At 39.4% G+C, this 72,089-nt stretch overlaps 2 protein-coding genes across 3 annotated transcripts; one reads left to right on the top strand and one right to left on the bottom strand.

Moving 5' to 3' along the window:
• Positions 1-29,703: 29,703 nt before the first annotated feature.
• On the bottom strand, positions 29,704-37,195 carry LOC104211811 (ABC transporter A family member 2). The gene is made up of 16 exons (XM_009760939.2): positions 36,814-37,195; positions 34,170-34,401; positions 33,885-34,054; positions 33,605-33,790; positions 33,384-33,479; positions 33,102-33,302; positions 32,633-32,792; positions 32,329-32,555; positions 31,814-31,931; positions 31,654-31,730; positions 31,445-31,534; positions 31,171-31,314; positions 30,766-31,068; positions 30,600-30,680; positions 30,287-30,460; positions 29,704-30,170 (listed from the first exon to the last, which is right to left on the bottom strand). Exons 1-16 carry the CDS (start codon positions 37,180-37,182, stop codon positions 29,907-29,909), a joined length of 2,892 nt encoding a protein of 963 aa, XP_009759241.1. The 5' UTR covers positions 37,183-37,195; the 3' UTR covers positions 29,704-29,906.
• Positions 37,196-60,403: 23,208 nt separating this feature from the next.
• LOC104211809 (ABC transporter A family member 7-like) lies at positions 60,404-70,438 on the top strand. Of its 2 annotated transcripts, XM_009760937.2 has the most exons (18): positions 60,404-60,587; positions 60,991-61,372; positions 61,474-61,553; positions 61,667-61,811; positions 62,282-62,401; positions 62,492-62,616; positions 64,397-64,555; positions 65,226-65,388; positions 65,478-65,603; positions 65,752-65,835; positions 67,108-67,463; positions 67,545-67,742; positions 67,963-68,072; positions 68,181-68,265; positions 68,571-68,699; positions 68,785-68,890; positions 69,219-69,307; positions 69,961-70,438. In XM_009760937.2, exons 1-18 carry the CDS (start codon positions 60,519-60,521, stop codon positions 70,258-70,260), a joined length of 2,826 nt encoding a protein of 941 aa, XP_009759239.1. In that variant the 5' UTR covers positions 60,404-60,518; the 3' UTR covers positions 70,261-70,438. The 2 variants fall into 2 exon arrangements, with proteins under 2 accessions (XP_009759239.1, XP_009759240.1); XM_009760938.2 differs by lacking the exons at positions 60,404-60,587; positions 60,991-61,372; positions 61,474-61,553 and adding an exon at positions 61,450-61,473.
• Positions 70,439-72,089: the final 1,651 nt, after the last annotated feature.

Here is a 72,089-nt window from a genome sequence, read left to right as displayed (position 1 = left end):
ATGAATGCAATGCAGCTGGTTCTAGCCAAAGCACAAAAGAGCCCTGAGCCATTAGGGCACATGCCGGAATACCCTCACTCCGGCCCTTCAACAAGCCTCCCGAATCCCCGTTATCATCAGGAAAGAAGCCCACATGATTCCCAATCTCCACCACCCCATCAACCTCTCCCAACACCAAATATTCCCACTTTTGTGGGACCCACATCAGCCACCCTGCAAAGAACGACTAGTGAGCCATTATTTCAGGCTCACGATACGCAATACTATCCCCCTGAGCCTACATTCCATGCCCCCGAACCACAGGCCTACAATCCGCACTTGGAGGTACCGGTAGAGATTGAAAAGCCGGTTAAAGCCCATGAACAGGATGAGGTATTGAGAAAGTTCAAAAGCCTGGAGCAGTCCTTCAGGAACCTGCACGGATTGGGCAACCAAGTCAGCGTAGCTACAAAGATCTATGCCCTTTCCCGGACGTCCAACTCCCGGCTGGGTTCAAGATGCCTAAGTTTGATTTATATGAAGGGCACGGTGATCCCATGGCACATTTGCGGGGATTCTGTAGCAAAATGAGAGGGGCAGGCGGCAAAGATGAGCTGCTAATAGCTTATTTCGGCCAAAGTCTGAACGGATCTGCACTAGAATGGTATACCAGGCAGGATTCCAGTAGGTGGTACACTTGGGATGATCTGGCGCAGGCTTTCGCAAGTCATTTCCAGTACAATCTCGAGATAGTCCCTGACCGTCTCACATTATTGAGAACTGGGAAGAAACCCGGGGAAGGCTTTCGCGAGTTCGGGTTCCGCTGGAGAGAGCAAGCGGCCAGAGTTGATCCTCCCATGAGAGAGGGAGAGATGTTGGACTATTTCTTACAAACATTGGATCCAACCTACTTTGGTCACTTGGTGACAACGGTTGGAAAATCCTTCAACGAGGTGGTCAAGATAGGTGTCATGATAGAAGAGGGTCTGAGGTCTGACAAAATCCTGAACTACTCGGCACTCAAGGCAACGACCCAGGCTATTCAGAACGTCACGGGAGGTGCGCTGAGAAGAAAGAAAGAAGAAGTTGCCACGATCGAGGCAGGCAGTTGGTCCGGGTCTGGCAGGCAACACTACAACCAACCCAGACCTCACAGGACAAATTACCCATACAACCCACCACATCACCACTATCCACCCCAAGAACCGCATTTCACCGTCCATCAAGCCCAGACATACACCCAACCTCCGATTCGCCCACAATGGCGTGCGCCAGCTCCACACAATACATACCCAGCTCCACATAATACCTACCCACCACCACAAAATACTTACCCTCCACCCAGAGCATACAGGAACCCCCCAGGGACAGGTTTTCGAGGGAGTCAAGCTGCTAAAAATGATAGGCTACAGAAACATAGAGCCTTTACCGAGCTGGGAGAGTCCTATACCGCCGTATTCCACAAATTGAGACGGTTGGGTTTGGTAAGTCCTGTCGAACCCAGAGAGCAAAACCCCCGCCTCAAAATGTGAACAGGACGATAAGCTGTGAATATTGCTCAGGGATGCTGGGACATGAAACTGAAAAATGTTGGAGACTGAAGCAGGCGATACAAGACCTCATTGATACTAACAAAATCGAGGTCCAGACACCGGAGGCACCTAACATCAATCAGAACCCACTGCCAGCGCACCACGAGACGCACATGATCGAGTTGGTGTATGAGGGAGGAGAGTTGAGAAAACCCTCACAAATAGTGATGATGATCCAGGCCGCTCCGAGAGAAGGATAGACTAGTGGAGGAGTGGGGGTACAGTCGCAGGGAGAAGGCGTCAAGCCATTAATGATATTGGGAAAGAGCCCGTCCGCCAAAACAAGCAAACCTGAGTTAAACAAGTTGGGGATTCCGCCCACACCCGCAGTTGTGCTGAAAGGGGTATACAGAGAACTGGTCACCATAAAGCCCATAGTCCAGCTGCCAATGATTGATAGCAAGGCTGTGCCTTGGAAATACGAGAAGGCAGTGGTGATGTACAAAGGAAAACAGGTGGAGGAAGTTAGTTGCGAAGCGCAAGGGCTGACTCGATCAGGTCGGTGTTTTGCTCCGGTGGAGTTAAGGAAAACCAACCCAGTTGCAACCAAGAAACTTGTATCTGAAGAAGAGGCTGAGGAGTTCCTAAGAAAGATGAAAGTGCAGGACTACTCCGTGGTCGAACAGTTGAGGAAGACACCGGCCCAGATATCGCTGCTATCATTACTGATCCATTCTGAGGAGCATCGTCGGGCCTTGATGAAGATATTGAACGAAGCTCATGTGCCCAACGAGATTTCTGTGAACCACCTGGAAACCATTGCCAACAAGATTTTCGAGGTGAACAGGGTAACATTCTCAGATGATGACCTGCCGATGGAAGGTACAGAGCATAATAAAGCTCTCTACCTAACTGTCAAATGTGAAAACTCGGTAGTTACTCGGGTATTGGTGGATAACGGTTCAAGTGCCAATATCTGCCCATTATCCACTTTGAACCAGTTAAAGATCGACCACGGAAAGATCCGCAAGAATAGCATCTGTGTCCGTGGATTTGACGGAAACGGAACAGCCACTGTAGGGGATGTTGTACTTGAATTGACCATCGGTCCAGTCCTGTTCACCATGGAGTTCCAGGTGCTAGACGCCACAGTATCTTATAACCTTATGTTAGGATGACCATGGATTCATGCAGCCAAAGCAGTGCCCTCCACCTTACATCAGATGGTGAAGTTCGAGTGGGAAAGACAAGAGGTCATGCTACACGGCGAGGACACAGCGTGCACCATGGGTGGCGCCATTGTACCTTTCATAGAGACCGATGATGACAAAGGTCCCTGGGTCTACCAGATCTTCGATACAGTGTCGGCAAACAAAATTTCTGAAGTAGAAATCATCCTGCACCCTAGGGTAGCTGCCGCGACAGTCATGATGGTTTCGGAAATGCTGGGTAACGGATTTGTGCCGGGAAAGGGCCTGGGAGTCGAGCTTCAGGGGATTGTCCAACCTGTTTCCCTGCCTAAAAATCTGGAAACTTTCGGATTGGGGTTCAAACCAACCGCAGCAGATGTAAAGCTAGCGCGGAAAATGAAGAAGAAAATTTGGTATCTTTCCAAACCCGTGTCACGTCTCTCAAGATCTTTGTCAGAGCAAGCGCCAAAGGGCCACCGGTCCCAAAGATTCTAGGACCATTGATTGGTATGGATGGGGACCTGAATCAGAGTTTCAAGAGGCTATTCGCTGATGTCAGTGCGGTAGAAGCTGGAGAAGGTTCCAGCAGAGCAGAGATACAGTTTGTGGGGCCTGAGGCCAAAACCAACAATTGGACGGTTACTCCTCTTCCTGTCCGAGGGGAGTCTTAGTAGTAGGCTTTGATTTATGTTTTGTTTGTTTCATTTTGTTCGGATTATTTCAGGGTGTAATCCAAATTTTACTTTTGTTTTGTAAAAGTGTGAACCCTTCTTTCCCGCAAGTTTAATAAAGTTCTCTTCTTTTGTCCCATTTTAATTTTTGTTTTGTTCTTTTTCTCTCTGAACATTTCTCTTTTTACTGGTTCTAATGACATGGCATGTGTAAGCACGTGATTTTTGACCATCCCCGGGAATTTTTACGTTCTTAGCTTAAATATTTAATTTAGGACTAATATAGCTATTTTGACTAATTTTACTTTATTTTTCTCGCAAAAGAAAAAATTACAAAAAATATATATATAAATTTTAGTTTATGTATCCCTCATAAACTTGAAAAAATCAAAAATTGCACTTTATTTTTGTACTTTATATAATTTCGAAAATTACAAAAAATATAATTCTATTAAGGTTTTGTAGTCATTTTAATTTGGAAAAAATGCAAAAAATATTACTTTATATTTTATCTTTATATAAAAAACGAAAATTACAAAAAAAACAGTTTTATTAATATTTTTGTAGCTATTTTAAATCTTGAAAAATATTAAGAAAATAATAATATAGTTTTGTTTTAAATTAGTCTTATTTTAGTATCTATTTTGCTTATATAGGACTAGTTAAGCAACGTCGTGTTCCTATTTCTCGGGTCCGGGCAAAAGAATAATATTCGGGTTCAAACTACCCGGTTTTAGGCCTAATTTTCGGACCTAGCCCATAATAAACCGAGTCGACGACACGTGGGGAACCCCACCACGCGTGGGGGACATATGCCTTGAACCCCACCACGCGTGGGGCTCATTTTTCTTGGCACACACGGACATTTTGCTGAACAAAAGGAGAACTTTGAAAGGATTTGAAGGGGGACTGTGGAAAATTTTTGGAGGGAACTACTGTTCATCTTTCTTCTTCATAAAGAAGAAAGAAAGAAAAACCTACGGGGGAAAAAAACGAACAAACGACCCTAGCGACCAACAGCTCCCTCTCCATCCCGTCACCTTCCCCGGCACCCCCACTGTCGACAACCACCCAACCAGCTGCCTCAAGACCACCGTCGAACCACCAGCTTCCCCTCGTCTGCCCCACCAAAAAAACCCTACGAAAAAAAACCAGCGAAAACTAACATCAAACGATCCTGTCTCCTCCCAAACTCCGTCAACAAACCGCCATTGTTACCCATCCAGCATCGCCACCAGCTTCACTTGTCATCCTCCTCGCATCACCATCGCGTCCGAAACACCAAACAAACCCAAACCAGTCGCCACCCCACTGCGTCGTCACCACTCCTTCTCCTTCGACGTAACCAAAACCCGTCCAACAAAATCCAGCAAACACCACCTCCGTCAACAACCCACCACCAGTTGACCATCCTCCTGTCTGAACTCCCTTCGTCGACCACGAACGAAGCCCAGCTCCTGCTGCGTCGTCACTGCCCAAGGTGACCATCCAGTCGCCCCCCCACGTCCAAACGACTGCCTGCAACGTCCATCCATGAACGACCTTTCCCCCTTGCCATGACTGACCAAGAAAACACACATACGCACAAGCTGAAACCTAACGAAAACGTTCAACAAAACAGCCCAGAAGTTCTGTCCGGGATGAGTTCCGTCGAGGTCGACTTTGGTTCGTCGAGGTCCGGTACGTCGAGGTTGTTGGCGAGTTCGAGATGTTGAAACTCGACGTTGCTGTTAAACGTGAGTATTCATGTTATTTTTGTTGTCTCGGTGTGTTCTTTGCTTCCATGTCTTGTCTCGGTAAATTTGAGTAGTAGTAATACATTTGCCGTATTTTAAAGTTTATCTCGTCATGTTAGTTTATCGCTGGTTGTATATGTTATGTTCTGTTGTTAATTATATATTTTTGTTTATCACTAATTGTCAGATGTTTGTCATTTATTGTTAGATTATTAGCTTATATTTCATTAAACTAGATTAAGAGGAAAAAGAATGATAGTTTATAAATAGCGTCAAATTAGTGATTTGTGGCAATATTGTTGGTTTGTATGTAATTAGATTAAAGGAACCGGGGGTGCATCTCATTTGGCCCGGCTCCAATTTGGAATATAGTTAAATAGAACTTGTCGTGAACCACTAGTGCGTTACGTATAACATGGCTTGCAATATATTTTAATAACATTGAATTAACTCTTTAAATAGATAAAGTAAAAAATGTAGTAACTTTAAGTTTACCTTTTTTTTTAAAATTACCCTTTTAAAAAAAATAATAATAAAAATGAGACGAGCCTCGCCAAATGAAAACGCACAGATTGCGGGGCCCTCACAAAATATATGTATTAAACACTTAGATTCCGGGACGGGCCGATTAGCAAATTTCACGGCCCGACCCAAAATAATAATGCGCTAGTTGCTTTAGGCGCGCCTTTAATAATTTATCCTCCCTAACTCGGGTGCACATTTATGTGACCCAAATCCAAATCTCAGCGGAGTTGAAATGTGTCTCTAAATCGCGGGTACATTGATTGTAACGTGGTTCGAGATGCATGTCCACGACGTTGCAAATTCCTTTAAAAAATAAGAAGGAGATGAGCCTCGCCGAATAAAAAAATACGAATTGCGGGGCCCTCAGTAAATACTTGTTTTAAATTACTCAGAATTCAGGAGGGCCGTTTAGCGAATTTCACGGCCTTCCCGGAATAATAACGCGATAGTCTCTTTAGGCGCGTGTTTAATAATTTACTTTCTTAAACATGGGTGTGCATTTCATGCGACCCAAATCCAAATCCCAAAACATCAAATAAAATGTGTTCCGGATTATGGGTGCATTTCATGTGACGCAGTCCAAAGACATGTTTTAAATGATGTTCACATTCTTTTAAAATAATAATTATAAAAGCGGTAAAAAGATAAAATTTGCACATAAGTTCATATTTGTATAAAATCAGATAATCAAGCCGAATATAACAGTTGAGCGACCGTGCTAGAACCACGGAACTCGGGAATGCCTAACACCTTCTCCCGGGTTAACAGAATTCCTTATCCGGATTTCTGGTACGCAGACTGTAATATGGAGTCATTCTTTTCCTCGATTCGGGATTAAAATTGGTGACTTGGGACACCCTAAATCTCCCAAGTGGCGACTCTGAAATAATTAAACCAATCCCGTTTCGATTGTCCTTTAATTGGAAAAAACTCCCCCTGCACCCCCGCGGGTGCGGAAAAAGGAGGTGTGACAGCTCTGGCGACTCCACTGGGGATATCTGACCCAGAACCACTGGTTCAGGGTTAGAAATTCGAGCTTAGATAAATTGTTATATTTGGCTTTATCTGATTTTTACATGTTTTGAGCCTAATGTGCTAAATGCTGCTTTTACCGCTTTGATATTATCTGAACTGTATATAAATTGTGCCGAAACCTTTCTCTTCTTACCTCCGGGGATGTGCTTACTGGTTGAGACTCCCTATTCTGTTAGTGTCATACCCTAAATAAAAGAGGCTCGGAAAGTTTCTAAGCCGGCTGGCCTTTTGGTTCCCGGAAAGGAGCTCCTTCCTCAGCTCGAGTTGTCCGCTCGGGTACACTGTCTAGAACACCGACCCAGGTTTTGAACATAGAATAACGTGACTTCATGCCGGATCCCTAGTAGGAACGCTTATTTGCATCACGTTGCATTTGACTTAGGGGACTCAACACAGGGGTTGGGTCCGTCTAGGACTAGCAACCTGATATGAAAAGGCCATCCTGATGCATCCTATTTGTTTTCCGTGCATTTATTTGTCTCGTGCCCGCATGCTGACCGGTGTTTGAATATTATGAATATTGTGAAATTGAAAAAAAGGAAATAGCGGTTAGGGAATTGATTGTTTATTTTTGAAAAAACCCAATACCCAAATACTGTCAAAACTCTGCCGAAATTTTGGAAAGAAAAAAAAACGTCTTATTAGTTTGTTTTATTAAAAAAAAAGTCATTGTTCTGTCTTGTTTTTCAAAAAAAAAATAGAAAAGGGAAATAGTTTGTTTTGCCAGGAAAATGAAAAATGAAAATGAAAAAGAGTCTTGTTTTAAAATGGTTTTTATTTGTTTATGAAAATGTCAAAAAATAAAAAAATAAAAGAGTCGGGCGTTGAAAGTGGTTTCATTATTTGTTGCATATATATATATATATATATATAAATCCAAAAAGTTTTTCTTTGTTTCCAAAAAATATATATATATATCTTCATTTGTTGCAAAAAATATTTGTCTTGCCAAAAAGTCTAGAAAATATCTTAGAAGTGTTTCTTGTAAAAAGAAAATCAATCAAAAAATGCTTCCTTTCTTCTTTTAAAGTAGTTCTTTTGACCGAACTACGCGGGTTTGATTCTCACCGGATGTGAGATACGTAGGCAACCCTCATCGGGTCCAACCCCACCTTCTCAAAAAAGAAGGAATGTTTTATGTTTTTCGTTAATTCGTTTGTTTGTTATAAATGAAAATAATAGAATAATAGTCTATTTGATTGTTGTGAAAATAATAATAAAAAAAAATATAGAAAATGGAAAAGGGTCCTCTCAAAAACAGTTTATTTGCCCGAACTACGCGGGTTTGATTCTCACCGGATGTGAGATACGTAGGCAACCCTCATCGGGTCCAACCCCACCTTTTGCTAAAAAAGCCAAAAACAAATAAGTAATAAAATAAATAAAAAATATCATAAATAAGTCGGGTGATGTCCAACTCACCTTTTGTTAAAATAGCCAAAAACAAATTAAAAAAAAACATGTCAAAATGTCAATTCTGTCATAAAGAGTTCGGGTGATGTTGTTTATTTATAAATAGCCGAATGTTCCCGAAAGGGACGCCGGAAGGCTGACTTTGCATAAACAGCCACCTTCGGGTCATTTTTTTTAAGATTTGGTCCAGTTGACCCACACAGCCTTAAAAAATCTTCGTCCCCGAGACGTTGAAAGGCCGTGTTTGCAATATTGAGTTTTCTAATTTGAAAAACGATAAAAAGAGTCATAAATAAGCCAGGTGATTCTGTTTTGTCATAAATAGTCGAATATTCCCGAAAGGGACGCCGGAAGGCTGACTTTACATAAACAACCACTTTTGGGTCATGTTTAGGATTTTTGGTCTAGTTGACCCACACAACCCTATAAATCTTCGTCCCCGAGGCGCTGAAGGGCCGTGTTTGCAACACCAGATTTTATTGTAATTTGAAAAGAAAAAAAACAAAGAGTCAGCGGTCAAGTGAATACCATTTGAATTTTAGTCAAAATAAGCCGAGCCAGCTTCGGCCGCGTCTTAAACCATTCTTGCCGAAATAGCCTTAGAGTATCTCTCAGTTGTCGAAAGGTTATTTTCGTAAAAGAACGGACAAGTTTGTAGAAGTGTCATAAAATAATCCTCCCCGGCCTCAAAATTCATATGGAATTTGGAAGGGGCCACGTTTGCAGAAATAACCGTTCGGTTGCATTTGTCGAACGGAGAAAGGAAGCTGGCCATTTGCTTTGGAGTTTGTAAATCTTTTAATTAGAACACGTGGGTTGTTTGATTTTCGAGTTTGTAGCTCATCTTCAAACCTTTGAAACCCAGTTTGTTTTAATATGAAAATAAAAAAAAATGTTGAGTATTGTTTATCTTTTATTGGTCCGAACTACGCAAGGTCTGATTCACGCGGGGACGTGATACGTAGGCAATCCACATAAGATTCGACCGCCATTAATAAAGAAAAAGAAAATACAAAATAGAATAAAATACAGGGGTTCCCAAAGTACTTCAAAGGGGCAAATAAGCAAGTCGGGATGACGCATGTTGTTTGAAGCAAAGCATGTTAGAAACGGTTAACCCCCTAGGGGCATTGCATCCTCAATGTGTTGTTATCAAATCTGTTAAACTCTAAACGCTAACAAGTTTGTTGTTTTCCGAATCTCAAACAGTTAGTTGTTAAAGAATTCTGGCAACACACCCTTACCAAACTAGATCCAAAGGACCGATAACAACAAGCATGACTACTTCAGAGAATAGTACCGAGGAAGAAAGGCCGATGAGCCAGTTGTTAAAGGAAGCGATGGAAAAGATAGAAAGGATGGGACTAGAGATGAATGCAATGCAGCTAGCTCTAGCCAAAGCACAAAAGAGCCCTGAGCCATTGGGGCACATGCCGGAATACCCTCACTCCGGCCCTTCAACAAGCCTCCCGAATCACCGTTATCATCAGGAGAGAAGCCCCCATGATTCCCAAGCTCCACCACCCCATCAACCTCTCCCAACACCAAATGTTCCCACTTTTGTGGGACCCACATCAGCCACCCTGCAAAGAACGACCAGGGAGCCATTGTTTCAGTCTCCTGATACGCAATACTATCCCCCTGAGCCCACATTTCATGCACCAGAACCCCATACCTACAACCCGCACTTGGAGGTACCGGCAGAGATTGAAAAGCCGGTTAAAACCCCCGAACAGGATGAGGTATTGAGGAAGTTCAAAAGCCTGGAGCAGTCCTTCAGGAACCTGCACGGATTGGGCAACCAAGTCAGCGTGGCTTACAAAGATCTATGCCCTTTCCCGGACGTCCAACTCCCGGCTGGGTTCAAGATGCCTAAGTTCGATTTATATGAAGGGCACGGTGATCCCATGGCACATTTGCGGGGATTCTGTAGCAAAATGAGAGGGGCAGGCGGCAAAGATGAGCTGCTGATAGCTTATTTCGGCCAAAGTCTGAGCGGATCTGCACTAGAATGGTATACCAGGCAGGATTCCAGCAGATGGTACACTTGGGATGATCTGGCGCAGGCTTTCGCGGGTCATTTCCAATACAATCTCGAGATAGTCCCTGACCGTCTCACATTATTGAGGACCGGGAAGAAACCCGGGGAAAGTTTTCGCGAGTTTGGGTTCCGCTGGAGAGAGCAAGCAGCCAGAGTTGATCCTCCCATGAGAGAGGGAGAAATGGTGGACTACTTCTTGCAGACACTGGATCCAACTTACTTTGGTCACTTGGTGACGACGGTTGGGAAATCCTTCAATGAAGTAGTAAAGATAGGGGTCATGATAGAGGAGGGTCTGAGGTCTGACAAAATCCTGAATTACTCAGCGCTCAAGGCAATGACCCAGGCTATTCAGAGCAACACGGGAGGTGCCCTAGGAAGGAGGAAGAAAGAAGAAATTGCCACGATTGAGGCAAGCAGTTGGTCCAGGTCTGGTAAACCATACTACAACCAACCCAGACCCCACAGACCGAACTACCCATACAGCCCACCTCAGCACCACTATTCACCTCAAGAACCACACTTCTCCGTGCACCAAGCCCAAACATATACTCGGCCTCCGGTTCGCCCGCAATGGCGTGTGCCGGCTCCCCAGAACACACATACACCGCAAAACACCTATCCACCGCCAAGAGCCTACAAGAACCCTCCAGGGGCAGGTTTCCGGGGAAATCAGGCTTTCAGAAATGAAAGAATCCAAAGAACATTCACTGAGTTGGGGGAAACCTATACTGTCGTGTTCCACAAATTAAGGCAATTAGGTTTGTTGAGTCCTGTTGAGCCCAGATTGCCAAATCCCCTTCCCAAAAATACGGACCACTCGGTGAGCTGTGAGTATTGTTCGGGGGCTCCCGGACATGATACCGAGAAGTGTTGGAAGTTGAAACATGCAGTACAAAATCTTATTGACGCCAACAAGATTGAGGTTCAGACACCAGAGGCGCCCAACATCAATCAGAACCCGTTGCCGGCACACCTTGAAACCCACACGATTGAGCTAGTGCGCGAAGGAGTGGAGCTAAAGAAACCCCCACAAGCAGTGATGATGATCCGTGTCGGTTCAAAAGAAATGTTAACCAGTGGAAAAGCGGTGGTATAGTTGGAAAAGGGTGGATGACAAAGCCAGTTATGGTGTTGGAAAAGGGTCCAACGAGGCAGATGTGCAGTTTGTGGGGTTGAAAGCAAAAATCAACAATTGAATGGCTACTCCTCTTCCTATACGAAGGGAGTCTTGGTAGTGGGCTCTGATTTTCTTTTTTGTTGTCTGGATTATTCCAGGGTTGTAATCCAGATCTTTCTTGTGCTCGCCAAAGTGTGAAACCTTGCTATCCCGTATTTTAATAAAGTGAAAGTTTTTTTTCCTCATTCCTTATTTTGTTTTAATTTTTCTTCTTATTTTTTTCTTCTGAACAGTTCTCTTTATACTGGTTCTAATGACATGGCATGCACGACGGATCTTCAACCTAGTCTAAAAAATCAATCTGATTTCGAACTTATAGTACAAGATTGTGATGAAAAGTCGGAATACGATAAGGATGAAGCCTCCGAAGAAATTAACAGAGAGTTGAGCCAATTTGAAAAAAAAACATTTTGCTGTCAATCTAGGGGATGCGGATGACATCAGGGAAGCTAAGATAAGCATCCATATGGAACCAAACATCAGGGAAGAACTAATCAAAGCACTTACTGAATTCAAAACATTTTGCATGGTCATACGACGACATGCCGGGTTGAAACACCAATTTAGTGGTTCAAAAATTGCCCACTGACCCGGCATTTCCCCCCGTCAAGCAAAATTGAGGAAGTCCAAAACCGACGTAAGTGTGAGGATTAAGGAAGAAGTAACCAAACAGCTGAATGCTAAGGTTATTCGGGTCGCTCGATACCCTGATTGGTTGGCTAATGTGGTGTGTGTTGATTATTGCAACCTAAACAGAGCAAGCCCAATGACGCTTTGTGATCAACAAATATCGAAGGAAACTACGACGACATGGCTATCAATTCTGACGCAGTTAAGAGATATTATGTATGATTGTAATTGTTGTTTGTTTGTATTTAGCATTTATCAGAGAATGAAATGACGGAGGAAATTCTTTCTTCTATCCAAACACTTTAACCTTTGCTTCCCCTTTTTGAGCCTTATTTATTCTTTCATACCCCTCTTTTGGAATCAGTAATGAAAATGAAAGAAAAGAAAAAAGAGTAATGATAATAAGAACAAAAGAAAAGTCACAAAAAAAGAGAAAAAAAAACAAAAAAAAACAAAGGAATTGGGAACTACGTTTGACCTGATTCCTCAAAGAAGGATACGTAGGCGCCTCACGGCTCGGTCATAGTGTAACAAAAAAAAATCCCCAAGCAAGCAAAACTGGGGCAGAAGTTGATTCCGAGAGTTGTAATGTTTTACCCATCAAAATTATTTTGAACCTCTTGTTACCCCTTTTCTTTTAACCATACACAAAAACCCATATTGATGTCCAAAAAAAAAAAGACCTCCCGATCAGTATCCGAGAAGTGCTAAATCAACGCAAATGGAAGTCGGGAATAACACTTTGATCCCCAGCAAAGAAGAAGATCATAAGCTGGAAATGAATTGATAGCCGAAAGAATCCCCAGCAGAGAGAGTCATATCGGCAACACTCCAATCCCCAGCTGGGAAATAAAATGAGAGAGTCTTATCGGTGAAAACCTTCACAGGCGCCGTAAGGCGACGAAAGATGAGGGAAATAAAATGAGAGAGTCTTATCGGTGAAAACCTTTACAGACACCATAAGGCGACGAAAGATGAGAGAAATAAAATGAGAGAGTCTTATCGGTGAAAACCTTCACAGGCACCATAAGGCGACGAAAGATGAGAAAGATAAAACGAGGAAGTCTTATTAGCGAAAACCCTTCGAAGGGCACTATGAGGTGAGAAGAACAAGATTGGCGGAAAGAATCCGCATTTGGCAAAGAGTTGAGTGCCTGTTTATCCCCAGCAACATGAGGCCGTCCGAAAGGTTGATTGATACAAATAGACTGGGTTGATTAATCCGGAATGCGCGACATGATCGTTGGGATCGGTTATATCATTCAAATAAGTTCTCTTCTTTCCTTTTCCCTAGCATTTGTTCAGGAAGATTTATTTTGTTTTTCTATTTTTGAAATCATCACTTTTTTAGTTTTTTTTTTTGGTTTAAAGACTTTACCTCCCCAGCAGTTTGTTTTTGAAAAGGATTTTCAGAGCTTACTACCAGTTGCCAAATGATGCAAAGCAAAATGCGAATAGGACATGCCAAAGATAAGGCGATAAAGCAAAAAGAAGTTGGTCACAAGACCAAATGTTGAATGGGTCTAGATCCCAATGGGACTAAATTTCCAAGGGAAGTTGGAGAAAAACAGGAAAACAACAGTTGAGAAAATTGTGGATCTAATTCCAGGAGGGTCCCCAACAGATCATCAAGATAAGGCGATAAAGTGAAAAGAAGTTGGTCGCAAACACAGAGTGGGGAAGGAAGAAAAGGAAAATTCATCCCCAGCAAGTTTTGATAGCGTAATGAAGCACAGAGCGGGGAAGAGGGAAAGGGAAAAACCATCCCCAGCAGGAGTGGCACGACCACTCACCATGTGTTAAAACTAACAAATTTTCTTTGATTTGAAGCAGGAAAAGGAAATCTTGTTAATGGCGAAAAAACATGCCACAAGGAAAAGCACCAACACTGGGGCAGAAAATTTTCTGCCATTTGTCGAAAATTTTCTCGAAGGAACGAGGAAATCAATTCAAGTTTTAAGGATATTTTGGGTTCATCCGCCCTCGAATAGGATATTTTGGGTTCATCCGCCCTCGAATAGGATATTTTGGGTTCATCCGCCCTCGAATAGGATATTTTGGGTTCATCCGCCCTCGAATAGGATATTTCGGGTTCATCCGCCCTCGAATAGGATATTTCGGGTTCATCCGCCCTCGAATAGGATATTTCGGGTTCATCCGCCCTCGAATAGGATATTTCGGGTTCATCCGCCCTCGAATAGGATATTTCGGGTTCATCCGCCCTCGAATAGGATATTTCGGGTTCATCCGCCCTCGAATAGGATATTTCGGGTTCATCCGCCCTCGAATAGGATATTTCGGGTTCATCCGCCCTCGAATAGGATATTTCGGGTTCATCCGCCCTCGAATAGGATATTTTGGGTTCATCCGCCCTCGAATAGGATATTTTGGGTTCATCCGCCCTCGAATAGGATATTTTGGTTCATCCGCCCTCGAATAGGATATTTTGGGTTCATCCGCCCTCGAATAGGATATTTTGGGTTCATCCGCCCTCGAATAGGATATTTTGGGTTCATCCGCCCTCGAATAGGATATTTTGGGTTCATCCTCCCTCGAATAGGATATTTTGGGTTCATCCGCCCTCGAATAGGATATTTTGGGTTCATCCGCCCTCGAATAGGATATTTTGGGTTCGTCCGCCCTCGAATAGGATATTTTGGGTTCGTCCGCCCTCGAATAGGATATTTTGGGTTCGTCCGCCCTCGAATAGGATATTTTGGGTTCGTCCGCCCTCGAATAGGATATTTTGGGTTCGTCCGCCCTCGAATAGGATATTTTGGGTTCGTCCGCCCTCGAATAGGATATTTTGGGTTCGTCCGCCCTCGAATAGGATATTTTGGGTTCATCCGCCCTCGAATAGGATATTTTGGGTTCATCCGCCCTCGAATAGGATATTTTGGGTTCATCCGCCCTCGAATAGGATATTTTGGGTTCATCCGCCATCGAATAGGATATTTTGGGTTCATCTGCCCTCGAATAGAATATTTTGGGTTCATCCGCCCTCGAATAGGATATTTTGGGTTCATCCGCCCTTGAATAGGATATTTTGGGTTCATCCGCCCTCGAATAGGATATTTTGGGTTCATCCGCCCTCGAATAGGATATTTTGGGTTCATCCGCCCTCGAATAGGATATTTCGGGTTCATCCTCCCTCGAATAGGATATTTTGGGTTCATCCGCCCTCGAATAGGATATTTTGGGTTCATCCGCCCTCGAATAGGATATTTTGGGTTCATCCGCCCTCGAATAGGATATTTCGGGTTCATCCGCCCTCGAATAGGATATTTCGGGTTCATCCGCCCTCGAATAGGATATTTCGGGTTCATCCGCCCTCGAATAGGATATTTCGGGTTCATCCGCCCCCCACCTGTATAACGAGAGGAATACTTTTCAGTCCTTAAATTTCTGTCCAGGCGCCCACATGTATAACGAGAGGAATACATTTCAGTCTTTACATTTCAAGCATTGAAGTTAGGCGCCCACCTGTATAACAAGGGAATACATCCTAGTCTAGTGTTTAGTTCACTCTCAGCACTGCATCAGTAGTATCAGTGGGCTACGATTTTGCTGACGACTCACAAACCTTCCCAGTGCAAACTGGGTTAGGAAATTTCATTTGTGTTGTTTGTTTTGTTTGTCAGGAGCCTGACTGTAGAGCGGAGGTTGTTGTATGTCGAAGATTGAAGAAGTTAGGGGTCCGCCTGTAGAACAGCGGAACATCGTTCAAAGTCAAGCCGTAACCCATTGGAAGGCAGAAAGCCACAACAAAAATCCCCAGCACTCAATCCAAGATAGAAGCAACAAGAATCTCGCCTCAAGAATGCGAGTCAACATCTGAGATGGTCGACAAAAGCTGGACACAACAAAAAGAAAAAAAAAAGAAAAAGAAAAAAAAATGAATGAATCCGAAGCACAGAAGTGGAGAACGGATGTGATCTGCTCAAGAACTAGCGCCTACAACTAGCAAGTATCAAGGTTCAAATCCAAAGTCTGTATGAAGCACCATTCAAGACTCAAGACCAAGTTTCAGAAGACTTGAAGATAGGAATCCTTGTAACTAGTAGCTGATAGGCTTAGTTAGTCTTTTTCAGTTTTCATTTTTTGTTGTAATGACAGGACCGCGGACCGGAACCTCAACGAAACGGCACCTCGATCGGCTCTTCTCCTCGATACACTCTACCATTTCTCCCATTCCCGAACTACACGTGGCCTGATTCCTGTATAACCAAGGATATGTAGGCAGCTCAGATACCAGGGCTCGGTCACATTCCCTCCCTTTCCTTAAGTGTAGTCCGTCCAAGTAATGGTCGGGTCAAAAACACGTCTAGTCGTTCTTTGTTGGAAAACTCTTCGTGTTTCCAGTCAAAGAGGGGCAGCTGTAAGCACGTGATTTTTGACCCTCCCCGGGAATTTTTACGTTCTTAGCTTAAATATTTAATTTAGGACTAATATAGCTATTTTGACTAATTTTACTTTATTTTTCTCGCAAAAGAAAAAATTACAAAAAATATATATATAAATTTTAGTTTATGTATCCCTCATAAACTTGAAAAAATCAAAAATTGCACTTTATTTTTGTACTTTATATAATTTCGAAAATTACAAAAAATATAATTCTATTAAGGTTTTGTAGTCATTTTAATTTGGAAAAAATGCAAAAAATATTACTTTATATTTTATCTTTATATAAAAACCAAAAATTACAAAAAAAACAGTTTTATTAATATTTTTGTAGCTATTTTAAATCTTGAAAAATATTAAGAAAATAATAATATAGTTTTGTTTTAAATTAGTCTTATTTTAGTAGCTATTTTGCTTATATAGGACTAGTTAAGCAACGTCGTGTTCCTATTTCTCGGGTCCGGGCAAAAGAATAATATTCGGGTTCAAACTACCCAGTTTTAGGCCTAATTTTCGGACCTAGCCCATAATAAACCGAGTCCACGACACGTGGGGAACCCCACCACGCGTGGGGGACATATGCCTTGAACCCCACCACGCGTGGGGCTCATTTTTCTTGGCACACACGGACATTTTGCTGAACAAAAGGAGGACTTTGAAAGGATTTGAAGGGGGACTGTGGAAAAATTTTGGAGGGAACTACTGTTCATCTTTCTTCTTCATAAAGAAGAAAGAAAGAAAAACCTACGGGGGAAAAAAACGAACAAATGACCCTAGCGACCAACAGCTCCCTCTCCATCCCGTCACCTTCCCCGGCACCCCCACTGTCGACAACCACCCAACCAGCTGCCTCAAGACCACCGTCGAACCACCAGCTTCCCCTCGTCTGCCCCACCAAAAAAACCCTACGAAAAAAAACCAACGAAAACCACCATCAAACGATCCCGTCTCCTCCCAAACTCCGTCAACAAACCGCCATTGTTACCCATCCAGCATCGCCACCAGCTTCACTCGTCATCCTCCTCGCATCACCATCGCGTCCGAAACACCAAACAAACCCAAACCAGTCGCCACCCCACTGCGTCGTCACCACTCCCTTACGTTCGTCGACCACTCCTTCTCCTTCGACGTAACCAAAACCCGTCCAACAAAATCCAGCAAACACCACCTCCGTCAACAACCCACCACCAGTTGACCATCCTCCTGTCTGAACTCCCTTCGTCGACCACGAACGAAGCCCAGCTCCTGCTGCGTCGTCACTGCCCAAGGTGACCATCCAGTCGCACCCCCACGTCCAAACGACTGCCTGCAACGTCCAGACATGAACGACCTTTCCCCCTTGCCATGACTGACCAAGAAAACACACATACGCACAAGCTGAAACCTAACGAAAACGTTCAACAAAACAGCCCAGAAGTTCTGTCCGGGATGAGTTCCGTCGAGGTCGACTTTGGTTCGTCGAGGTCCGGTACGTCGAGGTTGTTGGCGAGTTTGAGATGTTGAAACTCGACGTTGCTGTTAAACGTGAGTATTCATGTTATTTTTGTTGTCTCGGTGTGTTCTTTGCTTCCATGTCTTGTCTCGGTAAATTTGAGTAGTAGTAATACATTTGCCGTATTTTAAAGTTTATCTCGTCATGTTAGTTTATCGCTGGTTGTATATGTTATGTTCTGTTGTTAATTATATATTTTTGTTTATCACTAATTGTCAGATGTTTGCCATTTATTGTTAGATTATTAGCTTATATTTCATTAAACTAGATTAAGAGGAAAAAGAATGATAGTTTATAAATAGCGTCAAATTAGTGATTTGTGGCAATATTGTTGGTTTGTATGTAATTAGATTAAAGGAACCGGGGGTGCATCTCATGTGGCCCTGCTCCAATTTGGAACATAGTTAAATAGAACTTGTCGTGAACCACTAGTGCGTTACGTATAGCATGGCTTGCAATATATTTTAATAACATTGAATTAACTCTTTAAATAGATAAAGTAAAAAATGTAGTAACTTTAAGTTTACCTTTTTTTTTAAAAGAAAATATAAAAAAAAATAATAATAATAAAAATGAGACGAGCCTCACCAAATGAAAACGCACAAATTGCGGGGCCCTCACAAAATATATGTATTAAACACTTAGATTCCGGGACGGGCCGATTAGCAAATTTCACGGCCCGACCCAAAATAATAATGCGCTAGTTGCTTTAGGCGCGCCTTTAATAATTTATCCTCCCTAACTCGGGTGCACATTTATGTGACCCAAATCCAAATCTCAGCGGAGTTGAAATGTGTCTCTAAATCGCGGGTACATTGATTGTAACGTGGTTCAAGATGCATGTCCAAAGCATTGCAAATTCCTTTAAAAAGTAAGAAGGAGATGAGCCTCGCCGAATAAAAAAATACGAATTGCGGGGCCCTCAGTAAATACTTGTTTTAAATTACTCAGAATTCAGGAGGGCCGTTTAGCGAATTTCACGGCCTTCCCGGAATAATAACGCGATAGTCTCTTTAGGCGCGTGTTTAATAATTTACTTTCTTAAACATGGGTGTGCATTTCATGCGACCCAAATCCAAATCCCAAAACATCAAATAAAATGTGTTCCGGATTATGGGTGCATTTCATGTGACGCAGTCCAAAGACATGTTTTAAATGATGTTCACATTCTTTTAAAATAATAATTATAAAAGCGGTAAAAAGTTAAAATTTGCACATAAGTTCATATTTGTATAAAATCAGATAATCAAGCCGAATATAACAGTTGAGCGACTGTGCTAGAACCACGGAACTCGGGAATGCCTAACACCTTCTCCCGGGTTAACAGAATTCCTTATCCGGATTTTTGGTACGCAGACTGTAATATGGAGTCATTCTTTTCCTCGATTCGGGATTAAAATTGGTGACTTGGGACACCCTAAATCTCCCAAGTGGCGACTCTGAAATAATTAAACCAATCCCGTTTCGATTGTCCTTTAATTGGAAAAAACTCCCCCTGCACCCCCGCGGGTGCGGAAAAAAGAGGTGTGACAGCATGCACAGCGGATCTTCGACCTAGTCTAATAAATCAATCTGAATCCGACTTAATGATACAAGAGGTCGTTTGCGACGATGACTCTGAATGTGACGAAGATGAAGCCTTCGAAGAGATAAACCGAGAACTGTGCCAATTTGAAGAAAAACCCAAACCTAACCTAAATGACACTGAGGCTGTGAATCTAGGAGACGTTGATAATGTCTGAGAAACCAAGATCAGCATCCATATTGAGCCGAGTGTCAGGGAAGAATTGATCAAAACCCTCATGGAATTCAAAGATGTTTTTGCATGGTCATATGACGATATGCCGGGATTAAGCACCAATTTAGTAGTTCACAAATTGCCCACTGACCCGGCATACCCTCCGGTCAAGCAAAAATTAAGGAAATTTAAAACAGAAATGAGTGTAAAGATCAAAGAAGAGGTGATTAAACAGTTGCAGGCGAAGGTCATTCGGGTCACTCGATATCCCGAGTGGTTGGCCAATGTGGTGCCAGTTCCAAAGAAGGATGGGAAAATCAGGGTGTGCGTCGACTACCGCAATCTCAACAAAGCAAGTCCCAAGGACAATTTTCCGTTGCCCAACATTCATATCCTGATCGATAATTGCGCTGGGCGCGAGATCGGATCCTTTGTGGATTGCTATGCGGGATATCATCAGATCCTAATGGACAAGGAAGATGCGGAAAAGACAGCATTTATCACGCCATGGGGGACTTACTGCTATCGGGTAATGCCGTTCGGGCTGAAGAATGCCGGGGCAACGTACATGCGAGCAATGACTGCTGTGATTCACGACATAATACACAAAGAAATTGAGGTGTACGTAGATGATGTGATCATAAAGTCTTGGCGTCAGGAAGACCATGTAGCAGACCTAAGGAGATTCTTCCAAAGACTCTGAAGGTATGATATCAAGCTTAACCCGGCCAAATGCGCATTCGGGGTTCCGTCAGGAAAGCTGTTAGGATTCATCGTCAGTCGACGGGGGATTGAGTTAGACCCATCCAAAATCGAATCCATCCGAGATTTGCCACCGCCAAAGAACAAAACAGAGGTAATGAGTTTGCTGGGTAGACTCAATTACATCAGCAGGTTCATCGCTCAACTCACAGCAACTTGTGAGCCCATATTTCGGCTGCTGAGAAAGGATGTTGCGGTAAGTTGGACGGCAGAGTGTCAAGAGGCTTTCGACCAAATCAAAGGGTATCTGTCTAATCCACCCGTATTGGTCCCGCCTAAGCCAGGGAAGCCCTTAATTCTTTATCTGACGGTCCTGGAAAATTCATTTGGTTGTGTACTAGGGCAACATGATGACACAGGAAGGAAGGAGCAGGCCATCTACTAACTTAGCAAGAAATTCACAGTATATGAAGTCAAGTACACTCAACTCGAGAAAACATGTTGCGCCCTAACTTGGGTAGCTCAGAAGTTGAAACACTACCTGTCCTCGTATACTACTTATCTCATATCCCGTTTGGACCCATTGAAGTATATCTTTCAGAAACCTATGCCCACAGGGAGGTTGGCAAAATGGCAAATTCTGCTCACAGAGTTCGATATCGTCTATGTGACGAGGACAGCCATGAAAGCCCAGGCGCTGGCCGACCATTTGGCAGAGAATCCAGTTGATGAAAAATACGAGCCTTTAAGAACGTATTTTCCCGACGAAGAGGTAATGCATATAAATGAGCTGGAGTTACCCGAGGAACCGGGTTGGAAGCTTTTCTTCGATGGAGCTGCAAACGCGAAAGGGGTTGGAATAGGAGCAGTACTTATTTCTGAAACAGGACGCCATTACCCTGTTACGGCTCAACTACGCTTCTATTGCACCAACAATATGGCCGAGTATGAAGCTTGCATTTTGGGTCTGCGATTGGCTGCGGACATGGATGTCCAAGACGTCTTGGTCTTGGGAGACTCAGACCTCTTGGTACATCAGATTCAGGGTGAATGGGAAACGCGGGATCTAAAACTCATACCATATCGACAATGCTTGTACGATCTGAGCAAACGATTTTGATCAGTAAAGTTCAAACATATCCCGAGAGTTCATGACGAGGTTGCGGATGCATTGGCCACCTTAGCATCAATGTTGCACCACCCTGACAAAATGTATGTTGACCCTCTGCACATCCAGGTCCGTGATCAGCACGCTTATTGCAACGCCGTAGAAGAGGAAGCAGATGGCGAACCCTGGTTTCATGATATCAAGGAATACCTCAGAATGGGGATATATCCGGAACAGGCCACTGGAGACCAAAAAAGAGCCCTTCGGCGTTTGTCGAATGGTTTCTTCCTCAGCGGAGGAGTTTTGTACAAAAGAACCCCAGATTTGGGATTGTTAAGATGTATAGATGTCGGTCAAGCCACGACGGTTATGGCAGAGGTACATGCTGGAGTTTGCGGGCCACATATGAGCGGATATGTATTGGCAAGGAAGATCCTTAGGGCAGGGTATTATTGGCTCACCATGGAACACGACTGTATCACTTTCGTGAGGAAATGCCATCAGTGCCAGATACATGGAGATCTAATTCATTCTCCGCCAACAGAGTTACATACTATGTCAGCACCCTAGCCGTTTGTTGCATGGGGCATGGATGTCATTGGACCTATCGAGCCAGCAGCATCCAACGGTCATAGGTTCATTCTAGTAACCATTGACTACTTCACCAAATGGGTTGAGGCTAAAACCTTCAAGTCGGTAACTAAAAAGGCGGTGGTGGATTTTGTGCACTCCCATATCATCTGCAGATTTGGGATCCCAAAAGTAATCATCACGGATAACGGTGCGAATCTTAACAGCAGCCTGATGAGAGAGGTATGCCAACAATTCAAGATTACACACCGCAATTCCACCCCATATCGTCCCAAGGCGAATGGAGCGGTCGAGGCAGCCAATAAGAACATCAAGAAAATACTGCGAAAGATGGTGGAAGGGTCCAGACAATGGCACGAGAGATTACCCTTTGCTCTGTTGGGTTATCGCACTACCGTCCGGACTTCTATAGGTGCAACTCCTTATTTGTTGGTGTACGGAACTGAGGCCGTAATACCAGCGGAGGTCGAAATTCCATCACTCCGTATTGTCGCTGAAGCCGAAATTGATGATGCTGAATGGGTCAAAGCTCGACTAGAACAGTTGAGCTTGATAGACGAGAAAAGATTGGCAGCAGTGTGCCATGGTCAGCTGTATCAGAAGAGAATGGCGAGAACATATAATAAGAAGGTACGCCCCATGAAGTTTGAAGTAGGGCAGCAGGTATTGAAGAAGATCTTCCCACATCAGGTCGAGGCAAAAGGCAAGTTCGCCCCAAATTGGCAAGGGCCTTATATCGTGACCAGAGTATTGTCCAATGGAGCTCTGTGTTTGATGGATATCGAGGGAAGATGTGTTGGCATGGCTATCAATTCGGATGCAGTCAAGAGATATTATGCGTAATTTCTTTGATTATGGCAATTATTGGTTCGTTTGTTTGTACTTGGTACTTATTGGATAATGAAATGACGGAGGCAATTCTTTCTTCTATCCAAACACTTTTTACCCTTGTTTCCCCCTTTTTGAGCCTTAAGTTATTCTTTCATACCCCTCTTTTGGAATCACTAACGGAAAAGATATGAAAAGAGAAAGAAGAAGAAAAGAAAATTTTTAAGAAAAAAAGAAAAAAAAAGAAGAAAAAAAAAAGAAAAAAGAAGAAGAAGATAAAAATCACAAACTGTGGGAATTACGTTTGACCTGATTCCTCAAAAAGGATACGCAGGCGCCTCACGGCTCAGTCATAGTGTGCATAATATCCATAAGTGTGCATAATAGGCATAGTGTGCATAACGCATATAGCTCAACATAGTGTAAAAATAAAAACCCCAAAGCAAGAAAACTGGGGCAGAGGTTATGTTTTAAGGTTCCAACAAAGGTTTGATTCCAAAAGTTGTAGTGTATCACCCATCAAGTTATTTTATTTTGATAGCCTTTCTTTTAGCCCCACACCGAAACCGACATCGATGTCCAAAAGACCTCCCGATCAATATCCAAGAGGTGCCAAGTCAGGCAAATAAAGCCGAGAGTAATACACTGATCCCCGGCAAAGAAGAGGAGCAATAAAACGGGAAATGAATTGATATTCCGAAGGAATCTCCAGAAGAGAGGGTCATATCGACAGCACTCCAATCCTCCGTTGAAAAATAAAATGGGAGAGTCTTGGCGGTGAAAACCTTCGCAGGCACCACAAGGCGACGAAAGATGAGGGATATAAAACGAGAGAGTCTTATCGGTGAAAACCTTCGCAGGCACCACAAGGCGACGAAAGATGAGGGATATAAAACGAGAGAGTCTTATTGGTGAAAACCTTCACAGGCACCATAAGGCGCCGGGAGCTGAGAGAAAAGAGAGAGTCTCATTAGTGAAAACCCCTCGAAGGGCACTATGAGGCAACAAGACAGATCAACAAAAGGATCCACGTTCACAAAGAAATGGACACCCATTTATCCCCAGCAAGTAAGGTCATCTGGCAAGTTGATTGATACAAATAGTCTGGGTCAGGAATCTATGGTGCACGTCATGATCACAAGGACCAGTCATGTTATCCAGATAAGTTCTTCTCTTTTCCTTTTTCCACCAAGTATTGGTTCAGAAAGATTCTCCTCCTTTTCTATCTTTTTCATTTTTCTTTCTAAGAATTCGTTTTGGAAAAGATTTTTCAAAGTTCACTACCAGAGGCCGAAGGGGTACGAAAGCAAAATACGAAAAGGGTAGAGAGCCGAGGCAATAAGACAAAAGGCATTGGCTGTGAAACCAAAGGACGAATTGTGTAGAAAGAAAGGTGACGTAAAGAGAGCGGAAAATGACGGGTGAAGGACTTGTGGACCAAGTTCCGAAAAGGTTTCCCCGCAGAATGTTGATAAATCCTGGACCCGAATCCGAAGTGGTCAGACGCCACAAGAAAGGGAAATCAGTTTGGTACAAGATATCCCCGGTATCTCCTGATTAAAAGCAGACTCCCACAGCATGTCCTGAAAAGAGAAAGCAGAAAGGGGGATAAAGGGAAAACCACCCCCAGCAAGCAGCGTCGTCCACCAATCAGTTGTTGGAGCATAGAGTAAGGAAAAGAAAAGGGAAAAATCATCTCCCATCAGAAAGGTCACGTTGCCCCACCATGATTAAAACTAACTAAATCCTTTTGTCTGCTGCAGGAAAATAAAGGTTGATGATGGCAGACGGACGCGATACCAGAAAGGCCACCAAAACCGGGGCAGAAAATTTTCTGTCGTGGCCAAATATTTTTCGGAGGAACGAGAAAACAAAATCAAATGTGTATTAGTTTAAATAGGCGCCCACCTGTATAACGAGAGGAATACTTTTCAGTCTTAGTTTAAATAGGCGCCCACCTGTATAACGAGAGGAATAATTTTCAGTCTTAGTTTAAATAAGCGCCCACCTATATAACGAGAGGAATAATTTTCATGTCTTAGTTTAAATAGGCGCCCACCTGTATAACGAGAGGAATAATTTTCATGTCTTAGTTTAAATAGGCGCCCACCTGTATAACGAGAGGAATACTTTTCATGTTTTAGTTTAAATATTTCAGATTTTGAGAGCAGTAACCCTACCGGAAGGCCGAAGGTTACAACAGGAATATCCAGCAGGAAACAACAAAAATCCCCCGCACCGGGAAGCAGAAGGTTGCAAACTCAGGCACACGAGTCAAAAGGACGCGTTTTAAAAGAAGCGACTTGTGAACATTAGACCATGCCCAGCACAACAAATCTGATGAAGAAAGCTTTACCACCGAAGGAATCATTGAAAAGCTTAATGAAGAAGGCCATATCCCCAGCGGACCAAGAAAAATGATGAAAACTGGTACTCGGAAGAGAAAAAGGCCAGTACCATCCCTCAAGTTCACAAAATAAAAGCATCGGAGGAAAACGCAAGCCGACAAGAAAGCAAGGCGACAAGAACAAGTTGAAGATAGAGGAGATCTTATGATCCACAGTCTAGCCTAGCTTTTTGTTTTTCCTTTTAGAACAATGTAACAAGGAGATCGGTAAGCGGTAACATCCTACAGCAACATGTAAGCAGCACACAACAGCGGCAAACACTACAGTCACACGGTAGTCCCAGCTACCCAAAATTTCCTGAACTACATTGACGTGATTCCTGTTCAACCCCAGGATATGTAGGAAACCTCGGAAGCAAAGGTTCGGTCAAATCTTTTTTAAAAAAATGCTTCACACGGAGTACTCGGACGAGCAAAAATCGCTCGCTTTATCTTTGCGCGAAAACCCTTCGTGTCTTCAGGCAAAGAGGGGCAGATGTAAGCACGTGATATTTGCTTCACGGACAATCACTCCAAAAAGAAATCAAAAATAATGGCAAATGGCCTCGCTGTACAATTTTTCGATTTTCACGTGACACGTGTTGGTAGTCATTTGTGGTTCTGTCCATTTTTCGTTTAATCTTATCAAACAAAATACAAAATATGTATGTCATTAAACCATAATTCGGTCATTAAAAGAAAATTCAAAAAATATATATGCATCTTTTATTCTAGGTTGGGATTTAACCTACTTAAATATTTCCATATGTGTGTGATAATTATGTTAAAGTGTTACAATATTGGTTGTTTTAATTTCATTTTTTTAGTTATTTATTTTTATTTTTATTTTAGTTCATTTAGTTTAAAACTAGAAAACAAAAGAAAGAGTGTTGAAATCGTTTTGGGCCAAAAAAATAGGCCCAAGTCCAGGACACCGATCCAGCCCAAACACAGGCTGCCCGAACACGGTCCAAACGGCGTTGTTTCTGTCCCGTCTAAGCTGGGCCGTTGATCTCAAACGAATCAACGGCCAGGATCACATCCCCTAGACCCGTTAAACTGGTCCGACCCATTTCCTTACCCGGTCCAACCCACCACACGCCTAAACGACGTCGTCCTTCCTAAGAGAATAGATCCTGGCCATAGATCTCACTTGATCCAACGGCCAGGATCTATACCCTCAATGCATATATAAACTTAACCCTTTTACCCCGCCCCCCTATCCAAACACCCACCCCTCGTTCCTTCGTCTCTCTCAGAAGGGACCCCCAAACCCCCAAAACCCTAGCAGCCGCCCTGGTGCCCTTTCAGCATAAGTCTAGCGGCCAGGATGCCGGTGGCTACCATAGTTACACCCCTGAACCACCATGACCCCCCCTCTCCAAATCCACACTCAGCTTGCCTCGAATCTTCCCCGAACGTCTCGAATCTTCATTCGAAGGTCCGAGACCAAACCTGGATCTACACCAAACCACCCCATATTCACCCTAGTCACTCCCCTAACGTCCCTCAGGCCTTAATCAGCTTTGGTTCCGGTCAAATACAAGCATAACTTGTCAAATCCCAAATCTGAGTTCAAGAACCCTAAAAAACCAAACCTGTTTTCGTTTGAGGTAAGTTTCCGATGTAATCGTCCTTTCTTGCTTTTTGTTTAGGTGTTATGCATATGTTTATGGTTTTGTTTAGTTTGTTTTTGATTATTCTCTGTCCGTCTCCAAAGACCCTTTTGTTTGGTCGATTTCTTTTCTCGAATGTTAGTTAAGTGTTATAAGATGTTTAGTTGTTTCGATTGATATTGTCGGTTAGTTAAATTTCACAAACTGCATAATTAAATGGCCCGAGTTTTGAAATAAATTGGTACCCTGTTTAGTCTATGTTGTTAGTCGTTTAATTGTTACGTATGATAGTTCGTATAGTCGACCTGAGTAACGTCGTCAAATAATTAAGTTTGTAAAGTTCCATTGTTGTCCGAAAAAGGCCTGAAACACTCAGTTTGTTTCTGTTTTAAGTTTAGTTGATTAGCGACAAATTAGTATACGTTATAACTCGCGAAGTCGACTCGTCACATGTTTGACGTTAGTTTCACAGTATTAAATAACAAATGACCTAACTGAGTGATTTAGGATAGTTTCACATCCAGTTACAGGCTGATTTTTGTGAAGGTTAGTTTTGGACTGATTATAGTTTGGTTTGTTAGCTGTGGGAGGGGGGATTCGAACTGGAAAATCTGACTAAGTGTTCAGGATTGAAAGAAGTTGTCAAGTGTCAATTAAAATACTATTAATGGGGAACAAAACACAAGAGCATGGGAATTAAATGAATACTTAACTAAGCCCATAACCCTTGATTAGAGTAATGAGACAGAGCATGAGGGGGCTGATTAAGGATTCCAAGAAAAGGCCTTTAGGCATGGGAAGCTAAGGGGTATGGGCAGACTGTAATTGGCAGAATCCAGGCAGCTTAGCTGCACTGGGTTGTTGGCTTATAAATAAGCTGTTTCAGAACTTAAAAGGGGCTGGACTTTTAGTCTTCAGAAAAAGAAAAAAACAGAAAGAAATTTCAGAATACTGTGAATAAGTATCATCTGAAAACTGTGTAAGAGTTGAAGTTGGTCGAGCTGTCTTTGCTGATTGCTGTTGGTTGTTTGCTGAGTTTTTGTGTTTATTGATTTTCTGCTGCTACTGCATTGAACATTCTGGTTTTCTTGGCCGCATCTTATTACACTGTGTCTGGGAGTGTTTGTTTGGTGCTCGACCACCTGTTGGTTTTCCTTGTTGTGGAAACTGTTGTTGGCTGTCTGTGGACTGTTGGTGACACTTGTGGCTGGTTGTTTATTGATGTGTTGTTGCTGTCTGTTACTGCTGTGACTGTTGCTTGGTTGCTTGCTGCTGACATCCTTCCTTTTCTTTTGTTTGGTTATCTGAATCCAGGTACACATACTAAGTCGATGTAATTCCATGTTTGAAGTTGACATTTGAAGCATGAATACACACATGAAGAAGTTGAAGTTATAAACTGAATTTAGTTTTTCTGCCGATTGTGCTTAAACCATTTTGTGTATCAATAATATGTAATCTCCTTCAATGGAACTGTATAATTAGCTTATGAACTCCCTAGGTAAGTCCTTAGAGGGATATGAGGCTAGAAATCATCCTGCTTATTTCATGACGTTTGTAAAGATGTATGTTAGACTTGAATCAAGTAAATGGACTTCTAATTGTCGTAATAGTCTAATCTCAGTATACCAAATGGTTCGAATCAGGACTAAAACTTGATCTTAAAGTCCTTTCATGACAACAGATTAGCCTATTTTAAACTTACAATTGACTGTTAAAGGAAATAGTATCATTTTATCTTCCAGTTTGCAAACTCACGAATTGGCATAAGAACAAGCAGTTAGGCTAATATCGGAATAAGGACAGCCAAGTCCGGTGTAATACCATATGCGTTGGACCCAAGCCCACACGTGCTTTTGTATTTTGAATATAATTTTTCTTTCTTCGTATAAAGATGTAGTTGAATGATTAATGAATAATGAGGTTGCATATGTATACTTTCTTCATCTAATAATGTTAGTTTAAATTACGGAGAATAATTAATCTGTTTTGATATTATGGTCAATCTCATGTTCTAGTATTATTGAATAACAGAATATAAAATGAAAGCAGTTTTTCTTTGTACAAACTCGATCGCAATTTTCCATTCGCATTAGCCGTAAACTAATAACTAATAAGTTACGTTTTTCAGCATGTAAATAATTAAGAGATTTTCTTTTATTTTAGAGACGAACTTAATAGAAAATATAGTCATTGTAGGTTTATCCTTTAAAAATAAAAATGAGACGAGCCTCGCCAAATAAAACGTATAGATTGCGGGGCCCTCACAAAATGTATGGTTTAATTAGAATTCGGAAGGACCGTTTAGCGAATTTCACGGTCTTCCCCAAAATAATAACGCGATAGTCTCTTTAGGCGCGTGTTTAATATTTTACTTTCTTAAGCCTGGGTGTGCATTTCATGTGACCCGAATCCAAATCCCAAAACATCAAATAAAACGTGTTCCGGATTGTGGGTGCATTTCATGTAACGCAGTCCAAAGACGTGTTTTAAGCGATGTTCATATTTCTTTTAAAAACAATAATAATAAAGCGGTTAAAAGATAAAATTTGCACATAAGTTCATATTTGTATAAAATCAGATAATCAAGCCGAATATAACAGTTGAGCGACCGTGCTAGAACCACGGAACTCGGGAATGCCTAACACCTTCTCCCGGGTTAACAGAATTCCTTATCCGGATTTCTGGTACGCAGACTGTAATATGGAGTCATCCTTTTCCTCGATTCGGGATTAAAATTGGTGACTTGGGACACCCTAAAATCTCCCAAGTGGCGACTCTGAAATAAATAAACAAATCCCGTTTCGATTGTCCTTTAATTGAAAAAAACTCCCTTGTACCCTGCGGGTGCGTAAAAAGGAGGTGTGACACATGTTATTTGTCCCTATATCAAGAGATTAATTAGTTACTGTTTGTATCAAAACTCTTTCTGCATTTATCTTTGGGATTCTAATATACAGATAAATTAATGTTAACCAAAAACGACGCTACAACATACAAAAAAGATGTTCTGATGATGAACAGATACTCCAAGTTTTACATCAAATCACCTATACACAAAAATAGTTATGTAAAACCTTTTAACTTACTGTTGCTATTAAGTCTACCGTTATTATGAACTTGCATCCGTAATCTGTGCAGGATCAATCACAATTCCATGAATTTGTTTTCGTCTTCGTAAAAAGCCTCTACCAGAAGTGGCTGCAGGAGGATCTCTTAGTTGAACATGAGCTGGTATTGGCATGTCTTGTGAATGACCAGAAACGCAGAGTGAACCAGAATCATCTTGTTCCCAGTACACTTCTACCATAGTACCTATAGGATTCTCAGCAGATTCTGTTCCTGGGACTTTCACAAATCTTGCTCCTATAGGTATCTGAATAGTCACATCCACAAATGAAAAACTGGTGTCACTCATTTCACAGTGAGTTGAATTATGGATGCAATTTTATCATGAAAATTATGGAACGAAGAATCTGATAATCAACTTACTTGAAGTGAGAGCCCGGAATTTAAAGTAAGAGTCGCGAAGCTTCCTTCAGCAACATCTTCCAGTTCTGCCTGTCTAGCAATGTTTAGAAAAACTTCTTCAAGAGTTGTAAGACCAAGCTGGATATCTGTAATGCCAAATTCCTTCTCTCTATCTTGAAGCTCAGCAAAGAAGTCCTGGTTGAGAGTAAAAGTCAATGATCAACAAATGAGCTAACATTCCAAAACTAGTCTACTTTTAATTCCACAATAAAGTTGCAAGACTATTAAATGATGTTAAACTAATCTAATCTCATAGTTGCTTTAAAGATATTACCGTCAACAACTTCTCCTTGTCATGGGGAATAATAAAGGTTAAGAAGGACTTGTTTTCCTCTTTAGGTACCACGTCCAAGCGCTGTGTACATAATTTGCAAATCAAAACCAGTTCCTTTAATAGTTTCAGAAAAGAATGGGAAAAAGAAAAGGCATCTTTGACATACACTTTTAAAGAACTGTTTCACAGCTTCAGGTTGAGATGTACTCAAAGTATCTCCTGTTTCAGGAGTCCCGTTTGTCCCACCAGAAAAGCTTACATTAGCAATGAAACCAGTTCCAAACCTTGATTTCAATCTTATTGAAGTTCCAATGCAACGAAGTCTACCCTTTGCCATGATACCAACACGGTCACTTAAGATGTCAGCTTCTTCCATTGAATGAGTGGTCAGTATAATAGCACGCCCTTTTTTTGCATCCTCAATTATATCCCAGACATGTCTTCTAGTTATTGGATCCATACCAGTAGTCTATGAGGGTTTTCATGTTTTAGAGAAGAGAATGTCATGATAAATTTCTATTTGGCATAATTCTGATAAACATCAGGAGAAGACATATTTTCCAAAACCTACCGGTTCATCCAAAATGAGCAATTTCGGTTCACCAATAAGTGCTATAGCAACACTGAGGCGTCGTTTCATTCCTCCACTGTAACTACCAGCTCTCATTCTGGCTGCGTCTGTGAGTTTTACCTCGGCTAGTGACTTCTCTACGACCTGTGATTTGAATGAAATATTGGTTAAGCAGGATTTATAATCGGCTCAATTAGTCGGTGGTTTGGCCTGTTCATCATATCTTTAGATAGGTACAAAAGGCTAGACAAAGATTAGGTTTATATGCTCTCACCTCTTTTACTAAAGCAGTGGGTAGACCTTTAATGCTGGCAAAAAGATGCAGGTGTTCTTGACCGGACAATGCATCCCAAAGAATATCAAACTATAAAATGACAAATATGAATGGATTTTTTTAAAGCAAACACATATTGCTAGGATAGAGTACTAGTTAGATCCATGAAAGATTTGCAAATAGAAACATATAAAGATAATAATAGTCACCTGGGGACAAACCCCTATCATCCTTCGAATGTTTGACATGCCCGTAGAGCTTCTTATAGACTGACCATATACTAGTGCTGTTAAAAGCAACTTCTTGTTAGACACAAGCAATTTGCAAGGAACATAAAATTTCTTTTTGTGAAACTGAAAACAATATTACCATCTCCTGCAGTAACAGGTGTAATCCCAGTCAAACAATTAATAGCAGTAGTTTTTCCAGCTCCGTTCGGCCCAAGAAGACAAAATAGCTGATCCTTTGCAAGATTCACCCATAAGCCCTGCAATATTGACTCCAAAAAATGAGATGCAGATGCAGCTAGGGTAAAGGTGTAGGATCTACGGAGTATTATTAAATAAAGATGCTAGTTTCTTCTAACTTTTTTTTTCTTTTGAAATGTGGACTTCTCATTTCCCATAGGAAACTCTTACATATGTAAACGCGTACTAATGCAGACTTCACAGGAATGTTGATTTGAATAAATTGCCGAGGAAATCAGAAGAAGTTGCAAGAGAAATAAAACCAAATGTTGAGGTAAGTGTCAATGAGCTAGATCCAGTGCTCGACTCCTATCTAAACACAGAAACTGTCTTCTTCTTCTTTTTTTCTACTGATGACTTACGTTTGCACAGGGAAAGCAGCTACTGTTATTTTCTCCTAGACCAATAGATAAATACCTTGAGGGCATGATAAGGAGATTTCCTTTGGCACTTACAGCAGCCCATCTTTGTTGTTCCTGGAAATATCTTTACAAGGCCATGTAGTTGAACTGCAATATCAGAATCAACTTCACCTTGCGTAGCTTGGCGTTTAACAATGTTCTCTTCTTCAAGAACATCTTCATCATCTGGTATAATACTATCCAGGGACGGCACTGAACCTGTGCAGCTACAAATACCCCCCTCTGAACACAAAAACAACACCCTTAAAGTTTTGTCACAGCATGATCGTTATTAAGGTACTAATGAAATTTTGCTTTACCTTTCACCTTATTTCCACCTTTGCCTGTCCAGTATCCAGGATTCAAGAAGTAGAACATTGATTTTCTCACACCAGAAACATTCGGAATTATGTTGTCCAAGTAAATAGCAAGAACAAACCACAGAAAGAATGTTGACACGAGCCATACGTAAATCTCATTCTGTTAACAGAACAACAAATAATGGGCCCATGTAAGATGCGAGATGACTGTATGCTACTGAAAGCAGTATTGCACTAAGAAAGAATTAACAAAGACCCAGAGTCTCTCCTTCGTCCCTCCATAACTCATTCGCTCCACTCTCATTCAAACTCACGGAGCTGTAGCAGTGATGAGAAGTGAACACGAAGTAGCTACTGAAATCATTTACGAGCAAACAAATACTTCTCTCTAAATACTGCACCTCCTCCCCAACATCAAGAGAACTGCAAACTAAAAGAGAAAGCCCTAGTGTTGTAGTAGGTGTCTTACCATAGTTATTACACACTCGGTATCATTAAAAGCACATTTTGTCCTACCACTCCAGCTGACACCAGGATCTTCAGGAGTGGCAGTTGCATCAGCAAGTAACTGAAGACCTTGAGCAAGAAGATCTGGTGGGAACAATGACCAAATGATCCTATAAGATTTGGAATATTTTTTGCTGTAGGGAAATCCAAATGCTGTGACAAGCTGAAAAACAATGGAAGATGAGAAATACGTTATCCACTGAGTCAGTAATGGATAGTAATCAATTCAAAGAAAAGCACTTGCCTGAGTCATGAAACCGACAATAAATGTGAAGAAACCCACAGTTGTTGTTGAAGATGACTTGCTAATAAAAGCAGACAGCATGAATGCAAAACCAATCTGGCAACAGGTGCAGAAATTCTATATCAGTGGACTTGAATATTGAAGTAGTTTGCCTCATTAGAAGTTGCAAATGAATGCAGATTGTATTTGGTGAAATTGTTAAATTGAACGGTGGAACGCACCATATTAAGCTGGAAAAGGAAAAAAAGGAGAAACACGACGGCAAAACTGTTGTTCAAGAAAAACTCAAATTGAAACATCATCCCAAAGAGAACTATGAGAAGAGAGGAGATAAGTGTGATGAATCCCTCCCATGTGAACCATGACAACCAGTAGGCAGTATCATAGAGACCCATCATAGTCATTGCCTGTAAGACAAAATGCGACATTCAGAAAACGAAACATCTCCCATGAAGTAGAAGAATGATATTATCTCTTACAAAAATGCAAGAGAGCTGATACCTGCCGAAGTTTGAGTTCCTTTTCAATGATCAAAACATTGATTTGGAAGACAAAGCCAAACATAGCAACAGCCAAGAAAAAGGTAGGCCCAACAGCACCCAAGGCTGAGAAAACTTCAAAAGCAGGATGTGCAAATTCTTTGAAACTGACAACCCAACTGAAGTTTGGATCTGAAAATGTACATAATCATAAGACAATGGTGGCCTAGGAAAATGAGAACTTGATTTAAACCATCACAATCCATTTACCGGATCATAGCCAGTAGTAAATGTCATACTTATATACCTCCAATCAGAGATCTTGCAATTTCACGTTCTGCTGCCAGTTGAAGTGGGATTTGGAATTTAAAAGTTGGATCTTCAAAGACTCCTCGTTTGACAACAGGAGTGGAGTTTGTCTGTATGCCATAACTGATTATGCTAGCATTCCTTTCAACAAAGTGCAGAGCTCCAGGACAACGCATAGGGTTTTTGAAAAGCCATTCATCCACTTCATCTCGTGTTCTAAATGACAGAACCTACAGAAAAGAAGGCATAGTATGATAAGTCAATGTTCCAACAAAGACTTTGATTTGACATACTAAACTAAAGAATGAACCAAATTAAAGGAACCATTCATGATATACAGTGGTAAACAGGACACTGCCAAACTCAAAAGAGGACAGCAAGATCTATCTTTATTGAGATAAAATGGTGATTGGCACACTCAAAGGAAGACAGCAAGATGTATCTCCTATGGAGTTAAAAATGGTGCATAAATTCAGGATTTATCAATGCAATTCTTAGACTAGATTTTGTACTTGTTGTTAATATGTTGAAAGGAGTCGCACCACCTCCATGACGATAGAGAAAGCTGATAGTGAACACTAGACAGATTCATGGGCAAGGAAACATAAAAATGGTTCATTTTAGGGAGTCAAATTGTGAGGCGGATGATTTGGCAAAATGGGTGACTGCATTACCAGATTCAACCATGTTTTTCTAGATAAAAGATCTGCCAACAGAAGTTAGCGACTGTTCAAGTTGGACAAGATACAGATGGGTAACTTCAGACTTAGGCCAGACAAAGCAAACAACTTCAAATTTTGATAAGGAAGTTCCAGCTGCATTAACCTTATCAACTTGAAAAGGACAGGAGTCCTCGTCTTCCTTTATTTTAGCGTAGGCAATCTTTTTGTTAAGCATATGTAAAAGACCGGGAATAGCGGACCTTATGTCCACTATTCCCTGGACCCCGCGCACAACGGGAGTTTAGTGCACCGGGCTGCCCTTTATGTAAAAGACCGGGAATGTCCACTCTTTTCAAGGGGAATCCCCTTTGCATACTCTCATACAGTAAAAGCACATTACCAATATTATTCATGCACACCATGTGGCAGGTAAGGAAATGGAAAAGTCCACTTCTCGTATAGGCGGTAAGATCATGTCTCCCTACTTCATACATTTAGTCAATGCCAAATCATTCGCTACCACATGACGAATTAACATGAAAAAAACATATGTAAAGAACAAGTTGAATTGTTATTTCCATGGTGTACCAGACTTATTACATGGAGAGAACAGCAGCATTTAGGGCAAGCAGGAAATATTTGTAAATTTATTTTCTGAAAGTACGAATAGGGGAAAGCGGATTTATTGCTATCAAGCAAACTGTACTCATATTATCGGAAATTTTAAGTTACAAGATGACAAAAGTAACTTCATTTGGGCTGATGATTATCAGAATTTCTTCCCTCACAAGAATTTTCAAATAAAGTAACAACAACAACAACAACAACAACAACCCAGTATAATCCCACTTAGTGGGGTCTGGGGAGGGTAGTGTGTACGCAGACCTTACCCCTACCCTAGGGTAGAGAGACTGTTTCCAAATAGACCCCCGGCATCCTTCCCTCCAAGAACTTCCCACCTTGATCTTGGGGAGACTCGAACTCACAACCTCTCGGTTGGAAGTGGGGGTTGCTTACCATCAGAGCAACCCCTCTAATAAAGTAAGAAGCATAGAAATCAGACAAGGGAAAACACAAGGAAGACACAAACCGCAGAAGGTATGTGTTATGCTTAGTAACAAAGAAAATCACATTAGAAAAAGTAGACAATAAGTAGCAACCATACAGGATAATTGTAAAAGTTCTCATTGGCAAGCAAAAAAATTTTAGGCAAGCAAAATTTTTTCTTTTTTAAAATATTTGAAAAGGTTTTCAATGAGGTGGGTAAGAACAATGAGGTTTCAGGATCAAATCCCATCAGAGACAAAAAAACACTACTCCCTCCGTTTCAATTTATGTGAACCTATTTCTTTTTTGATCCGTTCCGAAAAGAATGACTCATTTCTAAATTTGAAAACAATTTAGCTTAAAACTTCCAATTCTACCTTTAATAAGAAGCTTTTATAGCCACACAAAGACTCTGGACCCCTTTTTGACTTGTTTAGGACCACAAATTACAAAAGTCTTTATTTTTTCTTAAACTTCGTGCCCAGTCAAACAGGTTCACATAAATTGAAACGGAGGAGTAGGTGATTTGTTCCGATCTGTCCAAGCGTAGATGGACAGAGTTACCTGATACCTGTTGTTGGTGGGAGGTAACAGTATCTGGTGGAATTAGTCGAGGTGCGCGTAAGCTGGCCCGGACACCATGATTATCAAAAAAAATTGAAAAAAGGTAGTTTCTCCATTGCGGTGATTTAAGTGTTTTTTTGAATAAGTTCAACAACTCTAACAACACATTGTATCCAACTCCAATTTATACACGGTTATTAGTAACAACTAATATAAGATTCACACGATAATAAAAAGAAACATTGAAACAAAAACTCGAACTCAAACTTAAACCCAGTCATTCCCAATGACAACTATTTTGCAAAACATATGTCAGTTCAATATCAAAATGTAAAGGTAAATAGCAAGTCAAGTAGGAGTAATATATACCTTAGAGGTAGGAATAGACCGGCCAGGATTATTAGCCATAATTCTGCTCGCAATCTGCCCGATTTTTGGACTCTGAGAACCACTCCAAACAAAATCATAGCAGGGGAGACGGATGAAGTTCTTTTGTTCACAGGGCGGGATTGGCGGCGACACTAACGGTTGTGGGTCCCGCACGTTCTCGTAAGAGGAGGAAGAAGAAAAGCGAGCTTCTATTGCTTTTTGGATTATAAAAAGAAGGAATATCAAGAAGAGGGATGAGAATAACTGAAGGAATGTGGCTCTCTTGTTCCTCCATGCCACTATAAAATTCTTCTTTAATAAAGCTTTGTACTGCTGTTTTAGCAATGGAAATCCCCTCTCCAATTCCATGGCTTTAACCAAAAGTTTCTGTATTGGAAGAGTAAGGAAGTTAGTTGATTCACTTTATATGCAAGGGGAAAAGAATGAAGGCGCGTCTTTTCCAGGTAATTTTTGTGTTATTACTTTTTGCCCCTTGGTTTTTTGTTAATTGACTAGACATGCCACTGAATCTAAATCCAAAGGTTGCAAAGTCAAATACGGATTAGGGTGTTGAGGACTTTTCCTTGTTGTTTGCGGAGAAAATTTTTAACAATAAGTTTTGGGAAAGCAACTAACACCTTGTTTGGATGGTTGTCACCAGTTGTATCGTATCGTATTCTTATTTTAAATATAATATTTGTTTTAATTGTTACTTGAATTTTATTGTATCGTATCGTTGAATCTGTCGTTACGTAACGATGAAATGTGTCACTTTATGTAACGATCGATTTGATGTGGTCGCATCATTTTCTTGTGTTTTTCTCTCAATCTCACCCTTCATTATCGTTAAATAATTTTATTTTATCATTTACCCTACCTTTTTATGTATCATCTCATAATTTTTCTTTATAATATTGCAAGTTTATTCATCATATTACTGGTGCATGATACCATGAAACGATGACAAAACGACACAATCCATCCAAACATTGTACTCATCAAACGATACAGTACAATACAATACAATACGATACGATACATTATGAAACGATATGTAACAACCATCCAAACAAGCTGTAAGTGCATACTTTTAGTTGTCACATTATTAGGTACTTGTCCTCTGCGATATTCATGGTTCGGTTTGGATCGATTTTTCCCTAAAAACAAACCAAATCAAATAAATCGGTTTTTCAAATATTAGAATCAAATCAAACCAATTAAGTCGGTTTTTTCTCGATTCGGTTTATGTCGATTTTTCGGTTATTTGTCAGTTTTTTCTTAAATATAAGACATATACTACCAAACACATATTTCGGCGACCACATTTTCAACGTAACACTATCAAATCAATTACCCTTTGAGAAATCTATTATTTACCAAGATATATTGATGATAATTGAATCAAATAGTGATGAATAATTTAAGGACTCAATTAAAAATATATTATTTTTAACATGAAATAGATTCTTACACTTAACAAAAGAAAACTACCAATCAAACTAGAATGTAAAGGTAAAGAACTGTACTAAAAGTGCAAACGATTAACATTTACTATAAAATTTTTGAAACTTTGTATAAAAGTGTGTATATATATATATATATATATTTGTATAAAAGTATACATATATATAGGTGTAATAATGAATTTAAAATAGCTACTCTTATATTCGGTTTGGTTCGGATTTTTTTTATTAAAACCAAAACCAAACCAAATTTGATCGGTTTTTAAATTTCAAAACCAAAACCAAACCAAACCAAAAAGTATCGATTTTTTTGGTCGGTTTGGTTTGGTTTTCGGTTTGGTTCGATTTTTCGGATTTTTATGAACACCCCTATTGTCCTTTTCAGTTCATTATTTATAGGTTATAATTACAACCTAAGATGTTTTTTATTTATTTCATCAATGTTTACCCTTTCAAACTTTAAGTTGATGATAGTTGAATCAACTAACTCTTAAATTATTATTTTAATATTTTAAAATTTATCATTAATTTTGTAGCCCGTTACAAATTTGTATTTAGTTTTATTACCTTTTTTTTTTTACACAAGAGAGATTTGCTTTTATACATGAGAAATATATCTTTTATACGTAAGAGATTTAAAAAATATATTTTCTTAAATTCAACATTGTAAAAAGTCATGAAGGTCTAAAACTCATTTTAATACTGTCAAATATAATAAAGTGCACGGTGATTTTAGGTTGGTATTTAAAATTTTGGCATGGTTTCATGGAACACTAAATGACTTAAAAGACAAAATAGTCTATTAATTAGTATATTATTCCTCTGCGTTGCTTGTCAAAATCTTGATCACAATTACTATTATTATATTTTTGGACGATAGCAGTTTCTTATTTTCTAATTGGAAGAAAGAACACATTGATCCCGCAATACAATCCCCCATATACAGTGAACCAACCATTCACGTCAAACCAAAATATATCGTGATCTTCACGTCGATCTTAGGATTTTGTGATAATTATGTAGTACAATTACTTTTGTTCGCATGGAGCCAGGGAGGGACAACATAGTCATTTACTATTATGACGTGGAGAGCACTTTGGGGGGTTTTGTACATGTCATTTAGGGTCATTAGTCACATATAAATAATTTCTGGCGCTAGTTAAAAGTAATAATATCCCGAATTACCGTGTTAGTAATCATCCTCACGTGTACTCCTATCAGTCATTCTAAATTGAATTGAAACCATAATTTAACTATCTGTCAAACGTTTGTCACTTAAAACGGACAAAAGAAAATGGATTGATCTAGACGGGTCAGGAGATAAAAGAAAAACTCAACGGGTTTCCTAATTGGTAGAGGAAGTTCGTTGAGAATTTTCTGTTACGTGGGTAGCAAGCCAACCTTTTGAAAGCATCTTTGATTTTATTTTTATTTTTTTGCATAAGTAGCATATTCTGTTACGCAGAAAATGTAAAAATCAACTGGCGATATTAGACCACATTTCCGAACTGTAAAATGAACTCGTGATTTTGGTGGGATTGTGGCACATGGAATTAATGTTCTTGAAAAGAAAAACATCAGCCAAATTAGTCGTTTTTGTTCTTTAATTAGCAGTTTAACATTGTTAGTTAATTCATGAGACCATTACTATAAGGAATTATTTGCTTATAAAAATGGAATTAATAAGTTAAAAAAAGATTAATTATTTATTACAATATTAAATAATTTCATGATTTACATGAGCGTAACTTAATTACTAAGGACCTGACATTAAACTTAATTAAGTAAGTGATTTGTATGTATTAGTTGAATAAATTCTAGCGAAATGTGTTGCTGGTGGTTATTCAACTGAAGAAGCTAAAGTCAGTAGTTTAAGCTGTGCTCCAAAATAAATAAATAAAATTTGTTTTCATCTAACCATTTTAAATTTACACTATAATAAAATTGAATATAGCTTATTATTACAGTAAAAACGCTTAATATTAGAAGTCTTATTTTGGCTAGTACTATATGTTTGCTTATGCTGGTCAAAGTCTACAGTATACCCCGGTACTATTTATTCAACAGAACGTCTTATTCATTTGAATTTATGTACATTAAGGTTTCATGAATTTTCATGTTTTCTTCTCAGTTAAGAAAATGAAACTACGTCGAAGATGAAATATTAAGCATAACGTAAATCAAACTCGTATTAAACAGCAGATGTATTTGTTGAATCCCTGTTAATGAGTTAATTAATCAGTTAATTGTGACTTGCTTTAATCGTTAGACTTTGAATAAAAGATTTTGTTAAATAACTCATGACGACTTCAATTCGCTGTGGCTTCAGCAGGACAATGACTTCTTGATTTTTTTTTTTCGTTGAGACATCTGACTTTTTCTTTTTCAGATTCAAAGGACTTTGGACGCTAAAAATAGAGAAGTTTTATTATGTGTCTCACGTATGGGTATTAATCGGGCCGGGCTGACCTGTTTTCAGCCCGGTTCAATCCGTTACTGTTCATGTTGGGACGGGTTGGACAGTGTACGTTCACGTTTAGACTAATGGTGCCCCGAACCCGTTAAATTCGAATTTCCTTAACGGGCTGAACACGGGCTGCAGCCCGTTAGCAGCCCGGTTTCCGTTTGAATTTTTTTTTTTAATTAAATTGGACCGTTCCCAACGATCAAATTCAGAAATGACCGTTGGGGAACGGCCAAAAATTGCAGAAATGGCCAATTTCGGCCCCCCATTAATAATATAGCCCTCCCACCCCAAAATCTTTAAATAGCCCCTCTTCTTCTTCATTTTTCTCACAAATTCACTCTCTTACTACTCTAATTCTCTCTCAAGTATCAAACTCTCAATTCTCTCTTGATATTATAGTTCTTAAATTCTCAAATCTCAAATTCTCAATTATTTATTATTTCAAGTTTCATCAATTATTTAGTTTAGCCATTACAAAATTATTATTATCAAATATCAATTATTCAAGTGAAGTGTGGTATCAATTATCAAGTATTCAAGTATTATCAACTATCAAGTTTCGGTCTATCAATTGAAGTTTGAATTTTGATATCAAAAATTCAAAATTAGTGCTGCATAAGGAATCCCGGTACACTCGTTCCATCTCTTTCTCTTATTTGGTGTACACTTATTTTATTAATTAGTTTCTTAATTTAGTTTCTTACTTGAATTTCTTAATTTAATTTCTTACTTTAATTTATATAATGAATTTACTTAGAGCGGCCAAAAAAGCGTGCACTAGAGGTGGTAGTAAGAAAACTTCAAAAAGAACAAGAGGTGGTGTTGGTTCTTCTAGTAGCTTTACACATATTTCTGAAAGTTCACCTGAAAATTTAAATGTAGATTATGAGCGAATGCAAGAAAATTATGGTGTAGATGATGATTTAGATGCTTTGTTAGATGATATTCAATCACCCGATAATCTTGACACACCACCACCTACACCTGGTAATGCTAGTCAAACTCAAAATGTTAGGGGGGCAGGTGCAACAAGTAGGCCTCCTCTCCCTATTAAGCAGAATCGACGATTAAGAAGTAAGTGTTGGATGTTTTTTGAAAGACTAGAAGATCAAAAAAAATATGTAATGTAAAATTTATAGTGAACATTATAAACATGAGCCCGGTAAAGGAGGGGGAACGGGTCAACTTCGTAGGCATATAGAAGAGAAACACCCTCTTGAATGGGGAGTAGATGAGTTATCTGGGCAACAAAGACTTAACCCGAGTACTGGTGGGTTATTTGGGAAATACGATATTAAGAAAGATCGGGAAGAATTAGCTAAAATGATTGTTTTAGGTTGTTTACCTTTTAGTTTTGCTTCTTCACCGTATCTTGTTACTTATATTCAAAGAATTTATAACCCTATGTTTAAAGGTATTCCTAGAAGTACTTGTAGAGCTGATATCTTTAGGCTTTTTGGACAATATCAGACATATATACGTTATTTGTTCGCAAGTCTTCCTTGTAAAGTTTCTCTTACTTCTGATATTGGTCGTGCTGTGAATGGAAATGATTATTTGACTGTTACATGCCATTGGATAGATGATAATTTTTGTATGCAAAAACGTATTATTGCTTTTAAATATGATGAAGATCAAAGTCATACTGGTGCATTTATAAGTAATACTATACATGAAGTTGCTATATTTTATAATCTTGCAGAAAAAGTTTTGTGTATGTCATTTGATAATGCTTCTAACAACACTGCTGCTATTACAATATTAAAATTGCATCTACACCCACCAATTCCTGAAATATTTCATGTTAGATGTGCATGTCATATTTATAACTTGATTGTGAAGAGTGGCCTTGAATTATTTAGAGATGAAATTACTTTAATTAGGAGAGTTGTTGGTGTAATTCAAGGAAATAATAGAAGTGCTAGATTAAATGCATTTAAGGAAAAATGTGTACACTATGGACTAAAACCAAGACTCATGCCTGAAGAAATAGTTACTAGGTGGAATTATACTTATTTGTTCTTAAGATGTTGTTATAAATATAGAATGTCTATAACTGAAGTTGCTAATTCTCATTGTACCGATCCTAACCGTTTGTTAACATCTAGAACTTGGGAAGTCATTCATGATGTTATACAATTTTTACAAAAATTTTATGTGGCTACACTTGAGTTTTCTAGAGCTTATTATCCGACCATTTCAAATGGTTTAGTTCATATTGCTGAAATTTCTCTTTTACTACATAATTTGAAGCAGAAAGAAGGATATGCTACTGTTGTTGAATCTATGCTAGATAAGTTTAAAAAGTATTTCTACCCAATTCCCTATATTTACCTAATTGGTGCTATTTTAAACCCTACTGTCAAAATGATAAAGTTCGCCAATTAATTAGAGCTTTATATACTTATATGGATATTGGCCCAACTGAAACTCCTGATATTGACACTTGTATTTCTGAGCTACATACACATTTACAAACTTTATATAATTATTATGCTAACATTGTTGATGCTTCTTCGGTTGTAGATGCAAATATTCCTTCAACTAATCCTTCAACATCTGGAACAACTATGGATGATGATGATTGTGTTCAAGATTATCAGATTTGGTCTACACTAGGAAAGCATCAACAAACCAGTAGCAGGAATATTGATGAACTACAATTCTACTTGCAAAAGTCACCAGAGCCCCTCACAAAGGATTTTCTACCGCTGAGTTGGTGGAGGAGCAACTCAAATCAATTTCCTGTTCTTTTGGCCATGGCTCGAGACGTGCTAAATGTGCCGATTTCAACAGTCGCATCAGAGAGCGCATTTAGCCAAGCAAGGCAGTAGCTAGAAGATACCCGTCATTCATTTGGCAGTAACGCTTTGGAAATTCTAGTGTGCTTCAGAGATTGGATAAGACCAGAACGGCGAAATCAAAGGAGTGACGAGGTAGATGAAGAGGAGGACCAAGAAATTGGAGTATAATGGTTTATGGTTCCGATTCAACCAATCCCGGAAATCAAGAACCTCATGTTGACATGGAAGAACTTACAAAAATGATGCAAAGCATGTGATGTACTATTTCTTATTTTTTATAATTATTGTAAACTTTTAAGTTTTAATTTGCAAGTTCAAAAATAAAAAAAAAATAAAAAAAGAACTTGCAAATTAATTTGAAATATTAAAAATATAAATGAAAGCCTTCGGAGTTTGTTCCTTACATTTGCCTATTGGTCTTATACTCTTATTAAATAATTTTTTGTAGCCACTTACTTTCCAATTTCAATTTTATAATTATAAAATACAAATTTCAAATTTAAAACTTTAAACTTCAAAATTTAATTCTAACCCTTAAAAGTTTGCAAATACTTAACTATCAATAACATTGAATAAGAAAAATAAAATTTAAATTAAAAAAAAAAAGAAAAAAATTTGAGCCTGGCCCGCCCGAGCCCGTGTGAGCCCTAACCCATACGGGCCCACGAAAACCCGAAAAATCCCAGCCCTATAACAACCCGTTATCCCCAGCCCGCTAACAGCCCGCCCGCTAACCGAACGAGCTGGGGGTTTTCCCGTTCAGCCCGTCCCAGCCCGCTTGATAAACACCCATAGTCTCACACAACTTACATTAGTTGTGTGAGACTCCTTTTTGGCGTAAAAATAGCATGGTATAGCTAGTTTTCGGACTGGTCATTAAAAAATAGCCAGTGTTTACGAAGTCAATGAAAAATAGCCACTGTTTTGCTGCAACAGAGACTGGTCCAACATAATATACTGGAGTTCGGTGCACCTATGTATGAACTCCAACATATTATGTTGTACCAGTATACTTTGCTGACTTCAGTATAATATACTAGAGACTGGAGCATCGGTGCTCCAAACTCCAATACTGGACAATTATACTTGCTGGAACTCCAGTATATTATGCTGGAGTTCCAAGATAAGTATGCTAGAACTCCATCATATTATGCTGGAGCTCCAACAAACTTATCCTGAAACTCCGGTATAATATGCTGGAGTTCAAGCATACTTATGCTGGAACTCCAGTATAATATACTGATGTATTTTCCGGGTTTTGAATAGTATTTTCGCTCAGATTTATCTTTTTATGAAAAGTGGCTAAATTTCGATTACTTTTGAAACTGGGCTATTTTTGAACGACCAGTTGTAAATCTGGCTATTTTTTAATTTCTCTGTCTCACAAATTTGTGGACCCTAGTCTTGCACTTCCGGGTCCACAAAACTGTGAGACAAAAAGGTGTCTCATACAACTAGTGTCAATTGTATGAGACACAAAATAAAATTTTCCCTAAAAATAGGAAACAAATAAATTGTCCGATCAAAGAACTAATGAAATATTCTTTCCGGTACATAGTAAATGACTTTTTGGTCTTTTAATTTTGATCCAAAATAAGTGTCATTTTACAAAGAAATTTTTACCTCCTACAGCAAAGGTTGATACCTTATTTATTTTAAATAAATACCTTTTTAAAAAATTATATTCCATAGATACCTTTTGATTTTTATAGTCAAATATCTATTTATGGTTACCTCCTACTCTTAAGCCATAAAATACGCTTTGTATTATTTTTCTCTCTCATTATTTCAGATTTTTCTCCACCCTTTCTCTCACTCTCTCAACGTCAGTCTTTCTCCATGAATACAACCACAATTCACCACTGATTCATCTCCATTGTCTCGAATTTTTTTATTTGAGTGATCATCGACGGCGGAGAATGACAGAGAGGGGCAAAACCACCCATTGAATTCACTGTTCCTCTTCCTTCCTCAATTCGTCATTGAAGGCTTGAAGGCTTTAAATGATATAAGTTTATGTGATATCCTTAATTCGTCTTTATCAATCAATTCGTCATTTAAGGATATAAGTTTCTATGATTTCTACATCTTCTGAGATATGACATTGAAGGCTTTGACGTTGTTTTTTGCTATTGAAGGCACCATCGCCGGACCAAGGCGGGGCGTTTTCACTACCGGCTTCCGGTGAACGGCGGATTCGCAGGAAATTAGGGTTTGTTCTTGAACAAAGACGACGAAGTTTGGGGCTGAGCAATTTGATTTTCTGTTAATATATTTCAATGTATTTTCATGTATTTCATTGTATTCATTGTCTTTTTTTAATTGTAATTCAATGCATTTCGTTGTATTCCATGTATTTCATTGTATTTACTATCTTTTTTTTCATTGTATTTCAATGTATCCCGTTGTATTCTATGTATTTCACTGTATTCATTGTCTCAGTATATGCCAATCCATATATTTTTTTTAATTAATATAATTTATATATTCGGATGTATTATATAATTTCTCTGAAGATTGCTATATTTTTTGTGTATTTTTCGATTGAGAATCTTTTTTATAACAGAAAATACAAAATTTGTGTGTTATAATTGAGTTTGTTGAGTTATATTAGGAGTCTATTATGTTAATTGATTCACTTTCCGTTTTAAAAACAGTGTTATCCCCTATTTCACGTCGTGAATACAGTCGAATACAATAATCTATCCAGCTGTAATCCCACGTTTCACTCCATGAATACAGTCGAATACACTCGAATACAACAACTGATTAGCTGGACTTCCCTGATTCACGCCTATTTTTGCTACTGTATTCATTAATACAATAGCTTAAATACATCAAATACGTCTTATAACCACAGAAAAGGTACCTATAATCCGTAATATAACAAATGGTATTTGTAGATGTCTAATTACTACTAAAAGATAGTGCTTTATGAAAATTTCCCTTTTACATAATTAAGAAGGAACATGGGCTTTCCTTTCTTTCATTAGTTATAGAGGTAAAGTCCTTGTCCCCCTCTATTTTGTACTCTTTTGTTTATATATAGACATGGTAGGGGTCTTGCCTAACCCCTCACACCAAAGGCTCTAGCTTGAAGGTGATGGTTTCAAATAAAAATAAAAAAAGAAATTAATTTTATTTTTCTAAAATTTGCCCTTATTTATATATCCCAAGTGTCAAGCAAACAATTAATTAAGGGTAATTTAGTTAATATATCTTTTTCTCTCTATGAGTTTGTATTTTTCTTAAGGGTGTGTCAAAGGCTAAAAAGTCACTTATTATGGACCAGAGGGAGTATATATCACGAAAATGATGTGAAAACTGTTTGGCAGCAATGGTAGAAGAAATTATATTCAATTTCTAGAGTGTGTTTGGTATGAAGGAAATATTTTCCTAGAAAATGAGTGGTTTTATCACTTATTTCCCTTGTTTGGTTGGCGAGTAGAAAAAAAATTTCGAAAAATATTTTTTAGTGTATGGTTAAATGGTTAGATAGTAGAAAATATTTTTCTATGGTACTCTCCTCCCCCCCCCCCTCCCAAGTCCATCTGCCTCTTGCTCCCCCACCCCTCCCCCAAATACCCAACGTTTTAAGGACTCTATTTTCTTCAAGAATTTAATTATTCCTCTAAAAATTCAAACAAACTCAAAGGAATTAGTGTGATACTTTATTTTTATGCAAAAACAACATTGAAATTTGTGTTTCATAGCTAAAAAGAAAATACTCTTTTTTTGATTGAAAAAAAGTACTTTTTCTACAACATGAAAATAAATTACTCATTTTATTGAAATAAAAGAAAATATTTTTTCTACATCATGAAAAGATATTTGTTGAAATGGAAAAAAAATGATGTTGTTTTTGCGGTAGATGGGCCGAAGACCGAGCATACCTAACCGTGGTTGAGGAGAGAACGGAAATGAAAGAGCGAGTAGGCCTAGACGCGGTCGTAGGGGGGATAGACACCGAAGAGGAGGTAGCTTTCCTCTTACGGAATGTATGAGGGGGAGTTTTCGACCTCCTCGAAGATCCTCGGGCTGGAAAAGAAAGAATCAAAAAAGGTTATCACTACCGGCAAAAGCAAACTATAAAAAAATAGGCGAATAAGAAGCCAAAACAAAACAAGCAAAAAAATAGACAAGCTCACCGGTCAAAGAAGGAGCAGGACCAAACTTCTTTAAAAAGTCCGGCCACTCAAAAATTCCAACGACAAGGGGGAAAACGCGGTCAACCCATTCAGAAATGTCCCCGACCAAAGAAGGAGACGTAGTCTTGGCTGCATAAGAAGGGAACAAGAGTTCAAAACCCACGACTAAAACACACAAATCAAATGTTTCAATGAAGTAAGGTTAGACGCTTACGAGTATAATTCCAAGTCTTAGGGAAGCTGTCCGCGTTGGCCACCACATCTTTGGTTATACAAAGAAAAAGTTGTGCCAGAACTAACGGTTCGCTTTGTCGTCCATCTTCACAATCAGACATTTGCCCCCTAGATGGCGAAGGTTAAACATTGTCCCCTGTAGAAACTAGGGGCGAAGAGATGCATCAGATGCCAGAGTGTGATCTCGACTCCGGCCAATTCCGCAAATCTAGTAAGCATCCAATGAGCTTGTAGATATATGGGGCTAGTTGAGCCGGGCAGACGCCATTGTAACGGCAGAATTACTCTGCCAATTGGAGAAGGGGAAGAGCGTAGCCATCATAGAAGGGGTATGCGTAAAACACGCAATACCCGAGACGGTGGATTTGTACTACATCCCGCAATGCAGGGACCAAATCGATACGGGCGCAAATGTTGGATTTAGACCTAAGCTCTGCTAGATCGGCCTCTTTCATCGCCGACCCAGAGACCTCAGGCTCAGCTTCAGGCGCCATTGAGAAGTTAGATCTAACTTTCTCGCCACGAGGAATTATTTCCTCTACCATAGGAAAGTTCTCATCCTCAATGGCAACAAAGATGCCCTCAACATGAGAAGGCAAAATTATTGCCAAAGGGATCGGGTTATTTCCCTCACCAAGACCAGATGACACATTAGCCATAGTTTTGATGAAAGAAAGGATATTCAAGTACAGAAGGGTTAAAAGCAACTAGAATCACTGGAACTAGTAAAGAAAACACACAACAATGGAGTAAGGAGAAAGAGGCACAAGGATTCGATATGAAAAATACGTAAAGCACGAATGAATGCCCCCACATCCCTATTTATAAGAATTTGGGCATCAAAACCAAGAAATTATGCCATCATTACTCAGGATCGGTATCGAAACGACAGACCCAACCGACAGATGCACGGAAAAAGACGCAAAGCATCGGGAAAACGCATCATAATGATGCATGATATCATGATGTCACTTTGGTGACGTTGTCAGCTCGTCTCAAACGTCACTACCCGACCCACTCGTCCAATCTTCTTGACTACAATAAATTGAATCTGCTCATCAAGGTCGTCTGAAGCCTGTCTCAATAAGCGGAGGGACTAACTGTATAGGTTGAAATCTACCCCAGAATATTTATAATTAGGGCAATGTAGCATTGAGAAAAGAGTCAGTCGAGGTCGACCGGGAAGAAGCAAGACTCGTGGTCGAGATGCCAACAATGGTCGAGGTCGAGCACTGCAAATGGAGTTGTAACAGCTAGTTTTTAGAATATGATATCTAAAGAGAATATTCTAGTGGATATACTCTGCACCTGTACTATTAGGGTTTATTAAGGATATGTCCCATATAAATAGGAAAAAAAGACAAGGAATGAGGGCATGTGACACTTATTTGATAATGACAAACTTTCGATAAAAGATTCTCTCTCTCTTATAAAGATACAAATACTACCTTTTCTAGGATTTGTTTGTCACTCATCATTGTTAGGAGGTACAATCATCTAGTTCATCCTTTATTGGGTAAACCACTTCTCCTATTTACTTTAAATGCCATTTTTTGGTATTTATTGCTAGTTCTTCCTCTATTATTGCTTATACTTTTTGGAACAATTAATGCATATTGTTATCATTCCACCATCAGATCTGTCTAATGTTAGTCACACTTTCGGAACCCACATCTAGAGATATTAATATTAACTAAGTTTAACCCATTATTATATGAACTCAACCATTCTAGCCAAAAATTATATTTTTTTGGTCAAATAATTTGGCGCCATCTGTGGGGATTTCCTAGTTAAATTTTTAGTTTCCTCTAGATCTATAACTAACACGGATAACTAATGTAAAAAAGATGAAGGAAGAACAAGATCTCCTTTCTTTATATGTACAGATCCAATATGGCAGGTAACAAAGAAGAAATGACGAAAATAATAAGTGACCTCCGAACCAACCTCATGAACGTCATCAATGAGAGTTGTGAAACAACAGATAAAGACGCAACGCCCAATGGCTCCCCTAGGCGAGATGGGTCACCCCCTCCTCACTGTAGTATCACAAAATCCCTTGGTAAGGGAGCCTCCACATCTGTGGCGGAGGAGACGCCCCCAGCCGTAAAAAAGCTCCTTAAAGCTTGGCTAACTAATACGCTAACCAGCATCCTCCGTAAGCCCGCTCGGGACACGGCTACAGAAAACACAAGAACTTGCATCATACAACCAGTAGACGAACATCATAACCAATTTCCTCCTCATCCAACAACATGTATTACTCACAATCTCATTAATAGTGCAGGTGACGACACTCTCGCAGCCATTCCCAAAAAGATGGAGGAAATGGAGAATGAGAACAAAGCACTCCGAAACCAAATGAGAGAACACCAAGAAAGAGTCGATAAGATACTAGTCGCTCTTAAGATCTTGCCAAAAAGAGATGTCGGTCGGTTCTTCGAGCAGTCGTACAGTGATGACGCCGCCCCATATGCCATACCACAAAACTAAAAAAATGCCACCCTACCTCAGGATATATGATGGCACGACCGACCCTGAAATCATGTGACTCATTATGTCACTGCCGTGAAAGGAAATGACCTCGCCAAAGAACAAGTATCTTCCATTTTGTTGAAAAAATTCGGTGAAGCCCTCACAAAGGGAGCGTTAACATGGTATTCACAACTACCTGCGTATTCCATTGAAACATTTAAAGAGATGGCCGAAAATTTCGTAACGGCCCATGCTGGGGCCAAGAAGGCCGAGGCTAGAGTAAATGACATATTTGCAATTAAACAGTCTCCAAGAGAGGGATTGAGGGACTTCCTCGCCTGTTTTAACCGAGGAAGGATGACATTGCCGAACGTATCGGAAGGGATGGCGGTCGCAGTCTTTCAAAACGAGCTGGGCAGGAATGGTTCGAGGGCGATAAGAAAGTTATTAAGTCGGCTCATGAAGTACACCCGACAACTTGGGATGAAATACACGACGTGTATTGCACCGAGGTTCGAGAAGATGAGGATGACCTCAATGTACCAACTCATCGATTGACCTCAATATAGGCCGAATCCAGAAAAGATCATAGAAATGTTACAAGAAGGACTTTGCAGCTCCGCGACCCAACATGGAATGACATCTATCATATGCCAGAGAGACCATTGTGTCCTCCTCCTGCCACGAAGAAGGCCTACCCAAATAAAGGATATGGACTCACCGGAACGAGAGAGGTATGCCCCCTTTATTATCCGCTCACAATTTTTGCGTGCCACCTACAGAAATAGTCTACGCCTTAGAGAAGCTCGGACCTAAGGTGAAGTGGCCACAAAAGATGAGGTCAAACCCGAGCACTAAAAAATCGGATGCCCTTTGCGAGCTCCACCAAGAATGAGGTCACAAGACCAAAGATTGCATCGCCCTAAGACAGGAGGTTGTAAACATGCTATGAGAGAGGGACCGGGGAAGGACCAACTTTTCCAGAGGACGTAAACAACATCAAGGGCCGCAACCACCCTCACCAACCCGCACCGTCCACATGATCATCGGCAGTGGCGATGATGCTTCCATCAACAGTGTGAAGTTCACCACAACTCACAAGCTCAAACAGTCAATCGCCCACAAACGATATGATGAAATAGAAGAAAGTATCATCTTCGATAAGTCAGATACCAACAGTTTGGTTTTCCCTCACTATGATGCCTTGTTATCACTTTACGAATTTTAAATACCGATGTGAGACGCATTATGGTAGACGATGGGAGCGCCGCATGCATTATCCACCCTCGAGTACTTTCACAAATGAAACTCGAGGATAAGATAGTGCCATGTTGCATCGCGCTAACTATTTTTAACAATGTAGTTGAGCGAACATCTGCCGAAATCACACTCCCCGTCCTGGCCAATGGCGTCACTCTGGAAACCACGTTCCACATCATGGACCAAGACACAATGTACAACACCATAATAGGGCGACCATGGATACACACCATGAGAGCCATCCCTTCCTGCTTATACCAAGTCATCAAATTCCCAACTCCATGGGGAATATTCAGCATACGAGGGGAACAACACACATCCCGGGAATGCTAATGCATCTCCCAAGACTGCACGATCACTTAACAAACATATGACAAATAAAAATAGGCATATCAATCAACAGGGTCGAGGTCGATATGTGACAATAGCGAGGATGTCATTAGAGGCCCCGATATGGTCGAAGCTGCGGTATGTATCGACCGTAGAAGACCTCGACCCCGTTCAATTAGACACCAATGACTACATCAAGAAAGCTTAAATCGGCGGCAAACTTCAGGAACTAGGTAAATTCAGTCAATTCTTAACTACTAACACATACCACTTTGCTTTCAGCCATGTAGATATGCCAGGTACCCCGAAGGAAATCACCACGCACAAGCTGAACGTCGACCCATTCCACCCCCAGTGAGGCAGTTCAAGTATAAGTTCAACTCAGCGATCAATGACGCGGTGCACGAAAGGTGGAAAAGCTATTGGAAAACGGTTCCGTCAAGGAGTCAAAATATCCCAGTGGGCCGCCAATATGGTCATGGTGAAAAAGAAGAATGGGAAATGGTGGATGTGCGTAGATTTCACAGATTTGAACAAGGTATTCCCTAAGGATTCGTTTCTGTTACCTCATATCGACCAACTCATCGATGCAACGACCGGACATGAATTACCGAGGTTCTTGGATGCCTATTCAGGCTATAATCAAATACTCATAGAAGAAGAGGATCAAGAGAAAACCACTTTCATCACCTACCATGGGACGTACTGCTACAGGGTCATGCTGAAAATGCAGATGCAACTTACCAAAGGTTGGTGACGAGGATGTTCAAAGACCAGCTTGGCAAAATGGTGGAAGTCTACATAGACGACATGCTAGTCAAGTCTAAAAGGAAAGAAGATCACATCGACATACTTAGACAATACAGAATGAAATTGAACCTCGAAAAGTGTACGTTCGGTGTGGCCTCAAAAATATTTTTAGGTTTCCTGGTATCACAACGGGGAATCGAGGTCAATCCTGATCAAATCAAAGCCGTCGAAGGGATACCGGAATACTTGACCACCAAAAAATAGGTTTAGAGCTTGGTTGGTCGTATTGCCGCCCTTTCAAGGTTCATTTCGCGATCATCAGATAGGTGCCACAGATTTTTCGGCGTACTCAAGAAGGACAATAGCCTCCAATGGACTTCTGAATGCATCCAAGCCGTGAAGGATTTTAAAGCGTATTTGTCGTCGCCACCTCTACTTTCAAAACCAGAGCCAAGGGAATGTCTCTTCGTCTACCTAGCTGTATCCAAAGTAGTTGTGAGCATAGTCTTGGTTCGAGAAAATAAAGGTATCCAGTCTCCCATTTATTACATTAGCAAAACACTAGTCGACACCGAGACGAGATACCCCACCTCGAAAAATTGGCCCTAACCTTAGTTGTAGCTTCACAAAAGCTTATACCGTATTTCCAGTGCCACCCCATCTCGATCGTAACGACTTTCCCCCTCAGAAACATTTTATATAAACCCCAACTATCGGGAAGGTTGGCCAAATGGGCCATCGAACAAAGCGAGCACGATATCGCATATCAGCCGTGGACAACGATAAATTCAAAAGTTCTTGCTTATTTCGTCACCGACTTTAGTGCAAAAATAATTCCCAATGTTGAAAGAGAAGTCGCACACACTTATCCCCAAACACAGGACCTCTGGGTCATGTACACTGACAACGCGTCTAACGCGTCAGGGTTCGGACTATGACTCTTACTCGAAATTCTAACCGACAAAGTGATTTGCTAGTCCATAAGGTACCCAGACATGACTAACAATGAGGCCGAGTTTGCACGGTTAAGGATAACACTCAAATGCGGGGTGAAATGATTAAGACTATACTATGATTCTCAACTCGTTGTCCACCAAGTCACAAAGATTTCCAAATGAAGGAACAAAGGTTACAAAAATACCAGACCGAAATCTGTAAGTTATTTCCTGAATTCAATGAATGTCAACTCGACCAGATCTCGCGAGCATAGAATGCTGAGGAGGATGGCCTCGCTAGCAGCAACCACCAAAAACATTACAACCAGAGACAGAAGTATAGTACACCTTCTCAACTCGTCGATAGACCAAATCGAGGTAAGAGCCATAAACCTGACTTGGGACTAGAGCAATCGTATTGTTACATGCTTGCAGGACGACGTACTCCTAGGTGACAAAAAGAGGCCAAGAAACTGAGAATGCAAGCAGACAGGTACAATATCATTTACAACGACCTTGTACAAGAGAATGTACGACGACCCCCTAGCGAAGTGCTTGGGCCCAAATCAGACGCGGTGTGTCCTTGAAGAGGTCCACAAAAGCTATTGTGGAGCTCATTCTGGCAATTGGGCTTTGGTCATATGCCTCATACAGGTAGGATATTACCGGCCCACCATGAAAAAGATGTCGCGGACTTCGTGAAAAAACACGAGCAATGCCAAAATGTATGCCTTAATGATTTATCAAGCTGGCGAACACCTCCACTTAGTCACCTCCCCTTGGCCATTCATCAAATGGGGGATGGACATCGTGGGCCCTCTCCCGGCAGGTCCAGGTAACGTACGATTCCTTTTAGTTTTAATTAACTATTTCTCTAAGTGGGTAGAAGTAATAGCATTCGCCTAGATACATGAGCAAGAAGTAATCGCCTTCATATGAAAAAATATTGTATACCGGTTCGGCCTCCCCAAAGAGATCAGATGCGATAACGGACCTCAATTTACAGGAAAAAAAGTCGCTGATTTTTTTGAGAAGTGGCATATCAAAAGAATACTCTTAACTCCATACCACCCCGCGGGCAACAGACAAGTGGAGTCTTCCAACAAGTTAATACTGAACATCATGAAGAAAAAACTTGAAGATGCCAAAAGGTTGTGGCGGAAATATTGCCAGAAGTACTCTGGGCCTACCAAACAATGCCGAAGACAAGCACATGAGAGACGCCCTACTCGTTAGTCTATGAGACTGATGTAGTAATACCGGTCGAAGTCGGCGAGCCTAGACTAAGATACTCCCATGAGAGCGGACGAAGGAACGATGAAAGCAGAAGGCAAGAGCTCTACGAAGTCGAAGAACGGAGAGACATGACTTACATAAGGATGATTGCCCAAAAACAACAAGCAGAACGTTATTGTAACAAAAAGGCAAAGGTCAGGTCGCTCAAATTCGGAGACTACGTACTTAAAGCTAAAACACAAGTAAGCAAAAACCCACGGGAAGGCAAACTGGGAACAAATTGGGATGGCCCGTACAAAATCACGGCAACAGCGAACAAAGGGTCATTCCAACTAGAAACAATGGAAGGAAAGCTACTACCAAACAACTGGAATATTACCCACCTCAAGTACTTCAACATTCAAGAGATAAATTCCCCAAAGTCTTACTCTTTTTTCCATCACTTGAGTTTTGTCCCAATTGGGTTTTCTCAAGGATATTTTTAATGAGGCGAAGGGGACACTTCAAGTTGAAGTACGCAAAGACGGAGGCATATGACGGCTAGTTCATTGCTCGACCTATCAAGCCTTCTCCAGGTCGACCAATGAAGGGACTAGATAGACTAGGACTGAAACCTCAGCCAACACCTGGAAAAATATGTAAATTTCTCCAAGTGTATGAACAAAGCAACAATGCATAAAGTTTATTTCTATTTCTCCAAATGTACAACCAAGGCAACAATGCTTAAAGTTCACGATGTCGACAAATGCCGCACCTAGAGGCATATCTTTCTAAACATAGGTTATGTTCGACCTCGTTCGAATCAACATCTATTGGTCCTCAAACATAATTAAACATAGGTTGCATACGACCTTGTTAGACCTAACACCTACTATCCCTCGGCCATAATTAAACTGCAGTTATGTTCGACCTTGTTCGAAATAACACCTATCGTCCCTCAACCATAATTAAACTTAGGTTATCTTCGACCTTGTTCGAACTAAAACCTATCGACCCGTTGCCATAATTAAACATAGGTTATGTTCGACCTTGTTTAAATTAACACCTATCAACCCTCCACCATAATTAAACATAGGTTAGACCTCGTTCGAATTAACACCTATCAGCCCTCGACCATAATTAAACTTAGGTTATGTCCGACCTTGTTCGAACCAACACCTACAGGCCCTCGATCATAATTAAACTTAGGTTATATCTGACCTTGTTTGAACCAACACCTACTGGCCCTCAACATAATTAAAACTTAGGTTATGTTCGACCTTGTTCAAACTAATACCCACCTACTAGCCCACCAACCTCTGGTCTCCACTCGCCATTAAGTGATCACTGCTAGAAAATAAAGGCAACCATAAGGCAGAATTAAAAAACATACAAAAACGAACCACATGAAGAAAATTAGAGGCACATAACGAAGTTGGCATTTCATACTTAGAATATTGACAGTATCGCCCCCTTTTACCTTCAACACCTTCGCCACTGCCGCCCTCACCCTCAGGATGCACAACATCATACCAGGCATTCTGCTCAAGCGGGTCCACGTCTTCGTCCCCTTCGTCATCAACGGCCTTCGTTTAGCAAGGTCATACCCGCAAACAACTCGAGTTTCGCGAGTCTTAACACGAACATCTTCGCAGACGACCTCTGAAACAGTTCCCAGCCTCTTCAAATCTCTAAACACATCCAACTGGGCCTCGGCGTGAATCCACTCCTCGTACAACTCTCGAGGAATATTGGAAAAATCTGAAGTATGTGAAGAAGACATTTGAGCCAACAATTGGGCCTTCTTGACCTCAAGAGCGGTGACTCAGTCGTAGAGGCTAAAAGCTTCCTTCTCCAGCTCTCCAATCCTCTCATCAAGTCACTTTTCTTTAAGCCGAACCGTCTCCAAATCACTTTCTAGATCAGAGCAAAGAATACAGATCACTACCTCCAAAGCCTCCGCCTTCCTCAAAGCCTCCAATCGAGCAAACTCCGCCTTCTCAAGGTCCTCTGCCTTCTTGGCGACCTTGCCGCTTGGAACATCCGCTCTGAATTGACACTCCTCAAGTTGGGAGCGCAATGAAGCCACCTGGGCTTGGAGATCGTTGCACTGGGCTTTGACCCCCTTGCTGACTTTGAGCTCTTCTTCCTTACCTCTAAACGTCCCTTTAAGAATGCTGCATTTCTCAATGATCTTCACTAGCTCGCCGTCCTTCTTTTTCAAATCATCACGAAGGGCCTGCAAGTTGCTGCCCTCGCCAAAATGTTTGCGAATCTCCCAGTACTTACCGCGGTACTCAAGATACTTGCGCTCCACCTTCTCAAAAATGTGCTTACGCCTCTCCTCCCTCCGAGAGATTTCAATCTCCAAAATCATGGTCTGCAAACATAAGAAAAAGAAGCAAAAAATATGGACACCCTCCAATAAAGACAAAACACAACAAAATGCTAGTCGGAAAATGAATCCCCAAAATACTCACCATGAGGGCAAGGCCGACTATGCTCCTCGAAAGAGTGACGTCGTCCAGCTCTTTGAGGGTCTTACCTTTCACGTTAGAGCAAAAAAGGGTCGAGGGCGGGGACTACATTGTCCGTATTCTTTAATAGATCACGATCCATGGGGATCACAATAGTCCTCGTAGACCCCTCCAACCTCACTTCGAGTTGGGTAAACCCCTTCTTCATTATCCTCAATTCAGCAGTGTCGACGTCTGAACCCGTCTCATAACCGTCATCGGCAATACCTTTATTTCTCCCATGAGACGACAAAGAAATATCGTCGGCTGGTTGCGAAGTCGATGGCCCCTCTTGCCGCAAGGTATTAGAAACCCTCGTAGACAGCCCTTCAACTTCCGTCGTCGCAGAAGAAAGGGATACGCCCTCTACGACCTCAGCCGATATTGGAACCTCAGATGCCAACTCGACGTCGTCTTCAAGTATTATGGTCGCCATCTCGTGTCACTTTGGTATAGAAATGACGTAACACCAAAAGTTGAGTCTCACGAAAGGCCACGTTGTCAGCTCGTCTCAAACGTCACTACCCAACCCACTCATGCAATCTTCTCGACCACAACAAACAGAATCCACTCATCAAGGTCGTCTGAGGCCAGTCTCAATAAGTGGAGGGACTAACTGTATAGGTCGAAATCTGCCCCAGAATATTTAGGGCAAGGTAGCATTGAGAAAAAAGTCAGTCGAGGTCAACCAGAAAGCAGCAAAACTCGTGGTCGAGATGCCAACAATGGTCGAGGTCGAGTACTGCAGATGGCGCTGTAACAACTAGTTTTTGGAATAGGATATTAAAGAGAATATTCTAGTAGATATTCTCTGCACTTGTACTATTTTGGACTTGTTAAGGATATGTCCCATACAAATAGGAAAAAAGATAAGGAATGAGGGCATGTGACACTTATTTGATAAGAACGGACTTTCGATAAAAGATTCTCTCTCTTACAAAGATACAAATACTACTTTTTCATCAAGGATCTTGTTCATATTATTCCCCACACTTTTCCATCAGATCTGAGAATAATTCGAACATTCTAGGATTTATCTGTCACTCATCATTGTCAGGAGGGACAATCATCTAGTTCATCCTTTATTGAGTAAACCACTTCTCCTATTTACTTAAATGCTATTTATTGTTATTTATTACTAGTTCTTCTTCTATTATTGCTTATACTTTTTGGAACAGTTAATGCATATTGTTATCATTCCACAATTAGATCTGTCTAACGTTAGTCACACTTTCGGAACCTACGTCTAGAAATATTAATATTAATTAAGTTTAACCCATTATTATATAATTTCAAACTGTTCTAGCTGAAAATTATATTTTTTTAGTCAAACAGTACCTAAAGTCTTATGTTTGACTTTACTTGCAGGAAGGTTTCATGAAATTTCGTGTTTTCTTCTCCGTTAAAGAAAATAAAACTACGTCGAATATTATGAAAATTAAAGAATTGACATTACTCAAGCTAAACAACAGATGATGGAGCAAATCGCAAATATATTTGTCGCTTCTCTTGAATCCGTGTTCGAATGACTTAATTACTTTTTAATAGTTAGAATTTGAATTGAAATTTTTTGTTATTTAATGTAAGCTGACGCACTGTGATTTTGAGTGAAATAATGACTTCTCTCTCTTTTTAAGAACAAGTGACTTTTTAAATCTGATTCAGAGGCATATATTTGACTCCTTAAACAATTAACTTGTCTGGTCATAGAAGTGAAGAACAAATAATAAAAGTACATTATTTATGTACGCGGACAAATTTAGCAGCAAGGGAAGAAGCAATCGTACACTTTCTAATGTTGAGATCCGCATTTGACGGCTATCTGTATTTACTATTCCCTTGAATATCCCAATCATTGGACAGAACTCTATTTTAGGTAGGCGCTAGATCCCTCCGGTCCAACCACACAGGCATTCTAGTAACCTTAATTAATCATTAAACTAGTACTATTTCTCTAAGTTATAAACTTATCATTATTTATTTATTAAATATTTTAACTAACACTCACTATTTGGAGTAGTATTGGTAAACTTAAAAATACTTCTCCGGTTTCAATTTATGTGAACCTTTTTGACTGGGCACAAAATTTAAGAAAAAATAAGATTTTTGATATTTATGGTCCTAAACAAGTCAAAAAGGGGCCCAAATTATTTGTGTGGTTATAAAAGTTTCTCATTAAGGGTAGAATTGTAAGTTTAAGCTAAATTGTTACCAAATTTAAAAAAGGGTCATTTTTTTGGAACGGACCAAAAAGAAAATAGGTTCACATAAACTGGAACAGAGGAAGTAGGTAATAAATGATTTTTGTCTCGAAGATAAAGATAATATAAAATAAATTTAATTTGACAAAACAACTAAATTCTATCAAAATCACAAACTTCGATAGTGGACGGTGGAAACAAATTAAAATACAATCCTGAAATAAAGGTAAAGTTCTATTTCCAAATAATCTAAAGTAACATTTTTTTTAATAGTGTGAATGTCCATATACACAAGTTTGTAGCATAACGTGGAAAAAAATGAACTGTGAGTAGGTGAATGCATGAAAAATTGTGTGGGCGAGGATGAGGGAGATCAGAAGATTCGCAATATAATAGCTTACCCATTTTTATATTATACTTATTTAACTAATTTCACCTCAGTGAATTCATGCCTCATATGCTCTTACTCGAATGCTACGCATAATCTGTTAATTAATTAACATATCTAGCTTGTTGCATCTTTAAATTTAATGTAAAACCTAAATTTTTGTTAAATCGATCAAAATTAAGCTGTAACTCTTTATTTGTCTAAGGTCAAAAAAAAAAAAAAAAGAGAAAGAAATTAGACCGCGTTGATTCAAAGGGCAGTTTAGTCATTAAGGCAGCCTCCTTAACCCAGAATGAATAGGACATGAAAGGGCAATTTCGTCAGCTTAGGTAAGTTCAAAAGAAAAAGAAGAGGGCACTCATATATAAACGAGATTCGGTGAATTGAGGGAAACGTCTTTTCATTAAGTTCTCAAAATGGAGATTTCTCAACGAACTTTCTTTCACTAACTTCTAAACAAGTTTAAAAATAAAAAATAGAATAATTGCACTTAAAAAAAGTTGAAACAAAGTTGCGACCATGGCGGATGGTCCAGCGAGCTTCTGGACTCAAGCCAATGCTTTGCTCAGAAAGAATTTGACTTTTCAGGTTTGTTTAATTGTTTCTGAATTTTTGGCGCTGTCTCAATATGGTTAAGTTGAATTTAACTCTGCCTTTTGCAATTCAAGTTCAAGATTTAGTTACCTCTTTGGCCTGTTGTTGGATGTTATTTTTTGTTGGGTTCACTTCTGTCCATGATATGGTAAAATTTGTAATTGACGTTGAAAGGTTGGTCTTATTCCGTTTTTTCAGAATGATAGTTTTTGAATTAAGTGGCTCTATTTTTATCTGAAGCAAAAATTAGATCAATATTTTTTTTTTGGTTGAGTAGACTTTCATATATTGTTTGGAAGTAAAAAATGTGATAATTACATATTGAGTTGTTTCTGTATGATTTCATGATTCTATTCTGAAATGGTATGTTTACTGTTTCCTTCTCATTTTGTCGCAGAAACGTGATGTTAAGTCAAATATTCGCCTCATTTTGGTCCCTATCGTACTTTGTTTATTGCTAGTTCTCATTCAAAATTTGGTCAATAAAGAGTTGGATAAACCATCAAACAGATGTGGCTGTAAATGTGTTGACACAAATGGTGATGGCACATGTGAAGAAGTTTGTGGTATCGAATATTCAGATTTGGATCAAGTCGGCAGCTGTCCGATTCCTAGCCCACCGGAATGGCCTCCCTTGTTACAGATACCAGCATCAAAGTATCGTGCTGTTCAAACTGATTCTATTTCATATAGGGACTTGCCCGATGATTCATGTAAAATATCGGGTTCTTGTCCAGCTACTATACTTCTGACTGGAACTAATCAGACTTTTGGAGAAAGTACGAATTGTTTTGCTTTGATCCTACTATACCTGATGTGAGCGGAGTATTTTCTCTGATGCCGTTTCTAATGTACGTCCAATTAATATGGAACTTGATAGGTATGGGTAGAAACTTTTTCAGCAGTGGATCAACTCTAAATTCCTCTGACATTTTCTATAGCTTAGCCTATAATATCTTGGTGAGACGCTTTCCATTTAGCTTATGCTATTTTTTTTCTTTCCCTTGAGATTCGCTGTACATATGCTCAAAATTTAGTCTCTGTTTGATGGTGAATGCCCTTGAAATTTTCAGGGTTCCGAGTCGCAGACTGAGCTTATGAATTTTCTCGAGGCAGCTTTCTTCTCCAACTTGCCAGTCTACAATCTTCGACCTCAATGTCCTCCAAACTCTACATTTTCTTTTCCATTGGAATTTGGTTCTGTAGCTGTTCAGCAAGGTAGTCGATTTATGTTTGTTACTTCTTTCTGACTAGCCTTACCCTTTTCGATGTTAGATATTGCATGTGTATAATTTGTAAATGCATGAAGAAGGCACACGGTTTAGGTTGAAAGAGTAGACATCTTCTGGTAATAAGTGACATACGGTTAGTTTAACCTGTCGCCATTGAAGTTGAATCTAGATTTCATGGTTATGGTCTGACCCAAGTAGTGTAAATTTCTATTATCGAAGGTCTTATCTTTGAGATGTTGTAGTTCAGTGCTGGACATACTTCTCAAACTATCTGATTGTAATCTTAGGTCTTTACGTTTACGCATTCATAAACAATTTGCAGATAAGCACATGAGCTGACACTCTTTCTAGGATTAATGCTGCTATATATATGCATAGTCGAGTATTGTCAAAGAAAATTAGACTCTTCCAAGCAAACAAGCTTATATCTTCTCCATATTGGGTTAATATATGCAGAGATAAGCTGTGTGAAAGGTTTACACTTGTGGCGTAATAGTTCTTATGAGATCAATGATGAGCTTTATAAAGGTTACAGGAAAGGAAATCCAGAGGGAAAGATAAACGAGATAATAGCAGGTTCTTCTGGTGCTCTCTGCATAAATGTCCTAATGCATAGCCATGCTATTTCAGGATCATCTTAACAACGTATGATCTCTTTTTTTGCAGCATATGATTTCTTTAATTCAAACAGAAATGGTTTCAATGTGAATATTTGGTATAACTCTACGTATAAGGATGACACAGGCAATCGACCTATGTCATTGACAAGGGTTCCTCGTTCAGTGAATTTGGTAAACCTTCCAATTTCTACTTCCATGTTCTTCTGTATGCAAATTATCCTTGACCCTTGCAAGATTTGTATTGTCTTGATAATCCAAAGTAAAGGGAATCCTTATTAGTATTGAGAGATTCCTGAAAGTTAGTTCCATTTACTTGAGTCGGGCATGATAATGCAAGGGATGAATATTTAGAGAACTCAGTGCATTTAGCTTTAACATATCATTCCTGTGTCCCCTGCTTTATGATGCCCTTAATCTCTCAAATACATTTATATGTCTTGAGACATGAATCTGTATAAATAATTAAATGCATTTACATATCTATATCTACACGCACACGCACACGCAAGGGCGGATGCAGTAAGGGTGAAGCGGTGTCACGTGACACCGCCTCGTCATAAACTTTTGTTAAATGTATATATAAATAATCTGCAAAATACCATATAGCTTACAAAATGGATTAAGTGTGACACCACTTGTCATCAAACTCTTCTTGGCCAATTGGTATAGCGCCTGAATTACCTAGCCAAGGTCGCGGGATCGAACACACCTTATGGTGTTTTATATCCTCATTTTCGTTTTGAGGAGTTTGGCTAAAAAAAAAGGAGACGGTTTTGATCAGCTACTCGAAGAAGAATGCATCTCTTGGGATAGAGAGTGTTTCATTCAGCGGCTTTAAACAATCTGGCTTTCGTTGTAATTTTTTTTGGGGTCAATTAAGTTATTTTTTTTACCTTTTCATTCTTTAAATCTTTTACTTTTTTGTTAGAATTTCTTAAAATAGTTTTATTTTATGAATGTACTCTATAAAATTATTTGGGATTTCTCAAATAAATATTTTAATTTATAATTCAACTTAAATTTCAATAGATTATCCTAAAAAATCTTTCAATCTTTCAAAATCAATTTCAAAATCTCAAAATTCATCTAACTTGGAAGAAAGGGCCAATGGTCGGAGCAACATCGACAAAGTGAAGGAGTTAATTGAAATTCCTTAAAGATTGGCAACTCGAAAATATTATTCAAATAACCATGATGAAATAAGAAGAGCATATCTTTAAAAGAGGTCTTTTCCAACCTTGAAATTATAATTTTTTTCAAAGAAAATTTATGATAAATATGTCGCTTTGATCTTCAATGGTTTGTTAAGTATAATGGGTTGGAGTATAGTGTAACCTAATATGTGACGTTTTGCTTTTATAGTTACTTGATTTAAGACGAATGCATAAATCAAGGGGAAAGAAATGTAATTTCAAATATAAGATATACACCCGAGCGGGTGCACCAAGGTTGAAGCGTGGTCAAAAAGGTCATTTTTTTATTTTTTTTAAATGTGACACCACTTACGAAAAATTCTGCGTATGCCACTGTGCACACGCACACGCACAGATATATAAATAAGATTTGCTGTATGCTTTTAAAGTCGGAAAGATTTGTCTTAATTTTATACTCTATCAGTGCCTTGTCTAGATTACCCTGATCATATCTGTGCTTCGTATTGATACTATCTGGATCAAATATCTTCATTTTCATTGACAAATGTCATTGTGAGCTCTTAAATTGTGAAATTTTCCAGTTAATTAGCAAGAAGCATATTGTATCAACATTGACCGTTACTAAGAAATATTAAGCTGTCTGTTCGGATTTTCTTCACATTGCACTTCTTCTTGACTGAATGGAATGAATATCTATAGCTACAATTTTTTTTGATTATTTATGAACAACTAAATAAAGTTGTATTGAACATATTTAAGTAACTTATGTGTTAATTTTTGCTAAATGTTATGTACAGGCATCAAATGCCTACCTTCAGTCTTTGCTTGGATCTTCTGCAAGAATGCTCTTTGAGTTTGTCAAAGAAATGCCCAAAGCAGAAACAAAACTCAAGCTGGACTTTGCTTCTCTCCTGGGACCACTATTCTTTACATGGGTGGTTTCACAACTTTTTCCTGTAAGTAAATATGTTCTATTCTATTTTGAAGGACTTTTTCAATTGACAGTCTCAATCATGTAAGACAAATCCGTTTTCTATTAATTCTATCCATTGATGCCACTTGTCAGCTATCCATTTTCTAGACAACTTTCTTGGCATTCATCAACTGCCTTGTTTAGTATTTACCTCTTTTTATGTGTTAAGAGTCACGAGGAGTGAAAGTTAACACCTTATTCAGTCATACTGTATGAGTTTTAAGCCTTTTTTTTTTTGGCTGAACATGGTTTATTTCATGGTTCATGTACGAGTAGGAAGACTGAGTATTTGATGGGTGAATTATAGTCTTTAAGGCCTCTTAAGCTGTTAATTTAGTTATTCCAAGAAATACTTACTAGAATTCATCGCAGCAAACATACAAAAGGTTTAAACTTCTTTCATAGTGTCTGGCTTCTTTAACTCGGTACTTTGTCGATGGTATGTACTGTAGATTTTGACGATCAGTAATTCTGAAACTCCTCCAGTGTTTATTTTCCTTAAAACAGTATCTTGCCTGGTTAGGTTTATCTTATTATAATTTGGAACACGGTAATTGCATATGCTTATGCTGATGTTATATTTTTTTATTATCATATGGTTCTATTTAATTCTTTATGCTTGTCATATTTATCGCATGATTAATTGTTCGCAGGTTGTTTTGATAGCTCTAGTTTATGAGAAGCAGCAGAAACTAAGAATCATGATGAAAATGCATGGACTTGCGGATGGTCCCTATTGGATGATTTCTTATTCTTATTTTTTGGTCGTATCTTCTATATACATGTTATGTTTTGTGGTTTTCGGCTCATTAGTAGGTAATTCTACTGCTACTCTGTTGACCCTTGTATATTAAATGGATTTGGCTGATACGAATTTCCTTTTTTCCCCTTATTCCCTTTTGCAGGCTTGAAGTTCTTTTTGCTTAATGATTACAGCATCCAGTTCGTGTTTTACTTCATTTACATAAACTTGCAAATGTCCCTTGCTTTTCTGGTTGCTGCGTTTTTCTCGAATGTTAAGACAGCTACAGGTTTGATATCTGCAATAGAAGTTGGTGTTAATATTGCACGGATTTCATATGAAACAGAATGTTTATGAGAAGGATGAAGCAATTTTTCACATTAACCTTCAGCAACTAACATGATATGACTAATTCTGCTTACTTGACATTGTAACAGTCATCGGCTATATGATGGTGTTTGCAAACGGACTCTTGGCAGCATTCCTTTTCCAGTTCTTTCTCCAGGATGAATCATTTCCCAGTAAGTTCAGAAATACTAGTCTGTCTCGCTAACTCTTTGATCATCTAGCTGGGACTATAAATCATGATTTTCATAGTTGCACCACCTAGTCACCTTCCAGATGGATAACTCTATTTTATTGTAGCAGTATATTTGTACTGACCTGAAGTTCATTAGGGACCTTTGAGGGGATTGCATCATTTAATTTCTACTGTGAAAATTTAATAGCATGATGGTTGTCTCTTTTATCTGCTTATCTAGAGTTCTTAGTAAATAGTTAACAAATATCGTTAAAGGGAAGGAGAATACTGTCTGAGAAAGGGTGACAGGAGGGGGCAAAAGATTGGTCAGGGGATGTTTGAGAAGGTTGGATGAAAGGCGGTAAAGGGTCAGGAGAGAAGAAGGATTCATTTGCATCATACATGTAAAAGTCAAAAGAAGAAAAGTTAAATGATTAGAGGCTTCAGCCCAACATCATTCTCTACCACCACGTCCCGACTATAAAATTCGTTCTTTCTCCTGATCGTATTCAATGTAAGTGGCTTCATGTTATAAAAATTTAAGTAATGGGGTGAGAGGTTACTGATTTGAGCCTGATAGGACTCTACTGTAGTACTCCAAAGTAATCTCTCTCTCTCTCTACACACACACACACACACACACAACTGTGGTTTTTTTGCATTTTTTGTTGGATTTACTGATCGAATGTTGGTATGAATTTTCTGTCTTCATACTGTAGTGTTACCATATCCTATGAGGCTGGATTATAGAAATGTAGAAGGAGTGGAGGAGAAGTAAATGAGGGGATGGGACAATTCAGGGGGTTAGCAAGCCTTCCATGTTAATGCTTTTTAATATCTCCAGGCTTTGGATGATATACATATATATGTATATACAACTGTGGTCTTTTTGCATTTTTCTGTTGGATTTACAGAAATGTAGAAGAAGAGGTAAATGAGGGGATGGAACAATTCAGGGGGTTAGCAACCCTTCCATGTTAATGCTTTTTATTATCTCCAGGCTTTGTATGATATAGGGAACAAATTACTGTGTTCATTTTAACTTTCCCTTCTTTACCAAGGAGCACAGAAGCTATATACTTTCATTAGGTGAAGAAAATCAACTTCTTCTCTTTTCCTTCCCTTCTGTTCCTTATGATTAAGATAGTGATCTGATTCTTTTGCCTTCATTTCTCATGATATGTTGGTGGCGTTGATAAAAGAAAGTTCTGTTTGATTTTGCTTTTCACTTTTGTATACTAATCTTCTGGTAACTTCTGTCATGACATTGAAGGAGGCTGGATTATAGTTATGGAGATATATCCTGGATTTTCTCTTTTTCGTGGATTATATGAGTTTTCCCAATATGCTTTCAATGCTAATTATATGGGAACAGATGGTATGAGATGGAAAGATTTGAGTGATGGAAAAAATGGGATGAAGGATGTCCTAATAATAATGATAGTGCAGTGGTTGGTCTTTCTCTTTCTTGCTTATTACATTGATCAGATTGCATCATCAGGGAAAGATCCCCTATTTTTCTTGTGGAACTCCCGAAAGAAGCCTTCACCTTCCTTCAGGAAACATAGTTTACGAAGGCAGGGTTCTAAAGTTTTCGTCCAAATGGAGAAACCTGATGTTGCTCAGGAGGTAAACATTTAATTATCTGGTGAAAAACATTATGTTTGTTCCTATCTACAAAACTAACCATATGGGACCTCTTTTCAACAGAGGGAGAGAGTTGAACAGTTACTCGAATCAAGTACAACTCATGCCATCATTTGTGACAATTTGAAAAAGGTTTATCCAGGGAAAGACGGAAACCCTGAGAAATTTGCAGTGAGAGGATTGTCACTTGCTTTGCCTCAAGGGGAATGTTTTGGTATGCTTGGTCCCAATGGTGCTGGCAAAACTACTTTTATTAATATGGTCAGTCCTGTGGTCTGTCTTGTGTTAGCTATATCTTTGTAATTCTTTTAAGTTTTAGTCACTCAAGGATGTGACCTTAATGTGTACATAACTTTAAAAGCAGGTTCTTAGTGCCCTTCATTTTGTAGACAGATGTGCTGTATACTGATTTTCTGTTTCTTTATTTAGATTGCTAAAACTGAAAACTCTAAACCCTTGTGTGACAATTTTCTGCTAACAGATGATTGGGCTCGTAAAACCAAGCTCCGGTACTGCATATGCTCAGGGTATGGATATACGAAAAGACATGGATATGATATACACCAACATGGGTGTATGTCCGCAGCATGAGTAAGAATCTACTTTTTCTTAAGTTAAGTCGACACTTGATCCCTCCCCCTTCCTGCAAATTTCAGTGTCCTAATACTGATTGTTTTTTCATTTGGAAATTTGTTTCAGCTTACTTTGGGAAAAGTTAACAGGAAGGGAGCACCTACTTTTCTATGGAAGGCTTAAAAATCTTAAAGGAGCAGTCCTGACACAAGTAAGTTAATGGCTCACGTCTTAACTTCTACTTGGGCTTATGAGAAGTGCTTGTAAAATTAGCTTATCGTCCAAATGCTGTTAGAGCAGAAACGTTGATTCAGCTAAGTTACAGACTATTAGTATAACTGATTACCCCCTCCCCCCAAGGTTCTTAAAGTACATCTAATCTTCAAGTTTTGGGGTTGGGAAATATGGGCAATGCATTGTATAGACAACCTGAAAGACAAAATCTTGATAAACTTGACTCCTCATCCAAAGCAGTAACTTCTTTTTTTGGGCTTACTTATACTTTTCTGCCTACAGGCAGTTGAAGAATCTCTTAAGAATGTCAACTTATTTCATGGGGGTGTTGCTGACAAGCAAGCTGGGAAATACAGTGGAGGTATGAAGAGGAGGCTAAGTGTTGCAATTTCACTGATCGGAGATCCTAAGGTATGTTAATTCTACCATTCATCCTCATGGGAAGACATTCGGAGCTATGTGTACTCATATTCTTGTGGTTTATGAAATATTCCAGGTTGTCTACATGGATGAGCCCAGTACTGGACTGGATCCAGCTTCGCGACATAACTTATGGAATGTTGTCAAGCGTGCAAAGCAAGATAGAGCAATTATTCTCACAAGTAATTTAACATTACTTCTCTTGTTTCTTTGTTTCCCACTTTGACCTGAATAAACTTTGTGCAGTTAGGACAGTACCAACCAGTTGTAATTAGAGTTTTCTCCAATTTCTCATGTTCTTGAAACAACATTATAAAGTGATCTTAAAAGTACTTATAATGGGATCATGCATTGTACAACAGTTTCTCGCCATTCCACATTAATTCGTATGTGACTTTCACATCCCAGTCCAGCATCTGTTGGACTTTGCACACTTGAATTCCTTGTTCCTTTCTTACCACTGGTTAATGAAATTATTAGTATGACTACTCATAAGGATAACCATTTCAGCCCATTCCATGGAAGAAGCAGAGCATCTATGTGATCGACTAGGAATATTCGTTGATGGCAGCTTGCAGTGCATAGGAAATCCCAAAGAGGTATTTTCAAACTTTTCGATATTTTCAAAATCCTGTATATTTCCGTTTTTGGTGCACTGGATTGTTACCGTGCCTTCTCTAGCTGTTGTGAGATTATGGTGTCAGATATTCTACTGATACGCGTAATAATGTGTGCCTAAGTAAGAAAGAAGGGAAATGGAGACTTATAGCATGTTTGCCCAAGCTTCTAAAATATGCTTATTTTAAGAAGTGCTATTATAAAAAGTATTTTTGGTGAGAAACAATTTGTGTTTGGTTAATTAAATTGAAAAGCACTTTTGAGCAGTAATTTGACCAAACTTTTAAAAAGTGCTTCTAAGTGTATTTTCTCAAAAGTGCTTTTCAAAAAAGTGCTTTTAGGAGGAAGCTACTCTTTTCTGCTTCTCAAAAACTGCTTTTGCTTCTATTTAAAAACACTTATTTTATTTTTAAAAGCTTGGTCAAACAACTTAACTTTGGGAAGAAAGCACTTTCAGTCAAAAAAACACTTTTGGCTCAAAAGAAGCTTGGCCAAACAGGCTATTAGTAGTCTAATAAGCTGTAAAAAGTAATGATTGCCAAGGCTGAGTAAGTATATTTCTCTTTTGACCTCCCATCTGCTTCTTTTTTATTCTCAAACTGGTCTGACTATTTCTTCTCCTGTTGGATAACAGTTGAAGGCAAGATATGGGGGGTCTTATGTGTTTACAATGACAACATCATCAGATAATGAGGAAGAAGTGGAGCACATGGTGCGACGTCTATCCCCAAATGCCAACAGGATATACCATATATCTGGGACACAGAAGTTTGAGTTGCCAAAGCAAGAGGTTAGAATTGCAGATGTATTTCAAGCAGTGGAGAAAGCAAAGAGTAAATTCACGGTTTATGCTTGGGGTTTGGCTGATACAACTTTAGAGGACGTGTTTATCAAGGTTGCTCGCACTGCTCAGGCTTTCAATGTTCTCTCTTAACATCCATATTAGCACCAATGTCTATATTTAATTCCGGCTCAAGTTTTTCATTTTTTGATGATTTTTTTGGAATCACTGTCATACATTTGTGGTACTACACATATATAATTTTGATACATTAGAAAAGAATGTAAATATCATTTGTAATAATACAGTTCGCTTCTCAACATTTGTTTCATATACAAGTGTCGACGACTCAAAAAATTTCCATATGTCTATATATTTTTTGTTTCTTATTTAAATGACTACTCAGAGAGATACGTAGCATATGAACTCTGCAGAAAGTTATTTTTGGTGAGAGTTTGAAAGCCATGAAAGAAAACTACGAGAAGAGATGAGAGAAGTGTGATGATTAATTTCTTCCCAAGTGAACCATAACAACTGATATTCAGAATGCAACAGAGGTCATTTTGTCAAGTTTAGAGTTCTTTTTTACTGATCAGAGCGTTGGATTTGGAGAAAAAGCCAAATAATAGCAAAAGCCCGAAAAAGGGTACGTCCCACTGCAGCCAAGGCAGAGAAGAGTTTAAAAGCAGGATGTGCAAATTCTTTTGAAACTAACAACCCAACTGAAACTTGGACCTGAAAATGTACATAATCATAGGACCAAGGTGACCTGAGGAAGAGGAGAACATAAGGAAGCTCTATTTGAAAATCGTGCTGAGGGAAAGAGAGAAGCCATGGATTTTCAAATAGAGCTTCTTTATCATAGGACAAAGGTGACCTGAGGAAGAGCAGCTCTCTCTCTCTCTCTCACACACACACACTCTCTCTCTCTCACGATCAGTGTTTCAGTTTTCGCTGAGTAAGGAAGTTAGTTGATGCACTTCATATGCAAGAACAAATGAAGTCACGTCTTTTCCAGGATAATTTGTTTTTATATATTTGCCCCTTACGTTTTTTGTTAAAATGAATTTACATGCCACAGAGGTAAAGAGTCTTGTCCAGTAGAGTAGAAAGTTTCAAAGTCAATATGGATTAATTAGGGTGTCGAAATCTATCCTTGTTTTTTTTTCTTTTTCCGGAGAGACTTTTTACAAGTGTCATATGACATGAACTTAATTAAGGTTTGTCTCTACAAGTTGTTTCGCATCTTTTCTGTGGTATTTAGCTTGATTGTCATCATAACTACTCGGCATGACGCACATGGAAACCAGGAATTGAAGATATCATAGATTAATGTTTTTTTATACGTTATTCCTATCCTTTTTTTTCTTCCTATTGATAGGTTTGCGAATAAAAGTATCAAATTACTAGCTAAAAAGTAAAAAAAAATAAGTTAAATAATAAGGTGTAGGGATACAAACACTTAGACATGTGAGATCGTTTGTGGAAAATCGTAAAAATTTGATCCAAAACTTACTTTCTTAACGTATGTCTCAGCTTGTTATAAAAAAAGTTGAGTGGATATTTGTACAAGCAATTTGTGAGCTTGTTTACTACATGAAGTTAATTGAATATATACTTGAACAAGCAATTTCTCACCTTCTAATCTGAGGGGAATCACATGGTTGGCCTCGATAAGATCCTATATAAGACAACTAACAAATCACGTCCATCGATCGGAAGTTTATTGTGATCTTCACTTTGATCTTAGTATTTTGTGATAACTAATTGTTTATGTTCTTAACCCCCAAAAAGAAAATGTATATATTGACAAGGATGAACAACATGGTCATTTTGCTTTTATGTCATGGAAGGCACTTTGGGTTTGCAAATATCCCATATCCAATTCGTAAGTAGTAGAAACTACACAGCGCACAATCATACTCCGAAATTAGTAACGAAAATTGATCAAGTGTTTATACTAGGATCGTTTGGCAGGAGGG

Source organism: Nicotiana sylvestris, chromosome 3 (assembly GCF_000393655.2).
Source record: "Nicotiana sylvestris chromosome 3, ASM39365v2, whole genome shotgun sequence".
In the NCBI taxonomy this organism is placed as follows: Eukaryota; Viridiplantae; Streptophyta; class Magnoliopsida; order Solanales; family Solanaceae; genus Nicotiana; species Nicotiana sylvestris.
The sequence above is the reverse complement of the archived record's forward strand: the minus strand, read 5'-3'. Positions and strand labels throughout refer to the sequence as shown.

Excerpts from the sequence above, each read along its gene's own strand:
- LOC104211811 (XM_009760939.2), bottom strand. The coding sequence starts at position 37,182 with ATGGAATTGGAGAGGGGATTTCCATTGCTAAAACAGCAGTACAAAGCT. Across the intron at positions 31,731-31,813 it reads ACCTGTTACTGCAGGAGATG|CACTAGTATATGGTCAGTCT; the intron begins GTAATATTGTTT and ends TGCTTTTAACAG. Across the intron at positions 31,535-31,653 it reads TGATAGGGGTTTGTCCCCAG|TTTGATATTCTTTGGGATGC; the intron begins GTGACTATTATT and ends GTCATTTTATAG.
- LOC104211809 (XM_009760937.2), top strand. The coding sequence starts at position 60,519 with ATGGCGGATGGTCCAGCGAGCTTCTGGACTCAAGCCAATGCTTTGCTC. Across the intron at positions 65,389-65,477 it reads GGTTTTCGGCTCATTAGTAG|GCTTGAAGTTCTTTTTGCTT; the intron begins GTAATTCTACTG and ends TCCCTTTTGCAG. Across the intron at positions 67,464-67,544 it reads AACCTGATGTTGCTCAGGAG|AGGGAGAGAGTTGAACAGTT; the intron begins GTAAACATTTAA and ends TCTTTTCAACAG.